This window comes from Balaenoptera acutorostrata, chromosome 2 (genome assembly GCF_949987535.1).
Source record: "Balaenoptera acutorostrata chromosome 2, mBalAcu1.1, whole genome shotgun sequence".
NCBI classification, from domain to species: Eukaryota; Metazoa; Chordata; class Mammalia; order Artiodactyla; family Balaenopteridae; genus Balaenoptera; species Balaenoptera acutorostrata.
Window position 1 is genome coordinate 75,260,023 of NC_080065.1, and position 72,089 is coordinate 75,332,111.

A 72,089-nucleotide genomic window follows, 5' to 3' on the forward strand; every position below is an offset into this window, starting at 1 on the left:
GAATTAGAGTTTACATACAGATTACTTAATTCTAGAGATGAAGTTTCTAACTATAATATCGCAATATAGAGGAATGTACAGAAATAGCTCATTTAGAGCTATTATGGTGTCAAAGCAAGATGACTAGTGACTTACTGGATATGAGGGTTAAGGACGAAATCAAGAATAATATTCAAAATCTGAGCATAGGCAAATGAACTGATACTGAAAAAAAGAGGAAATTAAGAAGTGGGCAGTATTAATAGGACACCCAGGAAGTGAGATTAAAAAAAAAAAAACACAAAGGAAAAGCTACACAATTTGAAGAGAAATCAAGGTATCAACTTAGGTGGATCTGATTGGTACCCTGCCTAACTTCTGAGAATAAGACCAAGGTTTGCTCCTTAGTTTTCTCTATTTTGAGCATCAAATAGTTAGAAGGAGAGAATAGGACTTCCGTAATTTTTTTTTCCTACTATGACGTTAAGAACATTTCTTCATAAAGATATGTTCTTCTATTTTATATTTTATGAAGAAGAATTGTATATTTTTATTAGTAAGCTCACTGCTTCTGTAACATTCATTATACTTTACAATAGCAATTATACCCTCTAGTCCCCTGCTTACTTTAATTAATGCCTAGTTTGTTAAAGAAAGAAGTACCTTCAGCTTTACTCTAGGGTAAGGAACAAACTAGTTACAAACTACTGATGATGGATCAGCCTGGGGACTAATCATTAGGTATATCTCAGCAGTGTGTAAGACTAATTTCCCTTAAATTATTTCAATGAAAATCATGTTTGTTCCTCTGTCTCTCTTCTATTTCAAGCCCTAAATTTCCCTCAGATGCAGTCAAGAAATCATTGGGTCAAGGGTAGGGATGTTAGTTATAGATACAAGAAGAGGGTTCAGCTTTAGACTACTGGGGTGCTAATCAGAGCTAACATCTTCAGTGTGCCAGGCAATGTTCTAAATGCATTGCATATAGTAATGCCTTTAATCCTTCCAATACTGTTATTGTTTGCATTATACACCTGTGGAAAATCTGAAGCACCGAAGTATTGTCAAACTACTAAGTGTTAGAGCTGAATTTCAAATCAGTCACTACAATTGCAAAACCTGTGTTCTTCTACTGTCTCTTAGATTTAGTTCTGTTAAATAGCAGCACCTCATCTTAAAAATATACGAGGCTATTTACACGAAACAAATGAAAAAACAGGTTTAGCTAAGTACCCATAAAACTTAGGCTTAAGGAATAGGAAACTACTGCTGAAGGAAGGGTAATATTTTGTTGTGAATTGTTCATTTTTTCCATTCAACACAATTTATTGAACACCTATTAGTTTTAATCATTCAAATGATCAGCATTGATAGAATCTATCAGACAACTGGTTAAAACTACCACATTTTGTCATTTTGCACATCAAAATTAGTTTAATTACCATGAAATATTTGAACTAAATAAAATTTTAAATGAATATACCTGTTCTCAGCCTTGTGAAATGGAAAGTTTGAGTGGCAATTAAAAGCAACAAATCTTCATGGAATTACCAACATACAATCTTGATCTACAGCTTTGAGAAATGAGTTTTGATAACCCAACTGTTTCCCTCTAGGCCTTTATGATGTTTCAAGCTTGGTCAAAAGGGAGAAACAGGAGGGATCACACATCAGGAGTCATTCAACATCTCCAGAAATCTATTACGTATTCAAGTGTGTTTGTCTCCCAAGTGGTAAGGTTCTGTCTGTTGAAACCCCAAGATGGCCCCCTTCCACCAATGGAAGCATTTAGAATAGCAGTTGTACGAGGTAAGAGATGGGCTCTTTTTCTTTCTCATCCTGCAGAAAGCATTGTCCTTATATTTTTGGTTACAGGGAACTACATTTCTTCTTTCTCCTATAATCTTCTCAGACTTACATCTGTCTCATCTTTTCTTAACTTTGAACACCTAAACATCAAAGAATTTCTTCTATGGTAAAAAGAAAGCAAAGGTGATACAAACAAATGCACATTTTCAATGAGTCTCAAAGAATCCTATCCTGATTAATGTTGGACTGCAATCCCAAAGCCATTAGCCTTTATCCCCATCACCCACTCCCAAAGTAATAACCATACCAAAAATGTGTTTTGGTGAATTGAAAAACAAACAACTCCAAAAAAGGGCTGTAGAAACTATTTGACATATGGGTGGTGTTTTGCCTTCTTAACTGGAAGAACAAAATGCTTTGTGTGGAGTAGTGGCTGTTGAAGTTCTGCTCCTCCTAGGACATAAAGAGACAGAGGAAGACTTCCTTCAAAAATTATAAAACAATTCTTGTAGTGTTCAATGTCTACATGTTTATTTGGTTCATTGTTTTGTCTGAATCTACCACTTACTCTCTGTTTCAATAGCATGCAGTCTGAATGAACATTATTTCAATTTCAGCTATAAGCAACCTTTTGGACTAGATGAAATTTCAGATTGCATAATATGTGTTTGTATTTTTATCATTTTCACTTCTAACTGGGATAGACATGCTACATTGCTATGTGTTATTAAGTAGACACCAGATTTTATCCTAGACTTGATGTGCTTCAGTTATGGATGAAAGCTGGAGAAGACTTTGGCAATTGTTAAATATGAGTAAAACTGTATTAGTAAACATATTACACTTTCACAAAGACAGCTACTGGTTACTTTTTAGAAGTTCCATTAATAGCATGGATTGGTACATGCATGCTCTGGAATTTTCTAGATATATCATTCTACTAATGATACTTCCAAATTATATTTTTATTTTCAAAAAGGAAGAAAAAGTTCAATTTCATGCAACCTGTAATTCATTGTATCAAATAGTCATTTTCAACCCTTTTTTTAGATCTTCCAGAGACCCTTTAATCACCACAAGTACTGTTATAAAATGTAGAAGAGAATTTCAAAAGAAAATAAAATCAATTTAAGTCAATTTAATTTTACAAATATTTGTACAAGAAATTAAGCAGTAAAACAGTTGGTTATGGCAATTCTAAGAGACTGGGTAAATGTTTCAAAGTCTAATTTACCCAGATGTTAAATAAATGTTCTCTTACATCTTCCTACTATTTGTTTTATGTTCATTATTTATTAACATGTTGATATTAATGAATATATATGTAAATGAAGTCCATATTACCAACAGCTGAAAAAAAGTCGTTATGCTAACAAAAGGAATTAATCCTAAGTCACTGAACAAGGCTGAATTGTGTCCCTCCAAAATTCATATGTTGAAGGTCTAACCCCCAGTACCTCAGAATGTGACTATATTTGGAGATAAGGTCTTTCAAGAGGTAATGAAGTTAAAATGTGGTCCATAGGATGGGACCTAACCCAATCTGTCTGGTGTCTTTATAAGAAGAGGAGATTAGCACACAGACACACAGACAGAGGTAAAGACCATGTGAGGACACGTGAAGAAGGCAGCAAGCCAAGGAGAGAGGCCTCAGGTAAAAACACTTTTGCTGACGCCTTGATCTTGGACTTCTAGCCCCCAGAACTGTGAGAAAATACATATATGTTGCTTAAACCACCCCATGTGTGATATTTTGTTACGGCAGGCCTAGCACACTAATACAGCCACCAATTAGCATCAAATCCTTTTAACTGGGAACCAAATTCAAAATAACTGTATTTTAGATTTAGAGTGAATGGGTTGCTTTATTTCACTGTAACCAATTAACCAGTTAGTCAGTTAATAGTCTGACTAACGGCTTGATGATAAAGATACTTTATGTGGTCTCTCACCAAACTCCAACCGAAAATGTCAATGCTCTGGAATGATTCTGAACATGCATCCTTGTCACAAAACACCATTTAATCCAAAACAAATAACTGAGATTTTAAACTAGCCTTTCATAAATGCTGATGATTCATTCTTATATACAGACACTCATCTCATGAGTTAAAGCAATAATTGCTAGTACCCTGTAATATCATTGTGAGGATACAGCAAAGATAAACAATATTTAATGGAAATAGTCACTCTTTTTTCCTTTTGTTAATAAGCACGTTCTTTGTTCCAAATCTTGTTTTCTCAGATTATTCATGTGAAAAGAAGAGAAGTTATTGGGGAAAAAGAACTGTTTTGCTGCAGTTTGCAAGGCAGATGGAAATGCAGGGAGTATCAATACCAGCAAATCTCACATTTGTTACATCAACTAACTTGCAAAGTCGCAGTTAGGTGGTTTACAGCGGTCTAAATCATCCTATTTGCGTCATCAACATATCACGACCTCTTTTACACTGCAATTGTTCTTGCTTAAGCATCCTACACAAGTGAAAGTGTTGAAAGACAACAATGATAAATGCAATCTTATCATCAATATTAGCCCTTCCTATGACTATTAATGATTTTTTTTTGGAAACTTGTCAAAATAGTTGTGTATTAGATTTTGACACCTCTTCATTTTTAAGGGAGGCTTACTGTGTATATTTCTTGCATTATTATTATTTTCCCCCAACATAATTAATTTTGTGGACATTTGCTATCAGAGCTTGTTACTTAAGACAGAGTTGCTGAGGTTGTTATGACTCATAGTTCAATCCAGCAGGAGGTGGCTCAACCTTACATGTGAGATAATAAATAGGGCTGTTATTATAAACAACTTAAGCACACAAATAAACGATTAGAATTTCTAACTTTTAAAAGGCAGAAAACTCCCTTCACTTCTCCAGAGGAAGAATTATGGGGCTACTGCTACATGAGTTGTTATGTTTAATTTCGGCTTGTGCAGCAGGCTCTGCCCCATGAAATTTCTCTTTAGCCTATCAGAGATAAACCCTTAGTTACAACCTCCTGTCATTTGAAAACTTTCTTCTTTTATTTTCATCTTCTTATGTTAAAAGAGTAGCCTGAAATCATTCTCATTCTGCTTGCAGTGAAGAAAGAAATAACAGCTTACATGACTGATGAAGCTAAAATTATTTCAATGATAAGCTATATATAAAGATGGACTAGAAGATTCACCTTTTAGTGAATGATGCCAAGTTGATATTAAAGGTACCACAGCAATTAATCCAAACTGATCGTCTCATTGCAGAAAGTCACTTTTCCTTTTAAACAGATAGTTCAGGAAAAATTTGCCTTTGCATATCAACACAATACTACCTTTCCAGAAAGGGCTATGAAAATAACTATAGACACTGTATTTGTTTCAAATGTGGAATATAAACTATATCATGTCATTTATTATATAGTGATTTAAAGATACCAGAAATACCTTCCTGGAAAATATTCTACTCACTGACAAGGATAAGCAGCAAACACCCATATTCAAGGAAAGAAAAAATATTGATAATTAGAACCTGTTCGAAGGAAGCAAAACTTACTGGTCTCTTCAAAGCTTATGTAATTTATCAGCTTGATTATCCCCCAACATACCAGGGAGTAACATTTCCCGGACCCAAAGAAGAATGCTTGCTTTGAACCCCACTCCTAGTTTGCTTATTTATCTGGGCTCCATCCTGTTTAAATATTAAGATGGATTTCAGGGGTTTAGTAGCAGCTCTAATGAAAAGCAAAAGATAATCAAGGTGACACCTTGGAGAAAACTGGGATAAAGTGCTCCCTGGCCTTCCTTGGCCATGTTTGGTACTTTTGTCTTCTGCATTCCAGAGACTGCATTAGCTCTGCAGTGTGTGCGTGTGTGTCTGTAAACACGTCCATATACACTAGCATACACTAAAGAAAGAAGGATAAGTCAGGGAAGATAACTTTATTCCTGCTGTGTAAAGCATCCAGACTTATGGGTTTGTAAAACTGAAGTAATGTTACCTAGGTCCTTGAAATTGGAATTTTCTACCCATAAGTACCCTTTCACATTGCATCAAATGTTGGTGTATCAGAGTAAGCCTGTAGGTTTGGCTTTTGATGTAAGGAAAATGCAAGAGTTGAATATTCTGGCAAGAGTAAGGCAAACCCTCCTCTTAACTTTCTCTTCAAAGATATTCTTTAGAGCCTCCTTTTATGGCTGAAGGTTTCTTCAGTATTTTACAATTAATCATTTGGCAGTGTTAGTTTGGATGTAGAAGGAGTATTTGTTAGCCAAGAGTTACGCTAAAGCACAGACTTTAGAGACTTGCAGATTTCAGGAAAAGAGATCCTTTCTCTTAGGTTTTTCTGCCTTTCCATTCTCCAAGTTGTTTCTTTTCCCCCCTGCTTTGGATGGCTTCGATTAGGTGCATGGAACCAAAATCATACAAAGGGTAGGTAAATGAAAGCATTTTGACGTTTAATCTGAGGAGTTCTCTGGTCTGAGAAAGAGTCTAAAGTATTTCCATAAGAGAATAGAGATTCAAGGCCAAGTTCCTTGGTTAAAGAAGATTTAGACCAAGACTACGAAAGGAGGTTTATTTCCCTACGCAGATAATCAAGTACAGCTATTCTGTCCCCTTAGTTAGCCATATTAGTGTTAGTGATAGATTGCCCATCAGTCAGTGTGACAGAGGTAATCAGGACTGAGGGTGGTGTTGGTAGGAATAAACGAGTTAGCAAGGCCATTGCTGATTAGATAGCTTGAGCTAAGTGTTGGGTGACTCCAAGCTCGCTTAGGCTCAGTCTGGAGTCAGGGATACAGGATATGCACCTTCGGCTCCTGTGCATAATCTCTGACCAATATAGCTTCTTCTTTGCCTCTTTTAGATAATGTAGTATTTCTGGCCCCTTTCATCATGTGTCTAGTTGCAAAGGCTCAGGAACACTGGAGGCAGGGAGGTCCATATGTACTTTTATTATTGAGTTGTGTCACATGACTAGCCAAGGGCATGCGTTCCCTTAGTGAGCAACATTATTCCTTCTGTAGCTGATGAGAGAAGAGCCTATCCCACATATACTTTAGAGGATGACTGCACTTGCATTCATTCAGAAATACAGCAAAAAGATGAACAGTCAGTGGATTCTCTTGTTCTTATTACCATGAAACCAGAAGAAAAAGTTGTGGCTTTTATCCAGGAAATGTTTTCAGTGCCATTGGCTTGGTCAAAGGGAATATTAGCTTGGTCAGAGGGAATATTTATTAGTGTTACCACTGAGACAGGGAGTGTCCACTTCTGACCCCCTTGCCTACTCCCTCTCACTCCCTTAGACTTTCCACCATTTTTATGTTCAAGGGGTTTGTGCTCTGGGTGCCTGTAGGTCTGCTTCCAACGTAGTAATAAAAATCTCCTCTTTTTTTCCATTTCATTCAAATATTGAGGAATACTGCACTGAACTAAAGGGCTTACTATTTCTGTCCTAATAGCTCCCCTAGTAAAACTTGACCATGTTCCCTGTAGGGATGGAGTGAGGCCATTAACCAAATATTGGTACGTGAAATAGCATTTCAGGTTGAACCCACAGGATCCAAGACTAAATCCAGCCTTCAAGCTTCTACAGATTATTCAGGAACTCTGTGATCTTCTCGTTATATAAATCTACTTACTACCAGCAGAGTAGAGCCATCACCCAGAAAAATTCCAGACAAATTTATTTCCCACTGACGATTAGAATAAAATACTATGTGCATATTTCTATCATTGCCTTTGCAATGTTGGATTGTAACTGTCCTCTATCTGTTATTCCCCTTTGACCTCCTTGAAAACAGAAATGAGCTTTGCTTTTTATACTTTTGTATCTGTAGGTACACAGTAGATATTCATTAGTTGAAAAATTGGAGATGTAAAGTAAACATTGGTCCCAGTGCATTGTTCTGCCTGTAATGTGAAATATCTCCTAATGGCTTAAATCATTTAATAAATCTTTTATTGATGCTTAATTTCTACCTTGTTCTTTTTTTTCTTTTAACAGCTTTATTGGAGTATAATTGCTCTACAACGGTGTGTTAGTTTCTGCTGCATAACAAAGTGAATCACCTATACATATACATATATCCCCATATCTCCTTCCTCTTGCGTCTCCCTCCCACCCTCCCTATCCCACCCCTCTAGGTGGTCACAAAGCACCGAGCTGATCTCCCTGTGCTATGCGGTTGCTTCCCACTAGCTAGCTATTTTACATTTGGTAGTGTATATATGTCCATGCCACTCTCTCACTTCGTCCCAGCTTACCCTTCCCCCTCCCCGTGTCCTCAAGTCCATTCTCTACGTCTGCGTCTTTATTCCCATCCTGCCCCTAGGTTCTTCAGAACCTTTTTTTTTTTTTTGATTCCATATATATGTGTTAGCACACGTCTACCTTGTTCTTAAAAGTTTATTTACAAATGATACATTTTAATCATTGAGTTGGGCCATACACCTTACTAGCCTTCATTTTCTCCTCCTAAATAATTAATAGAAATAATAATAACAAAAATAATAATTAGCTATTATATTTACTCAGCATTTGTTATATCTCAAGGAAGTTTTCTAAGTGTTTTATACATATAAATTTAAGTCATAGAACAATCCTAGTGAGTAGATTCATATATTTCCATTTTACATATAGGCACACCTCAGAGATATTGTGGGTTTTGTTCCAGACCACTGCAATAAAGCAAATATTATAATAAAGCAAGTCACAGAATTCTTTTTGTTTCTCAGTGCATATAAGCGTTATGTTTACACTATACTGTAGTCTATTAAATGTGCAATAGCATTATGTCTAAAAAACAATGTATATACCTTAATTAAAAAATATCTTCCTGCTAAAAATACTGAGTATTTACTGAGCAATACTGAGTATTAACTGAGTAATACTAATCTTCTGAGTCTTCGGCGAGTCGTAACATCTGCTGATGGAGACTCTAGCCTCAATATTGCTGACTGATCAGGCTGGTGGTGCTGAAGGCTGGGGTGGCTGTGGCCATTTCTTAAAATAAGACGACAGTGAAGTTTGGCTTATCGATTGACTCTTCCTCTCACAACCAATTTCTCTGTAGCATGAAGTGCTGTTTGATGTTCCACCCACAGTAAAACTTCTTTCAAAACTATAGTCAAATCTCTCAAACCATTCCCCTGCCTTATTAACTAAGTCCATGCAATATTCTAAATTCTTTACTGTCATTTAAACAATCTTCACAGCACCTTTACCAGGAGTAGATCTCATCTCAAGAAACCACTTTCTTTGCTCATTCGTAAGAAGCAACCCCTCAATTGTTAAAAGTTTTATCATGAGATTGCAGTAATTCCGTCACATCTTCAGACTACACTTCTAGTTCTAGATCTCTTTCTATTTCTACCACATCTACAGTGACTTCCTCCACTGAAGTCTCGAATCTCTCAAAGTAATCCATGAGGGTTGGAATCAACTGCTTCCAAATTCCTGATAATATCGATATTTTGACCTCTTCCCATGAGTGTTCTTAAAGGCATCTAGAATGGTGAATCTTTTTCAGAAGGTTTTCAAGTGACTTTGCTCAGATCCATCAGAATAATCACTATCTATGGCAGCCATAGCCTTTTGAAATAATAAGACTTGGAAGTCAAAATGACTCCTTGATCCATGGGCTAAAGAATGGATGTTGTGTTAGCAGACATGAAAACAACAGTAGTCGCGTACAATTTTGTCAGAGCTCTTAGTGCATTGTCAATAAGCAGTAGTATTTTGAAAGGAATCTTTTTTTTTTTTTTTTCTAAGCAGTAGGTCTCAAGAATGGGGCTAAAATATTCAGTAAACCATGTTGTCAACAGATGTGCTGTCATCCAGACTTTGTTGTTACATTTATAAAGCATAGGCAGAGTAGATTTAGCATAATTCTTGAGGGCCACAGGATTTTCTGAATGGTAAATGAACACTGGCTTCAACTTAAAGTCATCAGCTGCATTAGCCCCTAACAAGAGAGTCAGCCTGTCCTTTGAAGTTCTGAAGCCAGGCATTGATGTCTCCTCTCTAGCTATGAAAGTCCTAGATGGCATCTTCTTCCAATAGAAGCCTGTTTTGTCTACATTGAAAATCTATTGTTTAGTATAACTATCGTCATTAATTATCTTAGCTAGATTTTTCTGGATAACTTGGTACAGCTTCTACATCAGCACTTGCTACTTTGCCTTGCAATTTTATGTTATGTAGATGGCTTCTTTCCTTCAACCTCATGAACCAACCTCTATTAGCTTCAAACTTTTTTTCTGCAAGTTCCTCACCTCTCTCAGCCTTCACAGAATGGAAGACAGTTAGGGCCTTGCTATGGATTAGGCTTTGGCTTAAGGGAATGTTGAGGCTGGTTTGATCTTCCATCCAGACCACTAAAACTTTCTCCATATCAGCATTAAGGCTATTTTGCTTCTTTATCATTCTTGTGTTCTTATGTGCGATTCTTCCTTTCAATTGAACACTTTGAAGCCATTGTAGGGTTACGCATTGACCTAATTTTAATACTGTTGTGTCTCAGGGAATAGGGAGGCCTGAGGAGAGGGAGAGAGATGGGGAACGACTGGCTGGTGGAGCAATCACCACACCTACAACATTTATCAATTAAGTTTGCTGTCTTAAGTGGGCACTGTTCGAGGCACCCCCAAATAATTACAATATGACATCAAAGATCACTGATCACAGACTACCGCAGCAAATATAATAATACTGAAAAAAGCTTGAAATATTATGAGAAGTATCAAAATGTGACACAGAGAGACAAAGTGAAAAAATGCTATTGGAAAAATGGTCCTAAAAGATTCACCTGACACAGGGTTGCTGCAGACCCTCAATTTGTAAAAACCACAATTATCTGCAAAGCATAATAAAGCAAAGTGCAAAAAAACAAAGTATACCTATAATGAAAGTTAGGTCTGAGGAATTCCCCACATTCACAATTTTGGTATTTTTTGATCAATACAATGGCCTTAAAGTTCCCCTCAGCTTAATGAAGCCTTATTTTCTTGACTATAGGCCTCTGACCTCTCTTTTCTTAGAAAACTTGCAATTATAAATTCCTTTTCTCCCAGGTCTGAGATGTAAATCTTCTCCTAGCCTCTTGACAGTTTTATAACCCAGGATTGTCTTTCTCAAGGATCTGGGCGCCAACCTTTTGAAATGTAATCATCAAGAAAGATTGCACTCAATCTCACAGTCTCTGTGAGAGGGTAGGAGCCTACTTTCATAAACAATAATTAGCAAACACAAATGGCCTAATCACATTTACCAACCTCCCCCTAACCACCCCCAGTACTTTTTTCACCAACTCACTTCAGTATTGAAAAACTCTCCCACCTTTCATTTGGGTCCAATCTCTCTCCCCTATTGCAATAGTCTTAAATAAAGCATTCCTCTTCTATTTCACTCTGTACAGGGCAATTTGTCTTTGACACTGTTTGAACTTATCCTCAGCTTCCCACAGTATCCTACACGACGTCTCCTCTTTGATTCTCATAACCAAGTATTTGCCTTACTGACAGGTATATCATCCTAGAAGTTATACAGGTGTTTCTCACCATTTTCCTTTGTATCCATTCCAAGAGGGCAATTCTAGCATTTCTTCATTTATTCCTATGACCCCAACACTCTTTCTCACATTTTCTCTTCAAAATCATTTCAATCAACTTCACAGAATGTAATTTAGAAAAGGTACAGTTTCCTCAGTCTTTGTTTCCCCTCTTTTGTTCCTCCTAGAATATTCCTCTAACCATGACTAGTTACAATTTCTTCACCCTCCATAAATATATTTTCTGTATCCTCAGCCACATGAACCTAGCTTTTGTTCTGAAATTGTCAAAGTGAAATAAACAAAAGGAACAAAAAAGAGTCTATTTAAAACTAAAAGTTTCCTAAAGCTTTAGATTGCATAAAAATCCAAGATATAGACTGCATTTATTTTACTATTTCAGAGTAATTTTTGAGGATAAAATCTTCAGAAATATCCATGGATAAAACAGATTGAGGGAGTTAATCTGATGTTCAACAAGTGGGAAAGGGAAGGGAAAGGCCCATGAGATGCCCATGGTGAGGACAGAGGCCTTTTCCACAATGAAGGAGGTAGACATGCTGCTTACCCTTTTCTCCCATGATGGATGTGTCCTGCACATATCTTGTATTCCTAAGAGAATTTTTGGTATTCATGACTTTGTTAATAATAATAATAGATGTAAGAAACCAATGAATCCCCTGCCTCTCCCACAAGAGAACAAAGCAGTCCTAATTATCTACCACTAGGAAGTCGGTGCCAGTGTAGATTTATGTTCCCTTCCAAACTAGAATACAGCATCACAATTGATTTTCTTTTTCCAATTCTAATTTTCCAGACCTATTAAAATGACTCTAAACCAAACTGCTTTGAAAGAAATAATATTGGCTTTCTCCCATTATCCCTTTCTTTTCTCCCTTGTCTCCTTTCTACTAAATCAAATTAATCTGCTTTAAAAATAGAAAAGATAAGTGATTATATAATCTTCTAAGGGAGGCAGGAAGCTGTGGGACATAAGGCACAAATGAAATGCTCACACATCGGGCATATTTAGACAATATGCATGTCAGTCCAAGTCTTTTGTGGCCTGGTACTGTGGGGATGCAGCCAATGGAGGTGGGGAGGCTCTCCCCCTCCTGGGGTCCCCAGTGATGTGAAGTACTTTCTGAGGGAAAGAAAATGCTTCTACAAGCCCAGAGAAAATGTTAAGATGCCACTCTGAGCTCTTGTCGCTCAGAATTAGAGCCTTGAGGCAGTGAAGAGCCCCCTGTGACTTAATCTTGACACAGGAGAGGAAGGGGGACTTTTTTATCAGCCCAGCTGGCACTGTCATTGTGCCTTTAAAAACCTATGTGAGTCTTGCTTTTAATTTATATGGAAAAAATCCCTACAACTCAATGAGAAAGCAATTTAACCATCTCAGGTAAATAGTGAAACTTCACTGTAACAGAAGCAGGGGCTCCTCGGCCCCTAACTTCATTCCCTAAAAGCCAAGCTTTGGTCCCGCCCATCCCTGAAAAGACCAGACTTTGTCTAAAGAAAAGTCAATTGAGTGGAAGGATGATATTCTGGGTGAATAGAGTTATTTTAAGAAGCCACCGGCATTTGCATTTCTAAACTATTAGGAGATAAAATGAAGGGAAAAATTTTAAATGCATATACATATATACATGTTTTAAAATCTAATTTGAGGTCATAGCTGTAATTGCAAAAGCTTTGGATTGTGTGTCATGCTGGAATAATGTTGTGTTAGTGAATGTAGAGCATTCAGCATTACTTTATGCCTCATTGCATCCTAAGTGCGATGCTATTTCAATACAACACCTACCACTTTTAGGTCTTTATGCTTAAGTATGTCTTGCTGGATGAAATCAAGCTACAAATTGGATAAAATTGGGTCCTCCCAGTTGATTCTACTGCTACAAGTTCCAAAACCCAATTGTTTTCCAAATCCAATTCCATGAATTCAGAATCCAAATTATCATGATTTCTTGCACTGCAAAAGAAATACAAAAGCTCAACTTGCTTCAGAGATGAAAAGCATTTTTTTTTTTGTCCATAAAAATAAAGTTAACCTCTTTTCACATAGGCCTTAAAAACGTCTTAGAAATGGAGCAAGAAATATTGGAGAAAACATAACCTGCAGGACTTTGAGACACAGTGAATCCACTGCTTAGGCAAAAAAGTCCTTTATTTATACAATTCTATCCAAAATATTTCAGAGAAAAACTGCTCTGTCTTTACTGTCCTTTCATGCTTGTTTGGTAGCTCAAGTCATTCTACTGCCACCAAAATTTGTGGTTGCAACAAATTTACCTATTTTAAAAGACAATATTCAGATCACAATGTCCTTCCATCTGGCAGTTAAAGATGCATCTGAAAAGATAACCATGTATAGAGTCCACCCTCAGAGGATTTATGTTTTACTAAATTGTACAGAGTGTGGTGAGATGGGAAACGGATTTTCAGTGCGGCAGGGAAAACTAAAATTGAACCTAACTGGAATTGAATCTGGTATCAAACAGCAATTACTACTGATTTTGAAGATCCTTATATTAATTTTCCCAAATCCTTTTCATTGTAGGAACAAAAGCCTCTTCACAACAGTAGTATTTTGTTTGGAAATATTTGGGGTGGACAAATCTAATAAAACAAGCTGCTAAAAACAGTCAGCAGTTCTTATTCCACACACTTATTTCAATTATGCTAAATGAAGGCTGTATTTATAAGAGAAAAAATAGCTAACTAAAGAAAAATATTGGATTATCCATGGGTGGGTGCTGTAATAATTTATACAAATTTATGCTTGATCCCAGTTATCCAAATAATTAAAATACCAATAGCTACCTTGAGGGAAAAATATTCTAAAAACTGGCATTATAAGTGGATGCATTTGTATTTGTTTTCAATGAAAGAGAAAGCATACTGATAATATAGCAGGGTAAAAGCATTTTGGTAAACAAGAAGTACACTTTGGAGAGATTATCTGATCCCAGATCAGGCACTAGGATTCTCTGACATAGGTCTCAGCCCTCTTAGGAGAACCTAATAATTCAGACTATGTGACCTTGGGAGAATTTAGACTGAATTAGATTGGGTTAGAGGAAGAAGCACTGTCATCAACACTAGGTAAAAACAATTCATAAATAATAACACCACCACCACCCACTGTGAATCACTGAAGAAGTACAACGGTAAGGAAAGCCACAGGCACAATTATTTCCGTGGCCTGGAAGTGAGCACTGACGAAATGCAGCTCTCCCCTATCCACACCCTCAGAGCAATCCCAGTTGATGCTTGATATGATGGGGTAATTTAGGATTCCTCCTTCTATGTGGTTCTGATTTCTGTTCATAGACTGTACCTAGATATTCAGCTTCTCCCCTTCTCTTTCTTCCCTGTAATGACTGCCTCCTCCTCTTGGTTGCTAACCTGATGATCTTTGGTCAGTAATCCACTGGCTAGTTCCAGGACTACCTTCCCTGTATTATACTTGCCTACCTCAATCACTGCTGTCAAGCCCTTAACCTAGAGACCTCCACAACTAAACAGGGTAATCTGTCTTGATGACTTTACTTACTGACTTAATTTATGTACTAGTCAATTCAACTAACATGGTCTGTTGGCTTCCCCTGCCCAAACCTCAACACCCCTCCAAAAAAAATAACTTGGGGAAATTACAGGTGTAAGAGAGAATCATAATTTCAGGGGCATGGGAAGACAGAGAGAGAGAGACAGAGAGAGAGAGAGAGAGAGAGAGAAATGTATATATTTCTATGGACAATTTGTACTAACAGTCCATCCTATTTGTTCATGGATTTCATATTTGCAAATTTCCCTACTTGCTAAAATTTATTGGTAATCCTCCAAATCAGTACTTGCGGCATGCTCACAGTCATTTGTGGTCATGTGTCAAGTGGTGAAAAACGTGATTTTCCTGATCGGCTGAGGCCAGTATGGCAATGCTCTGCCTTCTTGTTCCAGCTCCCATGCTCTAAACAGCTGTCCCTTTGGCGGTGTATTTAGTGCCAAAGTTTTTGTACTTTTGTGCTTTTTGTTGGTGATTTCACTGTTTAAAATGGCCCCCAAGTATAGTGCTGAAGTGCTGTCTCATGTTCCTAACTGCAGGAAGGCTGTGATCTGCCTACAGTAAAAAGCTTTATTCAGGCATGAGGCACAATGCTATTTATAATTAAATGATAATAAAAAGAGTACATGTCAAAATGTGTGAAACACAACCAAAAGAAAAAAAAAACCCATTGATTAAAAAGTATAGCTTTGAATATATATACCTAGAAATTATATTAAAACTAGTATTTAATTATTATTTGAAAGAACTTTAAAACAAGGACATAAATATGGTCTGAATAAGTGGAGAGGAATTTTATTTTCTTGAATAGTAAATTTAATTGTATAAAAATATCAATTCTCTCATTAATGTATAAATTTAATGTAACCCCATTCCTATTTTCAGCTAGATGTTTTGATAAACATACTTAAAATTTACATAGAAAATAAATATTACAAATATGTCTCAGAAAAATATAAAAAAGTAAAATAAGGGGAGACTTTTCCAACCAAATATGAAGAAAAACTACAAGGTCACTGTAATAAAAGTCATGCATTAGCACAAGAACAGACAAATGGACCAATGGATCAAAAGAGAGTACTCAGAGATAAATAAATGCATATCTGGGGAGTAAATCAATGATTTAACCCAACATGGAAAGGATGGTTTGTTCTTAACTTGGGTGGGGGATAGTGGCTCATTTTGTGAAGCAAAATAAAATTGGATCACAACACATACAAAGTTGGACCTTAATGGATTAAAAATCTATCAAGTTAATAGGAAAAATGTAGGAAAATATTGTGAATGATATGGATAAAGAAATTTTAAACAAAATTTTAAAAACAAATTATAAGCCAAATAATTATAAATGGACAAAAGTAAGAAATGTGTGATATATTGAGGGAAGATATTTGCAATGTTTAAAAACAATCATTATTCAAAATATTTTAAGAATTCCTTCAAGCTAACAAGAAAAAAAAATAGGAATGTCAATGGAAAAATAAATACAAAGGAAATGAAAAAGCAGTTGGCAGAAGAGGAAATTAAAAAAAAAAAACACCAACAGACATAGGAAGATGCTCAACTTCATTAGTAACTAGAAATTGAAAATTAAAATAGAAATATGTATCAGCAAGGTATCTCTTTAAACTGGCAAAAATTAGAAACCTGGAAAATACCAAATGTTGGTGAGACTATGGGGTTACAGAGACCCTCATGTAGATGAAGGTAGAATATTGTAGTCATTCTGAGGAGCAATCTGGCATTATTTATTCCAACTTAGTATATTTACACCCTCTGGTCCAGCAATCCCCAAATTCTTACACAGGGTTGGGGAAGTTCATCACAGTATTACTTGCTGTATCAGGGTCTTAGAGACAGGGTCTAGTTATTAATTTGGATAAATGCACAACCCAAAGTTCTAGGCAGTAGTTAGAAGCAACAAACTAAATATCCGCCTACCCACATAGATCTCTTAAAAAACAGTACTAAGTAAGAAAAAAAGGAGGAGGGGAATACATACACAATACCACACACACATTAAAAATGCATGCAGGGGCTTCCCTGGTGGCGCAGTGGTTAAGAATCTGCCTGCCAATTCAGGGGACACGGGTTCGAACCCTGGTCTGGGAAGATCCCACATGCCGCGGAGCAACTAAGCCCGTGAGCCACAACTACTGAGCCTGCGCGTCTGGAGCCTGTGCTCTGCAACGGGAGAGGCCGCGACAGTGAGAGGCCCGCGCACCGCGATGAAGAGTGGCCTCCGCTTGCCACAACTGGAGAAAGCCCTCACACAGAAACGAAGACCCAACACAGCCGAAAATAAATAAATAAATTAAAAAAAAATGCATGCAGACAGAAGGACAATACACACTTGTAATGATGAGAACTGGCGGATTTAATTCATTTAATCCTATGCAACTGACTTACACATAAGTAATTTAAAAAGTTTTATTAGAAACAATGATATCATATAGACCTCCATCCTCCAAAAATATGGCATTTTAGTGAGCCAGATAGTTCTTTATAAAAAGAATGTCTGGTCAGAGAAAATCGTTCATTATGTTTCTCACAGATCAGACTCTAACAGAAGTATTTTCCCCAGATTTGAGGCTCTCACTTTAAGCAGAACATTGATGAATGGGAAACGTATCTTGTGTAAAGAGCTTGGTGGGAGAGAGGACTGCAAATCACCTAATATGAAGAACAGGGGGGTAAAATGGAACCATTTTACCCAGAAGCATAGAAAGTATATGTATCTCTCTTCAATTAATTTATGAGCTCTCATGTGGAAGAGACACAAGACACTAAATATTGCTTGAGAGTTGAGAGTGGTTAAAAACAAGAGGTGGATCCTATAGTCAAGTAGATTTAGGATAAAAACAAAAGGGAAATTTCTCACAGTGAGAAAGTCCCAAATGGGGATAGTTATAGGATGGGTTCTTTGCCTGGCATTTTTCATGCAGAAGGTAGACATTGTTTGTCAGGAGTAAAGAGATTCCTGTCTTCGAAGGGAGGGCCAAGGGATTGGACTGTAATGCCTCTTCTACTTCCTAAAATTTGGTAAATCTAAAGACTTTAAAAGGCCTAATGCAAAGAAAAATTAAATTTTAAGCAATTTGCTTTCATTTCTTTTCCTCAAATTTGGATCAAGCAACGACTCTAGTGGCTAAATAAGCCATTGTATTGAAAAAACAAACTAAGAATAATTTGAGGATGTTCTTTCTCTCTGGACTATTTGTAATGCCAGTGCGTCACCCTTATTCATAAGTTCCCATTGAAGTTAGTAAAGAGACACTTTGGCAGTTCAGGTATTTACTCATACATCAATCTATTCTCATACCTATGATTAGAAGCTTTCCACAGCCATGATCATGTACCACAGGCATCTCTTTTTCTCCACTGGGCTGGGAAGAACATCCCTAGGGTGTGAAATATTCATAGCTGGAAACTTCCCATATCGTCATATGATTCAGATTTCCATAGTAAAATTGACCATCAGTCTTAGAGCATGAGTTCCCTCAGAAACTATATCAATGCTAGCATCACTAGCATTTGAAATATTCCAATGGTGTATTAGCACATAATGCCTAAAAGCCAAGTTTAATTCATTCTTTTTCCTTCTTTCTAAGTCTTACTCCTATTTTCCTTTCCCTTTCCTCAATCAAATTCAAACTCCACCTTAAGGTATCTAAGCACTCTTCGAAGCAATTATAACAGGGCTGGAAGGGCAAACATTTTAAACTTGATTTTCTAAATAAAATGAGTCATGGCGAACTTTATATCTCAATTTTGTGCACTCTTTAGAAGATATGCTAATTGATTCTTACTTTATGTTAATGTGATTATACAGTGAAAATATAACTCTAGACTATAGGGATACTTTTCTTTCTTCATTTACTGGTCACTCAAAAACATTCAATCATGCTTAGTTCTTTTTCACTCCAGGTATAACATTCTTACTCACATCACATCACTTTCCATTTTACTAAACTTAATGAAAGGATCAGAAACCTATCTGTTAAGGATTATGAAAAGAACAAAATAATAATATCACTAGAATGAGATTTATGACATTAAATGCCGAAGCTGTGTATACACTGGTGAACTCAGAGCTGTCCCAGGAGGTAAGCAGAAAGCCTTGCTGCTGATCAGGGGTCAGCAGACAATAGGCCTCAGGCAAAATCTGACATACCACCTGTCTTAATAAACAGGTATCACTGGAACACAGTCATACCCATTAATTTACACATTGTCTATGGTTGTCTGCATGCTACAGAGTTGTTGAGTAGTTGTGCCTGAGCCCATATGGTCTGTAAAACCTAAAATATTTAACATCTGAGCCCTGCAGAAAAAACTCTGTTGACCTCTGCTTAAATATTCTGAAGTCCTAGGGACCCTTAGTTAATCCTCACACAATAACCTTTAATAAACATGGGTAAATAAAAGATGCCACAAAACTGGGTGGAGAGAAGAGATACTACAGCAGGAGAGGGAACTCAGCTAGAAGAAAAGTATTAGTGAGGATTTTATTAATTCATTCATTAGACATATCAAGAACCTAGTAGGTGTTAGTCACCCTGCCAGGCCCTGGGCACACAAATGAGAAGAAAGAAGATGTAATTCTTACCCTCCCAGAACCTAGTATAGAATTCATGTATTAAATCAACTCCAAAATACATATAAAACTTCAGACTGTAGTGAGTACTATTACTTACTGCAGGGTGCTATGAGAAATAAAAGCTTACAAGTTGAAGATGGACACCTGCTTTATTTTTTCTGAATTAATTTCTCCCTTCTGGTAACAGTAATCATCTTTCTCAGGAGAACTATGTCTCCCCCATCTAAACTTGGACTTCTGGAAAGGCTTGCACGACGACCCTTCCTCTGCCCACAGCCTTGGAAACATGACACCATCTGGGTTAACTGGCATTGTCCACGTTCCCAGTTACAGCGATTGGTGCAGGAATAGTTCCATGACTCAAGCCTAACCAATCACAAGCCTTCCTTAGTATTTATTTTTAGGGAAGAAGGGAAGTTCTCTTGCTTCTTTCCTCTTTGGTCTTGATGCAGTAGAAATGTCAGCTCAAAGCTCTAGGGGTCTTATTTTCCTTCATGTGAATTTGGAGAGACATGGACAGACAGAAACAGAGATATGTATCTAGAGAGAGACAGAGACAAAAAGAGACGGGGGTAAGCTCATGGTGTTTGAGATCCTGGATTCAAATGTCCCTGGAACCAAAGACAAACAAGAACTGATCAGAAAAGTGGGTTTTCCATGTAAGATCTCACCGTAAGCTTCCCCAGATGCTCAAAAAACTGGAATAGTCGTTGTTTTTGAGATTGAGCTTACTCTGATATCAGAAAAAGGACAAAGAGCTGCTTAGGGTGTTTGCCACGTGTAGTTGGGAACAAGGAGTGTGTGTGTGTGTGTGTGTGTGTGTGTGTGTGTGTGTAGAAGGACAGGTGTGTAGGAGAAGGAGAAAAGAACATGGTTTAAGCCAGAAATCTAGAAATCATACTTTTAACTATTTCTTCCTTCATTTCCAACATTCAATTTATTATAAATCCCATGAATTTAAAATAGTGGTTCTTAAAGTGAAGTCCCCTGGCCAGGAACATAAATATCACCTGGAAACTTGTTAGAACTGTAAATTCTCAGGCTTCACTCTAGACCTCCTAAATCAGAAACTGACTTTAGGGTCCAGCAATCTGTAAATCATGCTGAAGTTTGAGAACTCCTGATTTAAACTTTTAAACAACTCTGGAATTTAACTTTTCTCAATCTCCACTGCCATCCACCTAGTTAAAATGCCACCATTCCTAGCCAGGACTCTGCAGTAGACTCCTAATCATCTCTCCAAATATAAACACTCCCTCTAACACATTTTATTTTCCACAGAGAAAACTGTCTCAGCCACTTCCATTTTAATTAATTATATGAGCATCTGGGCACATGTGAAGACCCATTCAGAAATGCTGTCCCCTATCTCGAAGACAGCCTGAATCTCTCCAGTGTTTGGAACCGCCTCCAAACACTGGCACAAGTTTCTCAGGACGATTCCCTGGCTTGTGCCCAAAGGAATTCAGAGTCCTGCTTCAGCTGCTATTAGTTAGTTTAGCAGGGAGCACACACAAATTCAATCATTCCTTGAACAAATATCTATTTAGCACCCACTACATGGCACAGATGGTGTTCAGTCTGGGGAGTCCAGAGGTAATGCGGATCTGCAGCTTGCCTACACAAGTTTCTAGTCTAATCGGAGGAGATGGTAAATTGGGCTAAGAGCTAAGTGCATAAGTGATACGTGGATAAGTGTTCTGAGGGGAACAATCCAGTTGCAGTATGAAGAATAATGGGGGTGCATCTCCATACAGAACAATGAGGGAAGGCCTCAGAAACAAGGAACCAGCCATGTTAACAGCAAAGAAGCAAAAATAGAGAGGAAAACAGGTGCAAATGCCTTGAGGTAAAATCTTATGCTAATTTGAGAAGACCAGTAAGTCTGGTCAGAAGTGAAGGAAATAAGATGAGGCTGGAGAGTGCAGAAGGGTCAGATTGTGGGTCCTAAGTGAGTGAGAGCAGTTTGGATTTTATTCTAAAGGCGACTGCTAAATTACACAAGCTGCTCTTCAAGAGAACAGACATGAAGAAGGCAAGACGGTTGTGGATGGCCCTGTTGAAATCTAAGCTCTGAACGAAGAAAATTGTTTTATTGGGTCAATATATCAGTTCATGTATATTAAGAATCAAGGAGGCTTTTGTGGGCTAACCTGGAGAAGTCACCATAATTTCTAGCTTCTATAATAAAACACATTCCAAAATCTAAAGGAAAAAAAAAATTTTAGAAACACAATCTATAAAGTTGGGGCTCATCTCAACAGTTCTAAGCATATTTAAAATTAAGGTACTTGATACCAATACTTTCACCTCTGAAGTTAAAAGTCAAACATTTCTTTAAGTGTTTTCTAAACCTATGATCCTTTATCATCCAAAGAATCAATTACTGATGGTTTTCAATCCCACTTTTGGCTCAGACATCCCAACCACATATTGTTTTAATTTATATTTTATTTTAAGCTTTATTTAGCTCTTCCCTTGCTCTCTTTCATTTATTTAAATATGCATATGTTCAGCAGTCAGGTGGTTATATTTGTCAAGCCTCTCCTAGTCTTCTAAAATAAATAAATAAATAAATGTGATGAAAAATAAATTGTATAAATTAATTAAATCCAATATTTTCCTCCTACAAAATGCCTTTTTCCAGATTTTCTGCCTACTTTTTGGCTACATTCTTTGCTGCCTGGAAGGGGAACAGAGAGGTGTAAATGATATGCACACCTCATAACTGGTGTAATTAACAGATCCATAGGTTATTGTGCAGCACAAGGTCTCCTGTTTCACTGTAAGGACTGAAGGAACCAGATTAGATACTTAATGACGTGTCCACATATGGGCAGAGCTCTGGCTTCAATTCACTACAACTCACTGGCAAAGTGATCATGGAGTGCCATCTTCTACAAAGAACCACGCTTAATAGCCATTTTCTAACTTGCTTACAGCTATTTTAGCGTAGCATTAGTTCTAATTCAAGGAAATGTTTTCCAGTGCAAGAGGAAAAAAAGATATTTTTCACAACTCTGCAAAAAGAAACTTTGCTTTTAAACTTTGTTCTGCTCTCGATGTCAAAGCAGATTGCCCAACTAATTAGGACCTTAAGTTCTCAGTTCAGAGCCCAAAGCTTTCCTGAAGCCTTTGCCCCTTGTTTACAACCAGCCCAAACTATGAAGATATTTCAATTATCAGCTAGGGTAATTCCCAGCTTAATTTCTTTTCTCCTATCCAAACGGTGTCTCCTTAATATCACAGGTAATCAGTAATCCATAGAGGATAAGATTTGGGGTTGTGTGAGTCATATGCAAGGGTTTGAATCCTGGCTCCTGTGTAAATTTAGGCAAGTTACTTAGCCTTTCTGGGCTGCATTGCCAGATAAAATACGGTATGTCTAGTTAAATGTGAATTTCAAATAATCAATGAATATGTTTTAGTGTCAGTATATCCCATGCCATACTTGGCCACCCTCAATCTTGCAACCCTACTCCAGGCTTTAGTTTTCTTAAGTGTACAATGAGTATAATAATGGGGGAGTTGTGGAGATTAAATAAATTAATCCAGTTGAAGCATTTATTATGGTGCCTAGAACATGGTGAGTTCTCACTAATTCTTAGCTGTTGTGTTGCTGTTGTTAATTTTCTCCAAGAAATAAAGGAATGCAACACAAGAATGTCTGGATAGAGTTTCCTACATGCTGGACAAAAGGGGAAGTAGATAGGTGAGACACACCCATGCTACCAACATAGATTTCATTAGATGCAGCCATGTGTCAGGGGCTACATGTTATGATTTAGTCCTATAATCCCATGTGCTCTAGCTGTTTTCAGACCCATTTTACAAAGAAAGAAATTGAGACTCTGAGAAGTTAAGTAACTCCCTATTTAACATGGGTAGTAGCTGGTAAAGCTGGAAGTTTTGTGAGACTGCAACACACAGGTTCTTTTCTCCAGTCTGACCATTGTCCCAAAACAAAAAAAAATTTTGGTGATACCCAATAAAGACTCAAAAATTGAATTTAAAGAAAAAATAATACAGATTCCTTTTCGGTGAATATCAATATGATAAAGATAACTAAAAATAATTTTGTAACACTTTTAAAAGGCACAAAGCACGATCACCCTAATTTGTGACTTATCTCACAATGACCTCATAAAGGTGGCATTTCTAGTTATTCTCTTTTCACAAATAAAGCAGTGAAATTCAGGAACTAGACATGTCCCCCACAGCATGCAGTTGTAAGTATAAAGGCCAGGACTCAGATCCAGGTAGGTTTTAAATCTTGGGTTTGCCTGGGCTGCCATAACCAATTACTACAGACTAAGAGGCTTAAACAGCAGAAATTTATTTTCTCACAGTTCTGGAGGCTGGAAGTCCGAGATCAAGGTAATAGCTAGTTTCGTTTCCTCTGAGGCCTCTTTCCTTGGCTTGCAGATGGCTGCTAGTTAGCTGTGTCTTCACATGGCATTCTCTCTGGTCATATTTAATTAGGGACCCAACCTTAAGATCTCGTTTAACCTTTATCACTTTTTTGAAGACCCTATCTCTAAATACAGTCAAATTTTGGGTTAGGGCTTCAACATATGAATTTGGGGAGAACATAATTCAGTCTGTTAACACCAGGCTCTCTCATCCCTGGCCCTATCAGTATTGTTAGTCATGCCGCTCTTCCAGGATTACTTTAAACGACAACTCTGTTGTTAATGCTGATGGTGAAAGAAATATGTAAAACGTTATAATGGAACATTTATAAAGATGAATAACAACTCTTTAAGCGCAAGAATTCTTAAGTTGCAATACATCATACACACATACTTGGTATTTGGTCTACTGTGATATTTTAACAGGACCTTGGACTAAGAGAATAACAATGAAACCGAGAGGACAGTTTGATCATAGCTGATGTAATGACTAACCTCACATGTAAAGACGTATCAGGAATTTAAAATCCATTCAATACGTGTATGAAGAAGAGACAATGAGGAGGCATGTACTATTTAACTGTAATTCCTCCAAATTTGAAACTTTCTTAAGTGTAGGAAGTGTGGGCAGAGCTCTGTGGGTCAAACCAACCTCCACATATACCTACAAATGCCAGGTTAGACTAATTGTTGCTTACAGTGAATGAGTCAATGGATGATTCATAGGACCACTGCTTACCCCTGGAATCAGGTGGATTCTGTACCACATTCTGATGTGTCTGCATTTAGCAACAGTGCAGACCAAGTAAGGAAAGCTATTATGGTAGCAGCTGGAGGAGAAATCTGTAGGAAAGATGTAAAAAAATTCTTTCAACGCTTAATGAATGTAGGTAGAGAGCATCTAATATGGATACCACGATAAATGATTTGAGCTTCAATATTGGTTTTTAAAAACACAGTCTGCACAGTGGTATTTTTACAGTCAGTGTCAAGCACAGTCGTTTTTAGTTACCCTACCTAGTTAGCTTGCATAACAGTTCAAGATAAATCAAAGTGAACCATCCTGAAGAAAAAAAAATAACACAGATTTGCTAATACTATAATCACTGCTTTGGCCAAAGGCTACTTTGCACTGTGTCTACATAACATTTATTCAACAAATATTTATTAAGTGTTGATTATTTGCCAAATATTGTCCTAGGTACTGGGAAGGTATCAATGAATAAAACACAGTCCCGGCATACAATATGCCTATAGCATCTCCTGGGGAGAAAAGCAATGGCAATACGGGATGCTAAATGCTAAATGACATCAGAACTGTGTGCTCTGGGCTCTGGAGAAGGTGACAGCAACTACACTTGTCTTGGCTGAGGGAAACCAGGGTAAGCTTCCCAGAAGAGGTGATATCTAAACTCAAATCAAGGGCCAAGGAAAAGTTAAACAAGGAGATGGCAAGAGGAGCCTTCTGAGACAAGGGATAAGTATGTTAGTGTAGGGAAGGTCAGAGTAAGAACAGCGTGGGAGGCCATTTATCATGACTAGAAAAAGAGTGGGAAGCAGTGAGTGTTATAAGATGAAGCTGGGAAAGTTCTCAAGAGGACATGCACACAATGAAGAGGAGTTTGGATTTCACTCCAGTTCACGCTGGGGGTACCATGCAAAAATGGGTATGGTGGGAAGACCAGATAGGGGCTGATACAGCAACGAAGACAAAAGATTATGGTAACCTGAATGAAAATATAAAGTGGACCAATTTGACAAGTTTTAAAGAGATAAAATTGACAGAATTAGTGATTGACTGGATGTGGAAAGTGAAGGAGGGAAAGAACTAAATGTGTTCCCAATTTTCCAGATTAGGCACCTTGTAAAACATGGTACCATTAACAACTAAGACTAGGGAGCAGGGTTGGACAAAAAATAGTCAGTGGTACATGTGGAATATTCTCTCATTTTATTTATTTAAACAGTCTTTACTGAACCCCTCCTTTATGCTTGGCATTGTGGTAAACACTGGATATAGTGTGAGCAATACAGATAAATCCCTTAAGTTCACATTCTATTGATTTCCATGACTAGGTGGAAAAATCTAGGAGGCAAGTGGCTTACTCAGAGGTTTGGTGGTTATCACTACCTGGGTGATATAAGACTCCATCAGAGAGGATAGGTCATCCACAGAAAATGCTGAGCAAAAGAAGAAAAGAGGCTAAAAATTTCTGAGGGCCACCACATATGACAGACAGATGATAAGAAGCCTTCAGTGAAAAAGAAGTGGCCAGGGATGTAGGAGGAAGATGAGGAGAGAATATTGGCTGCATGACAGACTAGTCATTACCCAGCTGCTTGGATCTGTGTAGAGAGTCAATCCGGGTTACTATGGTGCAAAAGCATGGTGTTTCTCTCTGAATTATCTGGTGCCTATCCACTTTGAAGTAAGCTTCGAAAAGAAGTCTACATTTAACATTGGGTGGCAGGAACAGAGATATATAAAAAAAAACCAGTCCCTTGAAGAAGTCCTTCTTTTCATAGTCTAGAAAGATGAATGCTTTTTTTCCCCAGAAGAAAACTGAACTCCAGTCCCTCACGTGATTATGTAAGTAATTGCGAGAAGAAGGCCACAAAACTGATAATTTCTCTAATATTATAGTTTAGGTTTTTTTCTTTTGTTTCTGCCACAAATATTTTTGAATAGAAATTCTTCTAGCCTATTCTAATAATGAAGATAATGACAATGACCACCTTTTATTAAGTGCTATGTGCTAGACAGTAAGTGTCCTGCATGCACCTACTTAATTCAATCACCACGACAATCTTTTGAGGTTATAGCTTAGGAAACTGAAGTTTGGGGAAGTTGAGGATCTTGCCCAAGGTCACATGACAATTATATTGGTGGAGGTGGGATCTGAACCAAGATATGCCTGATTCCAAGTGGATTTGTTCTGTGACAACACCTCCATGAAGATGAAAAAGGCTTGGGGTTTGCCTTTCCACAGGGAAGATATATATTATGTTCAGAGTCAATTTTAATCTTGTTATGAAACCAAAGAATATATTGTTACATTTCATTCATTAAAATTACATAATGCCCTCATCTCGATAAACAGATAACCTCCATAAAAGTGAAAACAACTTCACACAGTATTTTTCTCCTATGAATTTTTTAAAGAGCTAATTTATTCATGAGCAAAAATGAATAAAAGCACCTCCTCACCAGTAAGGTCGTGTTGTTAACATGAATCGCTTTTTCCCTGACAGAGCTAGATAGTATGCACTGGGATTGTTTTCTTTCATGTGTAAGTGCCAATCATGGAGGAAAATGTATCTGTTTAAAAAATGGTTTTGGTCACTGGGCATCAGTTCTTTCTTTGCTTCCCTTAAATCATTTAGATTTCTCCCTCAGAGTCTTAATTATCCTATTCCGCTCTGTGGAGCAAAGAACCCTATAAAACTTCCTCCTAGAAAGCACTAGCTGCTGGCATTTGTTATGGGTTGAATTGTGTCCCCTTAAAATAAAATATGCTGAAGTCCTAACCTCCACTACCTTATTTGGAAATTTGGTTGATGTAGACGTAAATAGTTAAGTTAAAATAAGGTCATATTGGAGTAGGGTAGGCTCCTACTACAAGATGACTGGTGTCCTTATAAGAAGACAACCGTGTGAAGACACAGGGAGAGTACCATATGAGGAGACATGTGGAATTATGCAGCTGCAAGCCAAGGAACGCCGAGATTGTTAGCCAAACACTGGAAACTAAAAGAAAGGCATGGAACAGATTCTTTTCTGGATACTTCAGAGGGAGCATGGTCCTGCTGACATCTTGATTATGATGGACTTTTATCCTCCAGAATTGGGAGTTAATAAATTTCTGTTCTTTTAACCCACCCAGTTTGTGGTACTTTGTTATGACTGCTCTAGGAAACTAAAATATCTTTCTTTTCTCTTTCTTTCTTTTTTTTTTTGTTTGTTTTTTTTTACTCTGTTAACCATCTCAGTCAACTTTGCAACATGGAATACTTTGGGAGCTTTTAAAATTAACAGAGTCATAAAAAATGCTGAGGGGTAGAAGGGGCATTTCAGGTCATGTAGTCCAATCTCCTATCCCTGAAGTATTTTTTTCTGGAAGCATTCTTGACAGATGACTGTGTGGTCTCTGCTTAAATTACTGATAATCCAATAAGCCAGAATATGCATGATAGGAGACACAGGAAATATAAACCATTCCATGTCTTCATAGAATTTATAATTTACCCTGGAGAAAATATTTATAAGTAAAGAGTTATTAGAAAATCCAAATAGATAGAAATAGGATTTTTGGGGTGCATGTGTCAAAAACCCCAAATCTGACACATTGGCTTAAGCAAAAAGGAAATCAATTAACTCACATAATAGATTAGTCCATGGATGGGTCCAATTTTAGAAGCAGCTTGATAAAGAATTCTAAGTGTATCACCAAAGTGAATCTCTCATGTCTCCTTACTCGAGTTTGGCTCTGACCACAGGCTTGATCCCCTCATGGTAGAAAACAGATAAAACAATGTCAGGCATTATCATGCCAAACAAATGAGGAAGGACAAATCTGGGTGCTCTTGTCGGTGTAAGGGGAATATTATTGTTCAAGAGGCAGCCAACCAATATCTACTAGACAAAAATTCTGCCATTTCATATAGGTACATTTATGTAGGAGAACAATATTTATTCCACCTGAGCTACTGGAGAAAGTTACATAAGAGAAGAGCATTTTTTTCTAGGTCTGAAATGTTTGAAAAGGTAGAAAAAAGATATACAACTGTATAAAATGACAGAGTATCATAAATGAATGCAAAGAAGCTAAATGAGGTTACAGTTTTAGAGTGTGGTAAGCACGTATTAGGAAATAAGAATGGAAAGAGAGGTGTGGGTTGGGTGGTAAAGAGGCAGAAATGCTATTGGAAGCAATGCTGCCTTTGCAGTGAGAGCCCTCAAGGGTTGGACCAAGAGCGGCTAAGATTTGCTCTAGAAGAGTGACTTAAGGAGTAGATTAGGAAGGAGAATGATCGAAGATCACAATAATCATCTAAAATAAAATATGAAGACCTGAATTAGGACTAAGAAAGAGCAAATGGAGAACTTAGTATCAATTTGGTAATCAACTGAATTTGGTGGTAGGTGAGGGAGGAGAATGGTGAGAAGTTATCTCTGAAATTTCTTGGGTAATCATTGCGAGAAGACAGTGTCTTTAACCAAGGCAGGAGCTGATTTAAGGAATGAGAAAACAGCAAAGGAGAGATAATGAGTTCAGTTTTGGATATGTTGATTTTATGGAATTAAAATATACTCATGTGAAGATATAAAAAAAATGCAGTTGGAAATACACGTTTGAAATTCCTAAGTCAAGAAATTAAAATGTTGACGCTCTTTCACAGGCCAGCACTTAGTTTGTAGTGAGAGCAATCCAAAAGGCAAACTTTGTATCAATTCTTAATTCTTCCTTTACCACAAACCATAAAAATCCTTCACTGAATTTATTTCACTGAAAATTTTCCCCTGCTCCGTGTGTGTTCTACATTTTTGTCTTTTGTGTCAATCTTTGTTTTTAGACCCCCAAGCTCCTTCGGGTAAGGACTTTGTCATTAATTTAGCACAGCTGAATATATTACATGGAGCCATGTGTATTTATAGAAGTTTGCTAAGTAATGATGATTCAGATTTGGTAATCAGCGCTTGCGATGATCATATGGTTATGCAGATCAACACTTACTATGCAAAAATCATTTCCTATAGGGGCAGATGTGCTGGTCTCCCTCTCAGTAAATTTTTAGATCAGTATATTTCTTGCACTGTGTAAGTCAATTTAGAATTATGCCTTTGATTGTCTTCTTGTTGCCTAAGGGAACCGAGAATGCAGTACCTTTCCATGATGCTAAGCTGCCTGAAAGTAAATAATGCTGATTGCTTTAACAGCAACTAATTCTAATAATTTAAATGATATAAAATGTCTTTTATTGATCTAACAACGTAGTGATTTCACTTCTCCAAGTCAAAAATCAGTGGTTAAAACACTTTAAATGTTTAGAATATAGTCATCCAAATGCAGTTCCTACATTAAGGCATACTGAGATTCCACTGGAAATTAGTAATAAGAGTTTTCATTACATTTTTGGGAAGATGACAAATGCTTCCAGATTTCAGATTAAACGTCTCTTTAAAAAGAAGAGAAGGCATGTTTCATAATCTCTTTGATTTCTTTTAAAATTCTAGAAACATCTGAACTGTTATTTTAAAAGTATTGGTAAAGATTCTCTATTAATTTACTAATACTCTATTAAATAGTGATCTTATCAACCTAAGATAGGTGGGTACTAATCCAAATTAGTAAGAAAGGGAAAAAGGAAGAAGATAGTAAAGGGAAAAAAGAAAGAAAAAAGGGAGGGAGAAAGAAGTTTGGAGAACTGAAGTTTTATTTCTACAATATTGGAATTCACCTGTGACAAAGTGAATTATTTTAGGAGGAAGTCTCATGTTGTAAGGCAGTTTTCATGCTTCAATCCTTCAACATGCTGTGAAGGGAAATGTTGCTATAATTTCCTACCTGGCCTCTCAGAAGTCCTTAACCATTCCTCCTTATTTATCATAACCATTAGCACCAACTGATTGAAATCTTAGTGATATCTACTGATTTGAAGTTGAGAGACAACTCCAACCTTATTTTTAAAATCTAGCAATTAAGTGATGTTATATCACTCATCCCCCAAAACAACCTCAATAACAACATGAATATCTTCAGGTATCCAATTATATTCTGGGGTGAACATAAAAATAAACATCACAACAACACAAAGTTTTAACAGAAATGAGGGCAGTCCCACTGTAATAGCTGCTGCAAGCACCAGACATTATTGGAATCTGTGGTTTTATGATCTTCCCCCTCCCTCCCCACTGTGGAAAATGGTGGGTGGAGAAGAAGGCAATAAACAAATGCTTGCTTGTGTACATGTATGTGTGTATTTAAATTTCTCTTTTTAACCTTTATCTTTGGCATCAACTAGAGTAAAAACTCTAAAACATTTTTTTTTTTAAGCTAGAGTGGTTTTCTTCTTTCTTTTGCTGTTATTGATATTGTTTTGTAAAGATTCAAGGAACAGCTTGCTATTTATGTGTTTTTGGAGAGCTTAGTTGGAAAATGTGGGTCTATCCATTCTTGATGGGGATAAATGACTAAAAAGCAATGTGAAAATACAGAATACCTGTTCCCATGTGCCCAAGTTATAGAGACTCTAAATTAGATATACTCAGAAAATGAGGTTAGCTGGCATCCAGTGCCTTTCTTCTCAACTTCCTCCAGATTGATCAGATGGAAGATTATGAAAAAGGGACACATTCAAGATCAAAAGACAAAACCAGACTACATGTGGGTGGTCCCACAGAGTAGAGAGAAATAGTAGAGCTAGACCACAAAACACCAGAAAAGATAGAATGTGATGCCAAAGCAAAGGAAAAGAAATCTGGCAACTTTCTGATTCCCTTCCCCCAACCCTGAGTGTTCCATTCTGTTTATGAGGCTATTTCTACAGGATGGGTGAAGGAGAAGTAGGACACATTTCTCATGTATGTGCACTTTTCTAAAGGGAACTATGTGGGTAACGTCCTTTGTGCCTGAGCAGATTTAAGTGTGTGAATGTATCAAATGCTTTTTTAATTTCATAAGCATTATAGTAAAAAAGCAGGTTAGTCCCATTCCATTCTTTCTAGTGGTTAGAAGGCTGTCATACAGCTGGATGGGAAAGAAGACCTTACAGTACTTCAGAACTGAAAATTTTGAAACAGTGAGAAAGCAACAATGATTTATTCAAGCTCATATAGATGAACAGCTTTAGGGAACTGTTCAAAAGCCTTATAATGATAGTTGTAAATTTACGCAAATCAGGGTCATTCATAACCTGCATTGTTTAAAAAGATATGATCTATAACCTTTAACAGGCTTACTTTGGAACAAACACTCAAAAGCAATATTATATGAAAATGTACTTATTTTCTCAGATTCTCAGAAATGTGAAAATGCAATAGTCATTTGTACCAGTTATCATTCTGGGAATTAGAGGATCTTGGGTTTTGTGCATTGATTATTTGCTCGTTATTATAGAGAAGAGGTGAGAAGTGGAACTGTTCTAATTTAAAAACATCTTTGTATTTATTTTGGTACCTCCCTCAACTTCCATTCATGGTTTATAATTGTTGGGTTAAATGTCCTTGAATCCCTAAGCACAATAAAGCCAGATTTGGTTGTTTATTAGCAATGTTCTTCCCTCACTCAGTCTTCTTCATTATAGATTTCACTAAATAAACATGTCACTCCTCTTTTTCAACTGTGAAACTAAATAGTTAATAAATAAGCAGATAATCATCTCTGCTTATATAATCTCTGCTTATAATTCTATGCTTCATTTATTAATTATTGATTACTATCCCACACTTATATGGGAATGGTAAGGACTGAGGCAAACTATGAATCAGATTCTCTCTCTAAAGGGGTCAAATAACCTGAACCCCTCAGTGATTGTTGCTATTCCTCAATGTGGGCTCAGGATTGCTAGATGTCTTGATTTTCATAGGAGTCATATCTTTTTATTTTGATTAAGTCTCAGAGTATATAAGCAAAATACATACCTGGGATGAACTCCCATTCTATATGCCTTGTACACAGGTGAATCAGCAAACAACAGCTTGTCAAGTTTATAAACTTGGACTCAATGATCACATCAGAATGCCACGTTAGGGAAAGAGGATTTTCTTTATCTATTGAAGAACTCATCCCCTTTTACCCTTGACCCACTCATTCCTGCTGCATACCTTCTTCCCTTCCTGTCTCTTCCCATACCTTCCCTTCCACCCTTTTCAGTTTTTCAACTTATCATTCAACCTTTCTCCTTTTGCTTTCTTACATTCAGTACATATGAGCCATAGCTCTACTCAAAAGTCTGTGTCTTATTAGATGTCCTTCTCTCACATCTTATTTTTTTAATCAATTATTCCCCCTTTTTTCCTGCATCCTCAATCTTTTCTTAACTAATAACTTCTATTTTTTCAAAAAACATGTTCCTCTACATTGTAAGATACACTGAAAGAATCTTCCTCTCACCTATTCTTTTCCTTTGAACTCTGATTCTCTCATCACCAGATTTTTTGAAAGCACAGTCCATGTTCACTGCTTTTCTCTCCACATTATTCACAAACATACTCTTCAAATGAAACAAATCCAGCCTTTGAAAATACTCTTCCAAAGGTTTGTCTCTCCTCTCTCTAATTTCTCTGAGTTTTATTTTGCATATGACAGATTAGTCTTCCCAATTTTCCTTGAATCAGTTTCCTGCCTTCAATTTCTGTGACAGTCCATTATCCTCCTACATATATTTAAATTTAATTTGAAAAATGTTTTGTATAATTTTTATCACATTTAGTGTTTTCAATCATAAAACTAATACATGTTAATTAAAAGTTGAAAAACGCATGATATCTTTTCAACAAATGGTACTGAGACAACTGAACATCCACATACAAAAAAGTAAAGGTGGGGATGGCAGAGTCAAGATGGTGGTGTGGGAAGACACAGAGTTCGCATCTCCCCAAAACTAGGGCGCCTGCTGGATGCTGGTGGGAAACCCTGATGTCCAAGGAGAAGGGAAGAACCCCCAAGCAAACAGGTAGGACGTGGGGTGACTGAGTGGGGAGGAGAAGTGGAGGCCGGACAGGACTGGCGCCACTGAGGGGTGGCTGAGAGAGGGGAGAGGTTCCCATGCCTGGAGGGACCCTCGGGTGCTCAGATGGGGGGAGTAGGCCCAGCGTTTCCCCTGCCCAATTGGCTGGGGAAGTGTGCCTGGCTCTCAGGCTGGGTCCTACGTCCTCAGAGGTCCCCTCTGGGCTGGGTTGGTCCTGGGGGCTTAGGAGGGAAGCCAGGAGAGAACAGGAGAGGCAGGCGGGAGGGGCCCTCCAGGACCAGAGGAGCAGGAAAGGAGCAGAGGGAGGTTACCCTGCCCACTTGGGCACAGGGAGCCTGCTGAGCTTCCAGGCTGGTCCCCTGCCCTCTAAAGCCCCCTCCAGGCTGCATCGGCCCTGGGGACATAGGAGGGAGGCTGGGGAGATCAGGAGAGGCAGGTGGGAGCAGCGGACCTCCAGAACAGGAGAAGTAGGAGAGGAGTGGAGGGCGGTTGCCCCTCCCACTCGGGCTCTGGGAGCCTGCTGAGCTCCCAGGTGGGGGCCCCATCCTCTGACACTAGAGGCAGGAGGCATGCCTGGGTCCCTTCTGTTCTGTTGAGCCTAAGCCTCACCACCACCCACCCCGGCCTTTTCCAGCCCTGTGTGTCCTAAGCATAGGCCCCGCCCACCACCCAAACCTCACCCCTGCTTACGCCCCCACCCTCCACAGCCAAGGTTTTTTCCACCTTTTTTTTTTTTCTTGTCCTCTTATTACTATTGTGGTTCTGTTTGGTTGTTGTTTCATCTATATTTTTATTTTTATATTTTTTTCTAACATAGCTGTTAGTTTCCTACTCTAACTTTAGTTTTTACTTTGTTATTGTTCTCCTTTTTTTTTTTTTTTTTGAGGTCCCGCATGACTCGCGGGATCTTGGTTCATGAGCCGGGGGTCAGGCCAAAGCTCCTGTGGTGAGAGCTCCAAGTCCTAACAACTGGACTAACAGAGAACCTCAGACCCCAGGGAATATTCATCAGAGTGAGGTCTCACGGAGGTCCTCACCTCAGCACCAAGACCCAGCTCTACCAAACAGCCTACAAACTGCAGTGTTGTAAGCCTCAGGCCAAACAACCAGTAAGACAGGAACACAATCCCACTCATAAAAAAAAAGGAAACAAAAAAAAATGAGATAGCCAAAAATTACATCACAGATGAAGAAGCAAGGTGAAAACCTACAAGACCAAATAAATGAAGAGGAAATAGGCAATCTACCTGAAAAAGAATTCAGAGTAATGACAGTAAAGATGATCCAGAATCTCAGAAATAGAATGGAGGCATGGATTGAGAAAATACAAGAAATGTTTAACAAAGATCTAGAAGAACTAAAGAACAAACAAACAGAGATGAACAACACAATAACTGAAAGGAAAAATACACTAGAAGGAGTCAATAACAGAATAACTGAGGCAGAAGAACAAATAAGTGAGCTGAAAGACAAAATGGTGGAAATAACCACCAAGGAGCAGAATAAAGAAAAAAGAATGAAAAGAATTGAAGACAATCTCAGAGACCTCTGGGACAACACTAAACACACCAACATTCGAATTATAGGGGTCCCAGAAGAAGAAGAGAAAAAGAAAGGGTCTGAGAAAATGTCTGAAGAGATTATAGTGGAAAACTTCTCTACATGGGAAAGGAAATAGTCACCCAAATCCAGGAGGCACAGAGAGTCCCATACAAGATAAACCTTAGGAGAAACACACCAAGACACATATTAATCAAACTAACAAAAATTAAATTCAAAAAGAAAAATATTAAAAGCAGCAAGGGAAAAAGAAAATAACATATAAAGGAATCCCCATAAGGTTACCAGCTGATTTTTCAGTGGAAACTCTGCAGGCCACAAAGGAGAGGCAGGATATACTTAAAGTGATGAAAGAGAAAAACCTACAACCAAGATTACTCTACACTGCAAGGATCTCATTCAGATGCAATGGAGAAATCAAAAGCTTTTCAGACAAGGAAAGGCTAAGAGAATTCAGCACCACCAAACCAGATTTACAACAAATGCTAAAGAAACTTCTCTAGGCAGGAAACAAAAGAGAAGAAAAAGACTCACAAAAAACAAAAACAAAACAATTAAGCAAATGGTAATAGGAACACATATATTGATAATAACCTTGAATGTAAATGAATTAAATGCCCCAACAAAAAGACACAGACTGGTTGAATAGATACAAAAACAAGACCCATATATATGCTGTCTAGGGGAGACCCACTTCAGACCTAGGGACACATACAGACTGAAAGTGAAGGGATGGAAAAAGATATTCCATGCAAATGGAAAGCAAAAGAAAGCTGGAGTAGCGATACTCATCAGATAAAATAGACTTCAAAATAAAGACTGTTACAAGAGATAAGGAAGGACACTACATAATGATCAAGGGATCAATCCAAGAAGAAGATATAACAATTATAAATGTTTATGCACCCAACAGAGGAGCACCTCAATACGTAAAGCAAATGCTAACAACCATGAAAGGGGAAATCAACAGTAACACAATAATAGTAGGGGACTTTAACACCCCACTTATACTAATGGACAGGTCATCCAAACAGAAAATAATTAAGGAAACACAAGCTTTAAATGACACAATAGACCAGAGAGATTTAATTGATATTCATAGAACGTTCCACCCGAAAGTGGCAGAATACACTCTCTTCTCAAGTGCACATGGAACATTCTCCAGGATAGATCACATCTTGGGTCACAAATCATGCCTCAGAAAATTTAAGAAAACTGAAATCATATCAAGCATCTTTTCTGACCACAATGCTATGAGATTGAAAATCAGTTACAGGAAAAAAACTGTAAAAACCACAAATACATGGAGGCTAAACAGGGCACTACTAAATAAGCAAGAGATCGCTGAAGAAATCAAAGAAGAAATAAAAAAATACATAGAAACAAACGACAATGAAAACACGACAACCCAAAACCTATGGGACGCGGCAAAAGCAGTTCTAAGAGGGAAGTTTATAGCAATTCAATCTCACCTCAAGAAACAAGAAAATAAACAACTTAACCCTACACCTAAAGCAACTAGAGAAATAAGAAAAAAGAAAACCCAAAGTCAGTACAAGGAAAGAAATCATAAAGATCAGAGCAGAAATAAATAAAATAGAAATGAAGAAAACAATAGCAAAGACAATAAAACTGAAAGCTGCTTCTTTGAGAAGATAAAGAAAATTGATAAACCCCTAGCCAGACTCATCAAGAAAAAAAGGGGGAGGACCCAAATCAATAAAATTAGAAATGAAAAAGGAAAAATCACAACTGACACTGCAGAAATACAAAGGATTATAAGAGACCAGTACAAACAACTGTATGCCAATAAAATGGACAACCATGAAGAAATGGACAAATTCTTGGAAAGGTACAATTTTCCAAGACTGAACCAGAAAGAATTAGAAAATATAAACAGACCTATCACAAGTAATGAAATTGAAACTATAATTTAAAATCTTCCAACAAACAAAACTCCAGGACCAGATGGCTTCACAAGCGACTTCTATCAAACAATTAGAGAAGAGCTAACACCAATCCTTCTCAAACTCTTCCAAAAAATTGCAGAGGGAGGAACACTCCCAAATTCATTCTACAAAGCCACCATCACCCTGACACCAAAACCGGAAAAAGATATCACAAAAAAAGAAAATTATAGACTAATATCACTAATGAACATAGATGCAAAAATCCTCAACAAAATACTAGCAAACAGAATCCAACAACATATTAACAGGATCATACACCATGATCAAGTGGGATTTATCCCAGGGATGCAAGGATTCTTCAATATATGCAAGTCAATCAATGTGACACACCACATTAACAAATTAAGGAATAAAAACCATATAAGTATCTCAATAGATGCAGAAAAAGCTTTTGACAAAATTCAACACCAATTTATGATAAAAACTCCCCAGAAAATGGGGCATAGAGGGAACCTACCTAAACATAATAAAGGTCATATATGACAAACCCACAGCAAACATCATACTCATTGGTGAAAAACTGAAAGCATCTCCACTAAGATCAGGAACAAGATAAGGATGTCCACTCTCACCACTCTTATTCAACATAGTTTTGGAAGTCCTAGCCATGGCAATCAGAGAATAAAAAGAAATAAAAGGAATACAAATTGGAAAAGAAGAAGTAAAACTGTCACTGTTTGCAGATGACATGATACTATAGATAGAAAATCCTAAAGATGCCACCAGAAAACTACTAGAACTAATCAATGAATTTGGTAAGGTTGCAGGATACAAAATTAATGCACAGAAATCTCTGGTATTCTTATACAGTAACAACAAAAAATCAGAAAGAGAGATTAAGGAAACAATCCCATTTACCACTGCAACAAAAAGAATAAAATACCTAGGAATAAAACTACCTAAGGAGGCGAAAGACTTGTACTCAGAAAACTGAAACACTGATGAAATAAATCAAAGATGACATAAACAGATGGAGAAATATACCATGTTCTTGGATTGGAAGAATCAATATTATGAAAATGACTATACTACCCAAAGCAATCTACAGATTCAATGCAATCCCTATCAATCTACCAATGGCATTCTTCACAGAATTAGAACAAAAATTTTTACAATTCTTATGGAAACACAAAAGAACCCAAATAGCCAAAGCAATCTTGAGAAAGAAAAACAGAGCTGGAGGAATCAGGCTCCCCAACTTCAAACTATACTACAAAGCTACAGTAATCAATACAGTATGGTACTGGCACAAAAACAGAAATATAGACCAATGGAACAGGATAGAAAGCCCAGAGATAAACCCACGCACATATGGTCACCTAATTTATGACAAAGGAGGCAAGAATGTACAATGGAGAAAAGACAGCCTCTTCAATAAGTGGTGCTGGGAAAACTGGACAGCTACAGGTAAAAGAATGAAATTAGAACACTATGTAACACCATACACAAAAATAAACTCCAAATGGATTAAAGATCTAAATGTAAGACCAGACACTATAAAACTCTTAGAGGAAAACATAGGAGAAACACTCTGACGTAAACCACCGCAAGATCTTTTCTGACCCACCTCCTAGAGTGATAGAAATAAAAACAAAAATAAACAAATGGGATCTAATTAAACTTCAAAGCTTTCGCACAACAAAGGAAACCATAAACAAGACGAAAAGACAACCTTCAGAATGGGAGAAAATATTTGCAAATGAAACAACAAAGGATTAATCTCCAAAGTATACAGTTCATCAAGCTCAATATCAAAAAAAATAAACAATTCAATTAAAAAATGGGCAGAAGACCTAAATAGACATTTCTCCAAAGAAGAAATACAGATGGCCAACAAACACATGAAAAGATGCTCAACATCACTAATTACTAGAGAAATGCAAATCAAAACTACAATGAGATATCACCTCACACTGGTCAGAATGGCCATTATCAAAAAATCCAGAAACAATAAATGCTGGAAAGGGAGTGGTGAAAAAGGAACCCTCCTGCACTGTTGGTGGGAATGTAAATTGATACAACCACTATGGAAAACAGTATGGAGGTTCCTTAAAAAACTAAAAATAGAACTATCATACAACTCAGCAATCCCACTACTGGGCATATACCCTGAGAAAAGCATAATTCAGAAAGAGACATGTACCACAATGTTCACTGCAGCACTATTTACAATAGCCAGGACATGTATCCAACCTAAATGTCTATCAACAGATGAATGGATAAAGAAGATGTGGCACATATATACAATGGAATATTACTCAGCCATAAAAAGAAATGAAATTGAGTTATTGGTAGTGAGGTGGATGGACCTAGGGTCTGTTATACAGAGTGAAGTAAGTCAGAAAGAGAAAACAAATACTGTCTGCTAACATATATATATGGAATCTAAAAAAAGATAAAAATGGTAGTGATGAACCTAGTGGCAGGGCAGGAATAAAGACATAGACATAGAGAATGGACTTGAGGACACAGGGCAGGGGGAGGGGGAAATGGGAGCAAAGTGAGAGTAGCATCAACATATATACACTACTGAATGTAAAACAGTTAGCTAGTGGGAAGCAGCAGCATAGCACAGGGAGATGAGCTCGTTGCTTTGCGATGACCTAGAGATGTGGGATAGGGAGGGTGGGAGGGAGGCTCAAGAGGGAGGGGATATGGGGATATATGTATGCATATGGCTGATTCACTTTGTTGTACAACAGAAACTAACACAGTATTGTGAAGCAATTACACTCCAATAAAGATCTATTTAAAAAAAAAAAGAGTAAAGGTGGACAACTATATCATGCCATAGAAAAGAATTAACTCAAAATTTATAGTAGGCTTAAAAGTAAGAGCTAAAACTATAAAACTTTGGAAGAAAGCATAGGTATAAATCTTCATGACCTTGTATTAGCCAATGGTTTCTTGAATGACACCAGAAGTACAAGTGACAAAAAAAAAAGATTTCATCAAAATTAAAAACTTCTGTGCTTCAAAGGATACCACCAAAAAGAGAAAACAAAACAAAACAAAACAAAAACACCCACAGAATCTGAGAAAATATTCTTGAATCATGTATCTATCTGATAAAGGACTTGTATCCAGAATACATAAAGAAGACTTACAACTCAACAATAAAAAGACAAATAACTAAAATTTAAAGTAAGCAATGAATTTGAATAGACATGTCTCCAAAGAAGATAGTCAACTGGCCAATAAGCAAATGCTAGTTATTAGGGAAACTCAAATCAAACCACAATTGAGATACCACTATACACCCATAAGGATAGCTAAAGTAAAAAAAAGACAAGCAAAAACAAGTTTTAGTAAGGATGTGAAGAAATTGGAATCTTCATACATTGCTGGTGAGATCATAAAATGGTGCAGCCACTTTGAAAAACAGTTTGGCAGTTGTTTAAAATGTTAAACATTGAGTTACCATGTAATCAAGCAATTCTAATCCTACTTATATACCCAAGAGAAATAAAAAATATATGTTTACACAAAAACTCATACACAAATGTTCAAAGCAACATTCATTATTCTTAAGCTAAAAAGTGGAAACAACCCAACTGATTAATGGATAAAAATGTGATATATCCATACAATGGAATATTATTATCCATCTATAAAAATGAAGGAAGTACTGATATATGCTATGTCATAGATGAATTTTGAAAATGTTACACTAAGTTAAACCAGTCACAAAAGACCATATATTGTACGATTCCATTTATACAAAATGTCCAGAAGAGGTAAATTCATCATTGTTCCACTTTGAATAGGATTGGGGATTAGTATCAATAGTTCCCAGGTGATAGGAGGAGTAGGGATTAGGAAGTCACTGCTAATCTGATTTGTTTTGGAGTGCTGACAATGTTCTAAAATTAGATATCGGTGATGGTGTACCACCCTGTGCATATACTAAAAATCACTGAACTGTATACTTTAGAAGGGAGAATTTGTTGGTATATGAATGTATCTCAGTAAAGCTATTAGAAAAAAATATACGAGAATGCAAAGAAGAAAATAAAAATCACTTGTGAACTCAGCAACCAAAGATGATCACTCTGAATTTAGAAAGAGCACAGATTTTAGCGTCACCCAGACCTGCATTCAAATCCTGTCTTTTTCATTTACTGAAGTATTTGTGGCTAAATGATTTAACTTCTCTGACTTACTTTTTTTTTTCCATCTGAAAATGGATGTACTAACAAAGATACAATAAACTGATGTTACAAATAAACTCTGAAATTTAATATATCAAATATAGCAGGGTTTTTTTTTTTTCTTTCCCCCCCTGGGCTCCTATAATAGTTCAGGAAGTTTGGGTTCACGTTGGTGGCAGCTCTCTTCTCAGTGCTTTGGGGACCCATGTTCCTTCAAGACTTTGACTTTGCTGTCTCCTAGGGCAAGGGTTGATAAAGTTTTTCTGTAAAGGGCCACACAGTAAATATTTTAGGCTTTGCATGCCATAGGTCTCTGTTACAATTAAACTCCGCTATTACAGCACAAAGCAGCTACAAACAATATGTAAATGAATGGGCGTGGCTGCATTCCAATAAGACTCTGTACAACAGGCAGCATGGCAGATCTGGTCTATGGACCACAGTTTGCCAACCCAAGCGCTAGAGTCTTGTAGTCCATCACATCCAGCTGGCAAAACAGGAAAGAAGGTGAGAAGAATGTATACAGTCGGCCCTCCTTATCTGTAGGTTCTGAATTCATGGATTCAACCAACCCTGGGTTAAAAATATTTGAGAAAAAATTTCCCATATTAAAGACCTAAATGTAAGACTGGAAACCATAAAACTCCTAGAAGAAAACATAGGCATAACACTCTGACATAAATCACAGCAATATTTTTTTTTTTTGGATCTGTCTCCTAAAGCAAAGGAAATAAAAGCAAAAATAAACAAATGGGACCTAATTAAACTTAAAATCTATTACACAGCAAAGGAAACCATCAACAAAACAAAAAGGCAGCCTACGGAATGGGAGAAAATATTTGCAAATAATATGACTGATTAAGGGGTTAATATCCAAAATATATAAGCAGCTCATACAACTCAACATCAAAAAAACAAACAACCTGACGAAAAAATGAGCCAAAGATCTGGACAGATATTTTTCCAAAGAAGACACAGAGACGGCCAACAGGCCCATGAAAAAATACTCAACATCTCTAATCATCAGAGAAATGCAAATCAAACCACAATGAGACGTCACCTCACACCTGTCAGAATGGCTACTATCAAAAAGAACACAAATAACAAGTGTTGGCAAGGATGTGGAGAACGTTATTTATAACCTTAATTACACCATTCAGTTACTCATAAGTATTAACACCATGGACTTGTTTTATTTCTTTGAGTGTCCCATGGATATCAGCATTGCCTTGATCCCAAGAGACATTCAACAATCATCTACTTTATGAATTTTTGAAGGCAAAGCATTTGATAAGAAACTACTAGTCTTCAAAAAAAAAAAAAACCTCTAAATAATAAAAGAAAGTTTGAGGAAATTAGATCGAAGAGGGAAATAAGAAAATAAGCATGTAGGGCAAGGTTGAGTTCATTAGTATTCTTTATGAGTCATACCAGCAATGTTTAGCTTATATAAGAAATATGTACAATATCTCAATGTTGGCTGTTGAAGGTGAAAAATCTGTTTTGTGTTTTCAAGTAAGCAAAAAGTTCCTTTAAATAACAACAAGGCACTGAGGAAGCTCAGCATCTTCTTGTTTTTAACCCAAGAACAATCTGCTTTCATACATACCCACACACAATACCAATTCTTCATCATGCTTTTCTCTAAAAAAATTGCACAGAAGGCTAAGTAGTGTTAGGTTTATTCCTTTTAACTTCGAATGTATGATAATCTGAAAGAGAATTATTAAAATTCAGAGTTGAAAGAAAACATGGTGATCATTCAATATCCTTTTATAGATAAGAAAATATTAATTTTTGGAATAATTATATGATTGAGATTATGCTGCTAATTAGTACCCAAACGGAGAACAGAAATCAGGTCTCCTGTCAAGTGTTCCTTCTCCTTCCCCATGCATTCCTGCAGTCAGTCTGGAGATAACAAAGAGGAAATCCATGGATGATCTCTGGGAATGAGAGCTCTGTATGGAAGCCCTCCCATACCTACACAGTAGTTGTGGAGCGCCCATCTTGCAGAGTTGTCCTGCACATGAAACATTAATATTACTTCAAATGTTGCTTGCAAAGTGAATAAGAAATCTGTGAATATATTAAGGTTGGCATTAAATTCTCATAGATAGCCAATTCAGGGGAAAAAAAATTGGAAAAAGGATTAAAATCTTTCTTTTCATCATACCCTATATATGTTTCTTAAATTTCACTGTGCATATAAATCACCCGGGGAATTTTGTTAATGGAGACTGCGATTCAGTAGATCCAGGGCAGGGTCTAGGTGTTGGCATTTCTAACAAGCTCCTAGGTGATTTTGTCCTATGGTCCATGGATACACGTTGAATAGCAAGCATGTAATCTCAAGATTATAATCTCTCTGGTGTTTGGGGAGTACTCAGCCAGATCCACAGGTACCACAACCTCCTCTCAAGGACCATAGTGCTTTTTATCTCCAGCACTGCTTTTGCCCATAGCTCTATTCTACTTCAATATATACAGTTTCTTCCATACAACTAGAAAAATCTTTTTGAGGGGAAGGATCATGTCATATTTCCTTGACTCCCCAGTGCCTAACAAATGTTGCTCCCTTAGACTTGTTTATGATTGATTATAATGTTAAGGGAAAAAAAAATATTTGGAAGAAAACCTGTACTCAAAGAAGGAAGTACTTTTTAAACACTGGTTCTTGGCCATAATTTGAATCATTTTGTAAGCTAGCCATGTTATAGCTGCTACGACATTAGAATCATGTCATATCATAAAATATGTGAGTTGGCTCATCACATGCATTAATTTATGGCATAATAGTGCTTTACTTATTTTGAAAGAGAAATACTTAGTAATTCCATTTACAATTTCATTCCTATCTAAAACTGGAAAGAGTAGATCATGATTGACTACATGCAAAAAGTGTTTTGCATATGATAATAATTGTTAGGGGAAAAAAAACAACTAAAAGTCAATCCACTTCAAATAATTAACAATATTTTAGAAACTTATACTGAAAGGTGAAAACATATTTTTAAAATAATTTAATCTATCAATTATTAATAAATCAATATTCATGGATAATATACACTAATTTTAGAATAAACAAGGAGTTTCTTTTTGGAAGGAGGCAGATTTTTCCGGTGAAACTATTTAAGGCAGTTAGAACACCTTCATATTTCTCTGATATGGCCTGCTATAGAGATAAACTTGAAAAAAATACTTTAGTGATTCATCAAGTTTCCCCAAGCCTCTCTTCAGTTTCTGATATCCAAATATTCTCTTTTGGAACGCATAAAATATCCTGTCCTTGGACATTTTCTTTTTTGCAATTGGCAAATGGTCTAATTCTTCCATGTGCCGATCTGTAAATGTCTTTGATTATGATTCTAATAATTCTTCCTATAACCTTCAATTATAGTGTTTTTGCTTGAAATACTTGATGTTCCCAACTCAAAAATATATTAACTGCAAGGAAATTTATTAGCATACATAACTGGAGCTAGAGTGTGCTCCAGCTACCATATGACAGGTGTTCAAAGACACTATCAAGAACACATGTTTTTTTGGTCTCTCAAACTGCCTTCCATATCCTAGGTCTTAACCAAAGGCTGGCTCCCTTATAGTTGCAGGGTGGTTTCCAAAGGTATTTGAGGATTATTTATTGAATTCCATAAAAAGAGAGAATAAGAACATGTGAAAGGGAAAGCTCTATTCCTCTCAAAGCCTAGGACAGAAATCATTCTCTTCTATTGAAGATATAACTTAAATCAAAGGCTCATTCTGGTTCAACAATAGTTAAAAGGGAGATGCCAGACACTTGGATAGTCTGATTAGAATCCCCTCTGGAGATAAGGATTTGTGTAGGTGTCTAAAAAAATAATCAGAGCTCAGTTTCAAAGGAGGAAGGCAATGTAAGATTATTCCAAGGCACAGTGATTTCATAAAATCTAGTATCTTTTATAAGATTCAGGTTCATATAACAATACCTTTGTCCTGCCTTTGGCTTGCACTGTTTTCTAAAAGTCAGTTAAATGTAGTCAATAAAGAAATGATGCATAGGAAATAGATGTCAAAATTAGGGACTAATTTTGCAGGTGATCATTCCACTAACACATATTTCTGTGTTATAAGAGCTCTGCTATCTTACCAATCTCCCAACAGGAAATCTACTTATTTATTGAGAACCTCCTACATTTCACATATACGGCATGTTTGTCATGTATTCATTCCAAAGGAAAATATACAAGCAATATTTACTGTGTATCAACAAAGAATGTAGAAATTGACAATCCAAGGTACCAATCTACATTTGAGTTATAAAGATGATGACAAAAAGAACCCCAATTTTTTCATACATAGGAATGGAATGAATCAGCGGCACTCTCTAGGACAGGAGAACATCTGAGCATCAACAAAGGATACAAGGTCACTGGAAAAAGCTGTGTCCTTGGTATTTTTCTCTGGCACAGGAAATGACATGTATAATGATACTTAGTGACAAAATTTACTCAGTTTATAGGGGAAGTATATTATACCTGTCTCTTATTTGGGTGACCTTCCTAATTTTTTCTGAGTCCTAATTTGATATGCAGCATTTGTGAACGCTTGTAAAAATGAGTCATGTTCTAACAGATTTCTTTCGTATCTTGTGGTTGGAGAATTATGTTGAATTGATGGACAAAGATAGTGGGAAAAAATTGGCTTTTTTTCCATATACATCAAGGTCTGAATCTGTGAAAGGAGATGACCCTCAGAAATGATATACTGTTTTTCAAGGGTGACTATCAGAAAGGTGAATGTCAGTGGTGACAGTTACATGGCAGGAACATCAACCAGCAGCATCAATGCCTTTGTCCTTGATCATAAACTAACATGCACTGGGTAAAGACTAAGGAATGCTAGATCCTGACAACTAACTTTACATATAACTGAAGACAGTATAAATGAAGGTCAAAATGTTATATCAAAAGAAAAGAATCTCCACAGCCTGGTGCCTAAGGCAACAAGTATTGAGGCTCAGAAAAAAAGATTTCTGGAAATACTCCACTAGCATGCCTAGCAACATGTTCTGCCTTTGTTTTGACGGTTTCTTTGTTTACTTTATCCTTTAGCTTTTTATGAACAGAACCACACAGGGTGTGTGGCCTTCAGGAAGAGACTGATGCGGGATGGGGGTGAGATGCAACAACTAGTTAGTGAAAAGATTGATCTGGTCCCTTGGTATCAGGAGTCAGGCTGAACTGCGAGAAACAACTAAAGTTGACTCTGTCTTAGATTTTTGTGATGCTATGGGGAAGGATAAATATGCTCCTCTCTCATCTTCCACGGTTACCTTTTCCCTCTTGAGCATTATCAAGGGAAGCTGAGCACAAGGTAGAAAAGCCAGTAGGGTGGCTGTCCTTATTTTATTCTTATCTGAGTGTCCTTTCTCAGTAGCCTCAGTTGGAATCATGCCCGGCATACTTAATTTTAAGGAAAAAAAAATAGCCAGATAAAGAGAATGAAACTAGGGTACAAAAGTTTGGAGGGAACTAAAGTACAGGTTAAGAGGGAAACGGAATATAGTTTACTCTGTCTGTGTTGGGGATACTTCCATGTAACAGATAAAGTAGAAAATGATTTTTGGAGCACCTCTCTAGTAATATGCTTTGGGAAACTTTCTCCTAATTCTTTGGCACTAGTTAGTTTTCCTGATAACTACTTACACATTTCTGCTTATCTCAGACACTGTCTTCCTGACAAAAAAGTTCACTCTATAATGTGTGAAGTTTAATATATAATAATAAGAGCACTTGAATTTGTTATAAGCGTGCTGATTTCCAGAGACTATGTAAAGTGTTTTACATTATTAACTCATTCAATCCTTACAACAACACCTTGGAATAAGTAGCTCCATTTTACAGAGCAGAAAACCATGGCACAGAGAGATTGAGAAACATGATTAAATCACAAAGCATTAAGTGGCACAGTTGAGAGTCCAACCCAGATAGACTGGCTTCAAAGGTCATCCTAGTAGCCACCACGATACAGAACCCAAGGCCCTTTCTGTATAATATTTGCCAGTGAAAAATTTCCTAATTTTAAATATTTTTGTCATATGTGTTCCTTCTAAAAAATAGGTTATTTTATTCTATTCTTCATTTTGATTTTTGCATGATTCTAAAAAATAAGGCAACCCATCGCTCAGTTTCTTCAAGGTTCCAGGAGATTGAAGGCTAGAAAGCTACAATTATTGCACAATTATCAATTTCAATTTGGGAAGTTTTTGTACTTGCCACAAATATCAGTTAGATTATTAATTTTTTTACAATTTAGTACATTAAAAAATGCAAAACAAAAATCTAAGTTGAAGGAGAAGAAGAGATACCTGGTGGCCTAATTCCAGGTATATGTTCTTAGATAAATCCTGAGGGGTTCCAGTTCCACCATTTGTAAATAGTGGAATACCTAATATTTAAAGAAGCTTCCAGAACTAAAATTTGATGCGTTTGTACAGCACTGTAACTTTTTTTTTTTTTTTTAGTAAAAATACCTTCCTTATTCAGGACATTTAAAATTAGACTGGACAATATATAACACAGAATTTTTCTGTTGAGAAAAAAACCCTATTAAGTTGTTTCAAAACATTTCCCTACTTCTGAGGTTACTATATAATATTCTTTTATATCTTTGGAAAGTGAACCATTTCTCTAAGAAATCCTGATTTCTTGATACTCTGTTAAATATTTTTAAAAGCAAATTATTATTTGAAGGAAAATAAATAACAACTTTTTTTCAGCAGGCCAAAGAAGCCACAATCATGCTAGGGTTTATGATGACATAAACTTTTCCTAGACACTAAAGCAAGACATTGCTCCTAGCACTCTACCATCTGCTGCAGATATTTTAAAATTCTAAAGCACTGACAATGATGCAATTTGCTACATTTTGAGCTGCATTTTACAACTCTCTCTTTGCTGAATTACTATTGATGACATTAAAACCCTTTACAAATCAAGAAAACACATTTGCTTGCTATTGCCACCAAAGAGCTGTCAGCTACTCTCTTCCTCTGGGAGTTTACCTGCCACCTCCTTCATGGTCAGCAATGTTTAAACCCTTTTAGAGAATGAGAAGCAGAACACATTATTTTCTACATTACTCATTGTTCATAAGAAAAAGTACAAAAGGAGAGGACATGAACTTGAAGAAGGAATAAACTGTGAAGCAAAGTGGACAGTTTATTATATTTTTTTTCATCTTCTCATAGACAAAGGGGAACACTCTCTAGCTTTCTAGAAACAAAGGACCAGGAACTACTAAAATAAGGTACACTGGAGCACCATGCACAGATGTAAAACTTAGAGAATTACTCAGAGAAAATAAGTTGCCTGAAAGAAGAAAAAAATGGCAAGAGTTAAAATGTAGATGTTTGATAAAGATTAGCTTCCTTTTTCTCTTGAGAGTTGAACAAGTAGGATAACTTCACAGATAGGTAGGTTTTACCAACTCCAATTTCAAATTATTTTCAGTCAGTGACAGTGTGATGCTGGACTCTCTGCAAAAATGCTCACTTATAGGGATAGGAAGAATAAATCGCTGACAACTATGAAAGTTTCAGCTCAATACCTGATGACTGTGGTCACCAGTTTTAAACTTTAGAAATTATTAGCGGCTGTTACTTTCTAAAAGTAACTAAGATATTCCAACACTTGCCCTGGTAAAACGACACCTGTTAAAAAAATAACAGGATAAAATATGTCTTCATTCATTTTAAAGGATATATAAGGTATTTATTTTCATCTAACTGAAAACAATCATTTTTGGCATTCTTGGTTAGCTTCCTAGCCTTTTCTTTCCCTTAACACTAGACTCTTTTAAAAATATCTTCTTCTTACACACAAATTCCTCATGTTTCTATTACGTTTCATTACTGAAATAATTTTAACTATTGTTATACCCGTTATAAAACCTACATCTATGATAGTCCTGGATTAGTATCAATAGATATATAATTATTTGTTGCACAGAAATATATTTGAATTTTGATGTTAATAATAATTTACAGATACTTGTCTCATTCCCTTTTAATTTTTTTGTGAACAAAACATTACTTCACAGCAAAGGTAAGATACATAGAAAAATAACTTCTTTTTTTAAGTTTCAGGATAAGGAAAAAAAAACAGCTTATACCACCTAACACCCTTACTTCAATGTTCTACTGCACAAAGTGAGGGAAAGGTAAGTCACTTCACAGACAACCCTGAGGGCTGAGTCACCACACTTGGAAGTGGCAAACTGTCATCTTATTTTTATTACTGAACACTTAGTGAAAGTGAAAGAGAGGCAAGGTTATAAGCAGGTGGCCAGGCTGGATGTGAATGATTCACTTGGAGAAAAAGCACAGACGTAGTTTGTCACAAGAGCATGAATTTGAAAGAGACTCTATCATATGATCCCACACAAGTCCTCACCCAAACAATTATCCTTTCCCCAGAGACCTTCTTGCTCATATAACAACAGTAGAAATGATAACAGCAATAATATCCACTGTGTATCCATTAAATGCTAGTTTCTAAGATGAACACTTTACATATATTATTTCTAGACACTAAACCAGTCCTACAAAGTGGACAGTATTACTTTTGCTCATAAATGAGAAAAGCAAAGCTCAGAGAGGCCAAGGCTTGTCTGTGGTTCTAATACTAAGAAGGGAATTATCTATGCTTGACCTCAAAACTGTCTAATATCAAAGCCCACACTCTACTCAACATTCTTTGCTGCTACATATGTGGTTGCACACAAAGTTGTTTCTGGGGAGAGTGGACTAAAAAAGAAGGACCCACAAATTGAAACTTCAGTCTTTAAAACTCAGTTATTTATTCACTTACCCAGAAAAGAAAAAAAATGGGAAACAAGCACAATAGATAATATGAAATATAAATTTAGTACACAAATAGACTCACTAAATTACAAATTTCTATGTCATATTACATCTGACAGCACTTATTGTTAATGTATCACCTAAGACATTGGATAGTCTTAATGAATAAAATGAATCCTCTCTCTCCCTTTGACTTCCTCACTTTGTAAATGCTGAGTCAGGCAGGAAGTGGACTTATTCCAGTTTTTTGATCAGTGTCTTGGTTAGAACCAAAAGACAGACACAGAAACAGGCATACACGCGTGTGCATGTGCACACACACACACACACACACACACACACACACACACAGAATCCTGAGGGTAAGATCAAAGCTTGGTTAGAAGGAGTGAAACGGGGTAGGTCTTTCCAACCTCCCTAGAATCTATAATTCTAATTTATTATCCCTGACTTGTCCCTGACCAAACAGGAGAAGCCAGTCTCTCACCCTTGGGATTCTTTCTCTTTAGTCCTGATGCGCAGAAGGAAATGCTTCTAGCTTCTCATAACTTGTCATATGCAATGCATTAGTAATAATACCCATGCAATCACTGCTAGTTTAAAATGTGGTCCTGGGTATTTTCATCCATATACAATTATAATTTTAAATGCTTCTAAAAGTTTTATTGAGCTATGATTTCCAGCTTATAATCAATGAAGGCAAACTTTGGACTTCAAGAAATATTTCAATTACTTGGAAAATTCATGAACTCCCTAGAAACATTATCATAGAGTGACAATCTGAGGGAGAATCCTACAACTTAATAGAATAAACGGTCTCTAATTATAAACAGAAAGACACCCCCCCCCTTAAGTAGTGCATGTTGAAATGAAGTCCCCTTTCTCTACAAATGAATGCTTGATAACTAGGAAAGGGGCATTTTAAGTTAGACAATCCTTTACCTTTCATTCTGTTTTATTTTAACCTTATTTTTCTTTGTAATTACACTATAAACAGTTCATCAAGGAAATTTGTTAATATGCTGCAGATGGTGAAGAGACTGTACAGTGTTTTATTCTTCAGCATTTTGGTCACTTGCCTCATTGAAATAGGTCCCAGGTTACAATTAAGAAAAGGTACTTGTTTTCTATTGTTCTCAAAGTAAAAAGTATCATTTCTCAGTTAGAACAAAGCACCAAGAACCCAGAATATGGGTTCTTTTTACGACTTCCCTTAAAACTGTATTTGACTGCATCAAAGTTATTAACTTTTTAAGTGTTTAAGAATATTAAAAAGGAAGACACTGCTACCTTCCTAGAAAATTGTATAAAGCTTAATGGATTAATATTTACAAAACAATTTGAACATCTTGAAGTTTCATAGAGCTTCTAAATCTTAAGATAATATATTATTTCAATATCTACTTCTTAATCTTTTTGTTTTATTTAAAATTAATGTGTTTTCTCCAAAATATAAGTAAAAACCACCAGAGTAAGCTAAGTAACAGATTTCAGCATTGTCAGTAAGGCAGTTTTCCTATGCCTTGCCAATATCTTTGTAAGTATCCTTGTTAATCATTTTACTTTATTATTTATTCCATATATATTTCCATGAAGAGTTCTTAACTTGATGAAAATCTGATTTCTTGATCCACAATCAAATCTTACTATGGCCAGCTGCTATGTCTTCATAACTGTGAAAATATTACATCTCTTTGCAAGTTGGCTCTAATACAAGGAAGGTTACTAAACTAACCCAATTAAATTGAGCATATCTGCAAGTTTAGATGATTATTGCTGTTGTCTGTGAGGGCTGGGATCCAAAGTGATGGATTGCTGGCTACCCTAGTGATTTCTAGAGGGGAAAAATATCCCATCCTGGATTAGCTTGAATTGGCTTACATAAAGGTTTTATGATGCAAATTGGAGATATTGGACTTAGTAACAGCCTACACTATCTGTTATATTCTCCTGTCTCATAGTCAAAGGAAGCTTTCTTGAGTATGACGCTCCATCCTCATTAATAAGCTCTGTGTTGTACATCTTTGTCTGATATGAAGCTGCCATACCTTGTCACCAATTATAGACTCTGAAAAGACCCATCTCATTATAGTACTTAAATTGCTTGTTCCTGAAGGTGATGCTTGGTGTGCCTCTTCTGCCTCTTGCCAACAGGAAAATCACCCTTGAAGTGAATAGATGTCAGTCAAAAGCCACAAAAGGAAAGCAAAAAGAATTAATAAAAAACCTGGCTAGAATATTTATCAGTTTACTGCACAAAAAAGAATACAGATCAGACAAATAAAATGCAAGGCTAAAAGAGACACTTTTGAACATTTTAATCTTACGAAACATATCTGTCCATAAATTTGGGACTAAGTAAATATTCTGAATGTGAATCACACAGGTGACCCAAAGTAAACTATTTACCATTCTGTTATTCTTGCACTAAAGGATGGCTGCAGGATTTGAAAACACTTTTTCTCTGTTTCTCATTGCATCTCTAGATGGTAGTAAATTCAGCATAATGCAAGAGAATTCTTGTCCTTGGATAGCATCTCTCTGTATTGTAAATGTGGTCTACAGGGGGTTTTCAGTAAATTGTGATTGATCAGTAAATGGGGATATCAATTGATGAATTGCTAGGTCGAATGGGCAAGAAAGGGCATAGCAGAATACTCTTCTGCCAAAGAAAAGCTAACATATTAGGCTTAAGCATATGCAAAACACATTTGAAATGCATTCAAAGAACATTCATCCCCAGGTGCAGTAAAGTTCTATTTATTCTATTCCATTTCAAAAGAAAAATTTTTTTCACAAATTCCCCTTACTAAGAATAAACCCCATTATAAGCAAGTGTAAGGGAAAAATGTTTATATTTTTTTTGCCTCTTTGCTTTTGGAATGTATGATTTTATTCATGAGTTAAGCCAGTGGAGACTATTTTAATGGTGGGGACTCTCCAAAGGCACTTTAGTCCAAATAACTGCCCCACACCTCCCTAGCTACAGAACTGAGTCACCCAAGGGCAAGATGAAAAAGGCTCACAGAAATCCTCAGAAACTAGCATGCAGTTCCCAGCTCAGCCCCTGGAACACAAATATACCCTAGTCCTTTACAATATGTTTCAAAAGTGTTTGTAGATTTTGTGTTATCATTCAACATGCTATACCTCATTTGGAAAGAAAATGTTCAATATTAATACCACCAGACTTCCCCTTGACAAGAGGATCAATATATTATGCCCATTCTTTTAAGAAGTCCGCTTAGTCTAGTTAACTATATCCTCAAACACAGTGAGAACACACTGTTTTCATATAGTATCCATTTGTATATATGTATGTGTATATACATACACATACACATATGTATATACACACACATGAGCTTTAAGAAGAAAAAACAGAAAGAGAAAAAAGATGATCAGATCAAATAGAGAGCATATATGTTGAAAAATACTTGGTACAGGACACTTATACAAGACATAACACATATCTCTAGTTTCAGATTTGATATTACTGCCACCATTTCTTCATGGCAATTTGCAGAATCTAATAATACATGATCTGAATCTGAGAGATGGAGAAAACTCTCCATTGTTCACTGCTGGATGAAAGAGCAATGGAATTCTGACATCTTCACTGAATTCCAAAGAGCCTTCCATTAATTGATATTTAGGAGCATTTTGGCCTCCATTAAGCATATTTGAGAACTGAGAATATTATTATTATCACTGTCTTTTTCCTATTACTCCAAAGCTTATTGTAAAGAAAACTGTAAAGAACCAAACATTTCTAAGGTCTTATTTCCAACCCAGCTCCTCAAAGAGAAATTATGATACCCAGCTCCTCAAAGAGAAGTTATGCTACATAAAACACATTTTGGCATTTAAGTATATAAATATTCTTTTCCACTGTATTATTTAGACATTTTAAAAGGAAACTAAATAAGTATAAATCCAAAATACATTTTGGATTGAAGGTGAAGTCACATTTTCCCAGGTATCAAATAAACATAAAGGTGTAAGTGCTGAACATGTTAGCGGCAAAAAGCTAAACACATTTTATTTTTACTTAGCACAAGATATATAAGCTCTTTCCTTGAAAAAGGTCAGTTTCTCTATAAGATTCTGATGATGGGGTCATTTTTTAAGTAGGGATACAGGGAAAGGTTTTCTTCTTGAACACATCTTTTTATCTATGATGCTGGCAACAATATATTGCCAAGTAAAAAACATTTCAAACAGAGCTGGAGGCATAAGTCTTCCAGACTTCAGACAATACTACAAAGCTACAGTATTCAAAACTGTGGTATTGGCACAAAAGCAGACATATAGATCAATGGAACAGAATAGACAGCCCAGAAATAAACCCACATACCTACATTCAATTAATCTATGACAAAGGAGATAAGACTATACAATAGAGAAAAAGTCTCTTCAACAAGTGGTGTTGGGAAATCTGGACTGCTACATGTAAATCAGTGAAACTGGAACACTCCCTTACACCATATACAAAGATGAACTCAAAATGATGTAAATATCTAAATATTAGACATGACACCATAAAACTCCTAGATGAGAACATAGGCAAAACATTCTGGGACATAAAGCATAGCAATATCTTCTTAGATCTATCTCCCATGGCAAAAGAAATAAAATTAAAACTAAACAAATGGGACCTAATCAAACTTAAAAGTTTTCGCACAGCAAAGGAAACCATCAACAAAACGAAAAGATAACCTATGGAATGGAAGAAAATAATTGCAAAAGATGTGACTGACAAGGAATTAATATCCAAAAAATATGGACAGCTCATACACTCAATACCAAAAAACCAAACAACTCAATCATAAAATGGGCAGAAGACCTCAATAGACATTTCTCCAAAGAAGATATACAGATGGCCAAGAAGCACATGGAAAGATGCTTAACATAGCTAATTATTAGAGAAGTGCAAATCAAAACTAGAATAAGATATCACCTCACACTGGTCAGATGATTATCATCAAAAAGTCTGCAAATAATACATGCTGGAGAGGGTGTGGAGAAAAGAGAACCCTTGTACACTCTTGGTAGTAATGTAAATTGGTGCAGCCACTATGGAAAACAGTATGGAGGTTCCTTAAAAAACTAAAAATAGAGCTACCATATGATCCAACAATCCCACTCCTGGGTATATATCCAGAAAAGTCATAAACTCTATCAAAAAGATACATGCACCCCAATATTCATAGCAGCACTATTTACAATAGGAAGTGCATGGAAATAACCCGTGTCCATCAATAGATGAACAGATAAAGGAGATGCGATAATATATATACATATATAAATGGAATATTACTGAGCCATAAAAAAGAACGAAATATTGCCATTTGCAGCAACATGGATGGACCTAGAGACTATTACACTTAGTGAAATAAGTCAGAGAAAAACAAATACTAGTTGACAACCCTTACAGGTGAATCTAAAAAATAATACAAATGAATCTATATACAAAACAGAAAAAGACTTTGAAACATAGAACACAAACTTACAGTTACCAAAGGGGAAAGGGGAGGAAGAGGGATAACTTAGGAGTATGGGATTAACAGATACAAACTACCATACATAAAATAGATGAGCAAAAAGGATTTATTGTATAGCACATGTATTGTATATCTTTTAATAACCTATAATGGAAAATAATCTGAATTTTATATATATAGCTTTGCTGTACACTTGAAACTAACACAATATTGTAAGTTAACTATACTTCAAAAAAAAAAAAGAACATTTCAGTCACTACTATTTTATTCTCTATGTAAATCGGTTTTGAGACCATAACTATTGGTGGCCTCTTGTCTGAAAAAAAGTCTAACTCAAAAATGAGAACAAGAAAAGGCATTAGACACAATCCTGATTTTTATTTAGAAAGAAAATAGAGGGAATAATATGAGGAACTGTTTATGACTCAGGTGTTGAAGCACTTACAGGGACCAAAACTTATACTTGAATTTGTAAAAGGGACAAAGCAGTGGTAATCTTTTTCTCATCATCATATGTGGCCCTTAATAATAAACTTGAGTTTTACAGCTCAATGTGGAGATTCTCATTTCCTTTGCTTCTCTTAAAACCACTTCCCTACATCTTCCCCCTTAAGTTCCCAGTTTGCCCCTACTCCTCCCTATTACAGTAACTGTTTCACTAGTCCTTCATGCTCCACTATGTGTCACCTTCTGTCCTTATCGCTTTTCAGAAATGTGTACTTTCACTGTGGTGAGTTTGTCTTCACTATAAAAAGATTCTGCTATTGATCTTTGCAAATCTTCATAATGGGATGGGCCAGTATTAGATGTCTAATACAACAAAATACCCCAAATCTTATGTCATTCAGGTTGCATTTTCTGCTTAGGTCTTCAAACTTGAATTACTTTACTTTCAAAACATAGAAATAAATTTTTGAAATAGTTTGGTAAAGTTCAGTAATTTTACAGAAGATATGTCATTTTAATGCTAATAATCTATAAGCCTGCCATGTTTGTGCAGTTTGGCATTAAACTATCTTAGGGGACACCATTTAGATGGACAACAATATGAAAGTCACCCCCTAAGTTTCTGCAGGGGACAAGTGACACTGCCATGCAGTGCAGTCCTGGATGACAAGATGAATAAGAAGTAAGAAGGCTTGAACTTCCAAGCCCTGAAATGTAAGGCCTTAAACGTCTTTAATAACATAGTTTTTTTTTTTTTTTTTTTTTTTTTAATAACATAGTTTTTAGGATCTAAGAAAGTAGCTCCTGATGTTTCAGAGTGCTAATGTTTATGTTTTAATATTAAAGAGAAGTACAGACATGAGCACATGGATGTTTCCCTGAAATAGTGAATGATTCCTGAAAAGCTCTGATTGCTCTAATCTGGATGTCTCGATCTGTTTCAAATACTGAGTCATATTATATAAATGAAAACGGAGATATCTTTACTCTTCCTACACAGGTGAAAACCAGCCCCAACTGAAAATGGTCACAGATATTTTCATTCTCAGGAGTTTCATGAACATAATCTTCCTCTTACTGCATGTGTAAAGCACCATCTGATCGATGGTATACGGCCTCAAAGAACAGTTTGGGTGTTTGATTCTTTGATTACATAACAAATAATGAGAGATTCAAATATTACATGTAAAGTAAAAAATATAACACTGTATTTGAGAAACAATTTTTCTTTTGTTCTTTAATATTACCATACAGAATTCAAACTAATTTCCCATCACTTTAATTTCTGTCATTATATACTTCTAATGGCCAAAGCACAAATGAAATGAAGTAGCAGCTTTTAAGTCCCTATTCAGAACCATTTTTAATTGAGATGGTGACTCCTTGCTGAGAATTCAAAACCATCTTCTTGTTTTAAAGGAAAAAAAATTAACTTTCCTTCAAAGGGCTATCCCCCCTGAATGCTTTCATAATTCTCTGTAGATTTCTTTTTAATTGTTGCTCACTCATATTTACTTATAAAGCAATTACTAAATGGAAATTGTTTATTTTTATTTCCTTCAAAAAATATATAAAGTTATTTAATTTAAAAATGTAATTTAATACTTAATAATGATCAAAATCTTTTTGAATTTTATAAAGTAGCCCAGAGCTTAAAATTATCCTTTTCCTTTACTAGGTAAATCAATGTACTTTCAAAATTATTTTACTATTCACATAGTATTCATATAAACATTTCTGGAGCAAAATAAGAATCATTTAGCTGATATATAAAACATTGTGCATAATGTTCTCAACATGAGGGAAGTTATAAGAAGGTAAGTACTTGAGGGTGAATACTTCACTCATTTTTGCTTTTAAGAAAGAGATCATCCTTGGTTTATGTCAAGAATAGTCTTAATAAAACTCCTGGTTCTTAGGTTTAGTTCTTATACTAGTTCTGCCTTTACTTTTATCTCAATAGCTTCTCAGTTTTGAATCAACACAACTAAAAAGAGCACTCTACTGGGCATATACCCTGAGAAAACCATAATTCAAAAAGAGTCATGGGGCTCCCCTGGTGGTGCAGTGGTTGAGAATCTGCCTGCTAATGCAGGGGACACGGGTTCGAGCCCTGGTCTGGGAAGATCCCACATGCCGTGGAGCAACTGGGCCCGTGAGCCACAATTACTGAGCCTGCGCGTCTGGAGCCTGTGCTTCTCAGCGGGAGAGGCCGCAGTAGTGAGAGGCCCGCGCACCGCGATGAAGAGTGGCCCCCGCTTGCCGCAACTGGAGAAAGCCCTCGCGCAGAGACGAGGACCCAACACAGACAAAAATAAATAAATTAATTAATTAATTAAAAAAAAAAAAAGAGTCATGTACCACAATGTTCATTGCAGCACTATTTACAATAGTCAGGACATGGAAGCAACCTAAGTGTCCATCAACAGATGAATGGATAAAGAAGATGTGGCACATATATACAATGGAATATTACTCAGCCATAAAAAGAAACGAAATTGAGTTATTTGTAGTGAGGTGGATGGACCTAGAGTCTGTCATACAGAGTGAAGTAAGTCAGAAAGAGAAAAACAAATACTGTATGCTAACACATATATATGGAATCTAAGGAAAAAAAAAAAAAGGTCATGAAGAACCTAGGGGCAAGACGGGAATAAAGACACAGATCTACTAGAGAATGGACTTGAGGATATGGGGAGGGGGAAGGGTAAGCTGTGACAAAGTGAGAGAGTCGCATGGACATATATACACTACCAAACATAAAATAGATAAGCTAGTGGGAAACAGCCGCATAACACAGGGAGATCAGCTCGGTGCTTTGTGACCACCTAGAGGGGTGGGATAGGGAGGGTGGGAGGGAGGGAGACGCAAGAGGGAAGAGATATGGGAACATATGTATATGTATAACTGATTCACTATGTTATAAAGCAGAAACTAACACACCACTGTAAAGCAATTATACTCCAATAAAGATGTTAAAAAAAAAAAAAGAGCACTCATAATTTTTTAAGCTGTGGAGGCAACCCATTTCAGCAATCTCAATTGTATCCAGATTCAGATTCCAGCCTCACAGGAAATAAATAAGAAAGCTTTTGGAAGAATGAAGAAAATAGTTGTCATAAAGCTCATGAGCTTTGCATGGGAAGCATATCCAACCCTCAAACAATAGTCAAATGACTTGGTAATTCACATAGAATTAAGTGTATTCACTCAGCAAATTTGTCCACCTGGTTTCCTTGGAAAACTTGATTTCTTACCAAATGATGGTGAACACCTGATTAGAAACATAAGTGTTAGTAGATGACCTATTGTGAAATGACACTTAAAACAACAACAACAACAGCAATGCACAATTGGGCATCAGAATCATCACAGTTTACCTGTAGTCATTTACTTTAAAAGCAAACCTAACCTCAGGAGCACTGGGACCATCAATGTATTAGAGTTAGTACAAAAAATAATGGGTGTAATTATGAGCCCAGCTAGTTAAGAAATTTTTGAGTATTACTCTTATAGTCTATTTAATAAGGCAAAGTATGGACATAAAATTTTTAAAAAGTATCTGTGAAATAAGTAAATAATTTCAAGTATTGGCTTTTAAATGGATATTTTAGGGCTTCCCTGGTGGCGCAGTGGTTAAGAGTCTGCCTGCCAACACAGGGGACATGGGTTCATGCCCTGGTCCAGGAAGATGCCACATGCCGCGGAGCAACTAAGCCTGCGAGCCACAATTACTGAAGCCCGCGCACCTAGAGCCCATACTAGGCAACAAGAGAAGCCACTGCAAAGAGGAGCCGCACACTGCAATGAAGAGTAGCCCCCGCTCGCTGCACCTAGAGAAAGCCGGTGCGTAGCAGCAAAGACCCAACACAGCCAAAAATAAATAAATAAATTTTTTTTTTTTAAATATGGATGTTTTAGGTATTAGAAACGTTCTTATTTGTTGAAAGTATCTATTCCCCAAAATACTAAATATAAAGCAATCTAATTTTATAGACAGCTTAATGTAAAGAAAAGAATTATATGAAGTGATATAAATGTGAAGTGACATAAATGTGACTATAAATATGAAGTCATTAACTGGGAAGCTATTCTTTTTTGATATTAAGAGCAGCACATAGTACTTTGACTATTTCAGATGATAAAAATGAGAATAAAAGAATATGTATAAAAGAATATATGTAAAAGAACATATATACAATATGTACATATGGCAGAGTTAAATAAACAAAAGATAGTCTTGGTAACTTAACTCGGTAACTTAAGCAAGAGTGGCTCTACCATAAAGACATGCTGTCTTCTATTACAGTAAGTAGTTCTTGCTTCTATGAGAAAAGAGTGCCTGCCCAAGCCTTTTTTAGGTCTCCTAATGACACAAGTTCCTCTTCACAAAGTAATGTAGTATGCTTTTTGCGTTTTTGCTCCAAACTCACTTTTTCACATTTTCACTCAATTGTCATTTTCCACACCTTAATTCTACTAATCCTATATTGTTAAAAAAAAAAAAATTATTCTAGTTACAGCAGGGTTTAATAAAATCAACTCATTGTTTTAATGTTTTTAAAAAGAAAAATCCAAATTTGTTCTAAAAAATAGAAAGATGGTCTAATAAGCCACCATAAATGGACTGTATATTGATATCCACCCATTTCTCCCCAAGCCCAAATTATTTTGAAGCACATCCCAGACACCTGGCTTCAGAGGCCAAGATGTAGTAAGAAATGGAATTACTGAATATTTCTGAAAAGAAAAGACACAAAATTGAATTTTTTAAAATGACTGATATGTCAAGAGTAATGAAAATTGAAATAAAAAAAATAAAAAGCCAAAGAGTAGCAAGAGTATAAATCATTGGGAGTAAACAAGTATCCAGAGCCTGAAACATGGGTAAGCATATAAGAGTTCTGGTTATGTGCTAAGTGATGAGTGAATAAATTCACCCATGGAAAAGAGACATTTACTGTACTGATGACCAATCTGACAAAGCTTTGTAAAGACGCAAAGAAGTTCAGAAGGTAAAAAATAATAAAATCTGAAAGTGTCTTTTTAGAGCTCTCTTTCTATTCCTCTATTTCTCTAGGTCAAAAGTATAGCCTTCTCAGAGTCAGAGCATTCTCTGTGAATAGAATGTCTGCTGCCCTTCGAAGCATGAATAGTGACTTTCTGACACAGAACAGCTGATGGAGGTGGATGTGCCCCCTTTTAAATCAGTGTCTAGCAGGTCAAGGTCTTTGACACCTTGTAGTATTCAGCATCATTCCTCAGTGTCCTCAACCACCTTTTTCCCCCAAGGTTCACTTTACAGAGGAATTTGGGGGGATGGGCAGTTGACTCAACTGTCTACTTGTGACTTGTATTTATGAATTATCCTCAGTTTTCATTTCCAAATATTTTTCTCCTTCCTACTTTTGTAACTTCAGAAACATACTATGTGATCATTAAGCTTAATTACTATGACTCTGCCTCAACCTACAGAATGAAAATGAATACTTTTTATGTCCATAGAAGTAAGGCGTTACTGTATAAATTATGATTACTAAAGATATGTTCCTAGGGTACTGTTTGTATTGAGTAATAGTGTCTGGACATTATAAATTCCTCTATTTTTTGGAGGAGATTTTACCTGACAATACTTAAAAGCAAACGTTCTAATGGTTGTTAAGAATGAGAGAGCAGTCAATGTGTTCAGAAAATCAACTGGAAGGCAGTATACAGGAAGAAAAAAAATATAATGATTAAACCATGTTTTATTCATGCAGTAGAATACTAGTCAATATTTTCAATGAATTAACCAGAGAAGGAACTAGACTAGATATCTCATCAGGATGTAGAGATATTGGACCCCTCATACACTGCTGGTGGGAGTGAAAAATGGTGCAGCCACTTTGGAAAACAAGAATTCCTCTAAATAATAAACATAGAGTTATAATATGATACCACAGTTCCATTCCCAATAATATACACTAGAGAAATAAAAAACATATCTCTAAAAAACATGTATATATATGTTCATAACAGCATTGCTCATAATGGGCAAAAAGTGGAAATGACCCAAATATCCATCAAGCGATAAATGGATAAATAAAATGTGGTATATCTCTACAGTACAATATTACTTGTCAACAAAAAAGAACAAAGTACTGATACACACTACAACATGGGTGAACATTTTAAAACATTACACTAAATGCATGTAGCCAATCACAAAAGACCACATGTGTATGATTTCATTTATATAAAATATCCAGAATAGGCAAATCTATGGAGGCAGAAAATAGATTCTTGGTTGCCTAGGCTGGTGATGTTGGGGAGGAATGGAGATTGTCCACTAATGGACACAGGTTTCTTTCCCGGGGCCAAACATGTTTCAAAATTAGGCTGTAATGATGGATGCATATCTTGTGAAGAGACTAAAAAACACTAAATTGCATACCTTCAATAGGTAGATTATACGATGATGAATCATACATCGATAAAATTGTTATAAATGCATCAGGATAATATAAAACAAGTTTGTATTAGTACCCTGAGTAAAGAAAAAGTAGAAAGGGATGCAGCTGCTACTTTTTTTTTAATGCATGATGCTAAGATTTCTTAAATGTGAAGTGTAGATACACTGTATCTGTTAATTACATTTTTCTTTCTTTTTAAAGTTTTACGCCAAAGTTCACACCAAAATTAAATATTAAAAACACACATTTAAAAACCAACAAATAGGGGCTTCCCTGCTGGCGCAGTGGTTGAGAGTCTGCCTGCCAATGCAGGGGACACGGGTTCGAGCCCTGGTCTGGGAAGATCCCACATGCCGCGGAGCAACTAGGCCCGTGAGCCACAATTACTGAGCCTGCGCGTCTGGAGCCTGTGCTCCGCAACAAGAGAGGCCGCTACAGTGAGAGACCTGCGCACCGCGATGAAGAGTGGCCCCCGCTTGCCGCAACTAGAGAAAGCCCTTGCACATAAACGAAGACCCAACACAGCCATAAATAAATAAAAATAAATTAAAAAAAAAAAAAAACAACAACCAACAAATACGGGTAGGTGCTTTCACATTAGTAATATTTATTCTTCATAATTCTCTAAGGTATGGCTTATTATGTCCATTTTACATACAATAAAATTGAGACTTAGGAGTTGAGTTCAGCAAAGTCACAAAGTTAAGAAATAGTATTGTCAAGATCTGAACCCAGATCCATCTGTCATACAGCTCCTTACACCACACCATACTGCTTTTAATTACTAAATAAAGCAATTTTAGAAAGAAATAAAGATTAAAGGAAAATTTTATAACATTTCCACTAACACTTAACCTTAAGAATATTTAATGTCATTCCCAAATCACTTATACTCAAGTCTATTCACACAGCTTATCTCCAACCTTCAGAATGGTTCAGCATCAAAACATCTCTGGCTGTTTAGCCTGGCAGTATCTTAATTATCTCTTTAGCTTTCTTAGGGTGGTTGTTAAATCTCCCACTTCTCCTATTAAAGTCTGATGCCTTGTCAACATATGCTTCCATCTTAATGCTAAAATGCTCCAGCACACATCTTACCTTTTTCTCCTGTGTCCCTGGTTTTCTAATGCCAACATACTTTCATAGCATGGTGCAGTCAACTGACCTCACCTCCAACTGGTTTACCAGTCTCTAACCCTATAGTTGCCAACTTCATCTCACATTAGAATTACGTACAGAATTTTACAAATGTTAGCTCCCCAGATATACAGTTTCAGTCTTAGCCATTCTTAAATTTTTAATAGAATTTTAAAGTTTCTTTTCATCTACAGTTTTCTCCTTCAACTCATTATTTCCTTAGATTTCTCTGTTAAAGGCCCAGGCCATTTGACCTGTTGAGTTTTACACAGTTTGGATCTTGCTGATTACACGCTCATGGGATAGTTAAGCATGTGCCTCTACTCTCTGTGTTTCCTGTAAATTGGATGCCGGATATAGAGGCTTCGTGGGACTCAAGTTTGGTCTCTATGACAAGCTTCTAAGGAGTCCTGTATACTTACACCAGGAGGCATGTAATGTTTGTCTCCCTTCCTGTGACATTAGCATCCACTGATACTCAATGCATAGATATATGAATTCATGGAGGCTTGAAAAATGGTGATATTCTAACCTATCATTTTTTGATTTATTAATTGGAATACATCTTATAAAGAAATACTTCTCCTTATCCACTATTTGAAAGGACACGTTTGATTCTTCTTCTCTATTTACCTGTTTTCAAGATAATGCTTTCTTGTCATCTTTTGAAGTAACCAATTAGTAGTTTTAAAATATTATTATTGAATTCATGTATTCAAATACATCTTATGTACTTCAGTCTATTGCAATTAATATTCTAATAGAGTTAAATTGTCTTATCATTGGTAAGTGGAAGGTTCTTCAGGTTAGCTCCTGTGTTTCTTTGATATGACTAGTAGTCTTTGATAGTTTTCATTCTTTCTAGTATGAAAGAATGTTTTCATTCTTTCTAGTATGAAAACTCATCTTGCAAAATTCCTACCAGAGACATGGAATCATCCATTTCTTCAAGACACTTTGATTTCTTAGTAAAAAATCATATTACCAGATCACAATCTGGGCATGAGAGATGCCACTGAATGTGTTATTATTCTTAGGGCTTTTTAGTAGTAGCAAGAGATATAATACATAAACAGATTAAATAATACCATATTTAAAATATAATACTTCCATAAGTTCATATTGATATTTTTAATTCAAATACAGAATAATGAAGATTTAATTTAACTTCCTCTGTATTGCCATTATATTTACTTCCTTACACAAAGTATGCTTTATCTAACCATATAAACCCAAAAGCTCCAGTGGAATAATACTAATGCTATCACTCCAATATGATCATTAGAAATAATTGTTTTTCCATTTGGTATCTACATTCTCCCACATTTTTAATAAATATATTATATTTTAATTAATGGAGTATATAGTCATTAAATACCAAATATAGTCCTTTTAACCTTTATTTAATCTTTATTCTACAACTATGTAATTTTTTCTCACAACCAGTTCTATGTCTGTGTTTTCATAGTAGTTTTATAGGAGTATTTTAATCCAGAGAAAAAATACTTGTAAAAATAATAAGTATTTAATTTAGAGATTAAATCTGTGACCTTCACACTTGATATTTCCTGGATTTTTAATGAAGATTTTGTTTAATAAACCCAGGTTGTATCTCAATACATGAAAGAATAGATGCAATTATAAAGATTATTACACCACCATTGAAACTCTATGATTTCATAATGTATCTACTGAAAATGCTGTGTTGTTGCCTTTGTACTTTTAGAAATCTTTCTTTAGAAAAGCCCCTGATATTTCAACATTCATTCCCCTAGGTCAGTCAGCAAGGGGAGTGGTTTGCAAATCGCTCTCAACTAGGTTGTTAGCTCGGGGCGGGGGGTCTATCCCTTCTCATTCCGTGAGTGAACTAAATACCACATATCTTATTTGGGAGAAATACATTTTAATGGTCTCTTCCTATCTCTTTCAGAGTCTCTGGATCTGAGATTCTTTGCAGAGTGCCTGGGTTTGGATACACCCTACTCTGATCCTGCCAGAGCCTTCTCAGGGACAGACTGTGCTCTCTTAGTGTATATGGGCCCCATTGTTGGCTCAAAGTCGCAGCCCGTTTGAATTTTAATAAAGATTCATAGGCAGTTGTTATGAAACAAACACCATAATGACACCCAGACAGGTTGCAGAATCATCTTTAGCCGGATGATGTCTGTGGCCTGTGCCTAAGGCCCACCAAATGATAATAACAGTAAAATATGCAGTAAGTAAAGAGAATATTTTTCATAAAAGTTGCATAAATCATAAAATGTTTCCTGCCATCCTTCTGCCTCCTGCCCACCTTCCTCCCCCTGCCCACCTTCCTCTCTTCACCATCAGGAGTTACAGGGCTCGGTATTGACTGCCTCACAGAATTCAATTAACAATCCAAAGAAAAATGAATCCTTAATTTTGTTGGAGTATCATTAGAGAAAAACGAGGGATGGCATTACACATGTACTATAAAAATGGCTAAGCTTTGCACAGTTTTAAAAACTACACCCAGATTTGTTTGTCTTTTTAAAACAGGGTCATAAATGAATTCTTCCATATTTGACATCTTTTTTCATATGTATAAATTAATATGCAGTAGCGGCACAGGATCAAAATTAATGCACTTCAGAAACGAGCTATCTGTCAAGCTGAAACCACTTAGAGGGAAAGGACAACTCTTGGTAATCTAAGAAACATTACTACCATAAGAAAGATAAAGAAGTCCTTTATGAAGAGTGTTATGTTAGGCTATTGATGAATTTAGATTGCCAACACTGCTTCCACATCTTAGGAGTCAGAGAGCCCAAATTTTGGTTTCATCTAGGAGTTAAAGAAGCTGATTTTTTTCTTAAGCTCGCTGTTTGCTCTTCCATGTACTGTTGAGAACTGCAAGCTTGGCTAAATATGGAAACCATTTAAAGGACTCTTATTAAAAATCCAACTTCCTAAAATTGAACCTTAAGTGAACTCCAGCATCAGAGGAAACCAGTAAAGTGAGAGGAATATTTAGTGCAAGACAGATTAAAGAGGAGGTTATAGTACAAAGACTTGAGATATGAAACATTTTAAATCTGTATATTTAATTTGCTACATTTCCCCATATTTTGTAAAAAGACACTCAGAGGGGACAGGTGGTTTGACAGAGTCAGGTATATCTGGATCAAAGTCCTGGCTCAGCCTGTTGTGGATACCTCACCTTGGGTGATTTTTACCTTTCTATCCCCCAGTTACCCTAGCTATGAAAAACAGAAGCAAGCAAGGAGCAAAACAGTGGGGTTTTTTTCTTGTCTAGAAACTAAGAGAGAAAAACAAGGAAGGGAACTATAATAAGACTATTTCAGCTCAGTCTTTGTTTTGTTTCTTTAAAAAGATTACACTGATGTCTAGTTTTCTTTATTTCATATATTCAAGCTTGTTTTCTTCTAGCTCAATTTTTAATTCCTAAGTATTCCTATTTCTTATCCATGCTTATTTTTTTTGTATTTGTCTTTGATTCATCGTTATTTATATCCATTTGTAAGTACTTCATTTCCTATCTATTCCCAGTTACTCTCACTTGTGCTTGATGATGAAAAACAACAATACTAGATTTCCTTTCTCTTTACATCAGCTAAAGTCTCATACTATCTTCTAATTCTCAGAAAGTGTAAAAGAGTGATATCCTGAGAAACATACACATTTTAAGCATTGTCAGACCCATGAAAGTAATGGAGAAAGTAAATATGTGTGCTGCATCCGTTTTCTAACTCCAGCTGCTGACCCAGGCTCCAACAACATTTAAGGTTAAAAAATTTTATTGTGGTCCAGATTACATTCACTCCTATACCTTAGAAGTTTAGAGTCTTCTGAAAATTGCTCCACTGTGTCTTATAGCATCTTCTTTAACCTTAAACTATTATATGTTAAAGCTTTCAAGTTGGGAAAATTGCCTCAATATTATAGGAACGATAGGAAAATATTTATGATCTCTAAACTTCTGAATTCATTTTGACAAAGCTGATTAATATTCACTCTATAAAAAGTCCACACGAATGCCTGGGTCCCAACACACATTACTTATGCTAAGAGATTCCTTCTAATTCCAGAATAAGACATTCATGAGGTCAGTGGTATCCTCTAGTTTTTGATACTCAAGTCCAAAGGCAGAACAACTCCCTATGCTTAGCTTTACAAAAATATATAAACTCTAAAAAGAAACAAAAACAAGTAAATTAAATAAAAAATAGTAAACAAATTTAAAATAATTAATAGCAAGGACAAAATTCCCTGACTAGTAACCAGTTTCAATTAAGTCAGTAAAGATATTGGCGGTTCTATTGCCAACCATTGCCCACCAGGTTCATACTTTGCTCCACTTTCTTGAAGTTGAACCTGTTTAATATTTTTAATAGCACTTATCATACTATATTTTCGGCTTTGATGCACTTTTAAGTTTTCCTCAGTAGATTTTGGAACTTTTGAGAAAAGAAATTTTTTTTTATTCTGTATCACTGAGCAGCTTAGTCTCGTGACTAGGAAGTAATAGGAGTAGCAGGGTAAGTATAATAATAACTACCACATTGGGGGCTCTGATAATACAACAGAAATTATGCCAATTATTTTATATATTATATCAGTTGCTCCTTATTGCAACCACCTCAGACAAGTATTAGTATCTCCATTTTTTATACGAAAAATTAAGTCTCATGGAGGTTAATAGGTCTGCCCATGTTCACACAGCTTGTAAGATAATTTTAAGCCCAAATTTAATCACCAAATAACAAGTAGTGATTTTTTTATTAAACAAATAAATAAATCTATAAATATATAAACATAGGGGTATGTGCATATAGTCTCATATTCACATAATTTTATTCTCATTTCTCCTTTATATACAATTTTCAGACATGTATAAAGAGATTTTAGTTGGGAATAAGGAGAAATTGGACTCTGCCTTCTCTTTTTTATTTTTAATTATGTGCTCAGTGAGAACCAAAACTTACCATGGAGTATAGGTAGTTATGACCAGTGATAAAAGAGAAAACAAAATTACTTTGTCCCATATTCTACCTATAAAGGCTGACTGTAAGAGAAGAATCAATTATGACACACTGATTTTTGGACATGATTTGGGAGGGGGGGATGCTTTTCAAATTCAAACTCAAAGGCAAACCATTAGAACAACAGGTGTTGCTGCTTCCCCTGGAGAGAGGCATTGACTGGCACAGGAAATGCATCATCAGCCAAATCCGTTCCTGTTACATTAACATCTAAGGCACAAGACAGTCTCCTTGAGGCAGCAATTCCTTTTAGAAGACAAAATAAGTTGTCTTAGCATAAAACACTACAATCCCCCTTGTGAACAAGAGTGACAGTATTGCCCAAGACATGTGAAAAATATTCCCTCCCATCCTGGACACCTTCATTCAAGGAAATGCTTTTCAGATCATTGTTCCCCATCTCTTTTCTGTTCCATAAATAAAAGCACATCTGGCAGTTTTAGGAAGATAATACTCACATGCTTTTTGGATACGTTCTTCCTTGTTAGATATTTTAAAAAACAACAACAACAACAAAGAATCTAGATTAGAAAGAAATAGAGAGTAGAAAGTAATATCAAAGAATGCCATGGGAGTCATTCACTGAATTACAAATTATAGAACCCAAAGGGTCAAAACTAACTCCTCTGTTTCTTCCTTCTAAGGACCAGCAGTCTCAGAAGTTCTTATAGTTGGGTGCTATATACATTCCATAGTAGGACATGAAAAGAATCCAAGAGGGTTGCAGGCATAAACAATTTTGCAACAGCTAAATGAGGAGTTATTTGGGGTTGCTCACCCCAAATTTCTGTTAAGAGGACTTCAGCTCTAAAAATCAGTGGAGTAAATATATTTAACCAATGCAGCAAATTCTACATGCAAAGAATGGAAAGAGTGGCTTTAAGGACTTCGTGCTCTGACTTAATCTCTCTGTGTGCAGCCCACCGTTGACTCGCTTTGTTTTGTTTTTTAAAGAAAAGGTCCTTTTAAAGCCTCTTCCATTTAAGCAAGAGAAATGATGTATTCTTCTACTTCCTTGCTTAAAGTAACTATCTAATAAAGCTGAACAGTACAATGTCCTATGGTATAAATTCAATAAAAAGCAAAGCAAAGGAAATGAAAATTTACACCTCATATGGGAATCAAAAGAAAAACAAGAATGTCATATACAAGAGAAACAATGAATTGAAATCAATGTCTTAAATTTTAAAAACAGTACTTTTTTAAGTACCCAGGAACATAGTAGGTTTGTAATACCTGTCACTGCTTTCTGAGATCTTTCTACAGGTGCATAATTCAATCATTCCACCTGAAGTGTCAGGCACATAAAGGTATTATTAGTTAACAGTGAATAGTAGTTTAGCTTGAAATAGGAGGCTTGAATTTTGTTTTTAACTATTAAAAACAGACAAAATTGGGCTTCCCTGGTGGCGCAGTGGTTGAGAATCTGCCTGCTAATGCAGGGGACACGGGTTCGAGCCCTGGCCTGGGAAGATCCCACATGCCGCAGAGCGGCTGGGCCCGTGAGCCACAACTGCTGAGCCTGCGCGTCTGGAGCCTGTGCTCCGCAACGAGAGAGGCCCGCGCATCGCGATGAAGAGTGGCCCCCGCTTGCCACAACTGGAGAAAGCCCTCGCACAGAAACGAAGACCCAACACAGCCAAAATCAATCAATCAATCAATCAATCAAACATACGCATCTGATTCAAGATCCTCATAAAAAAAAAAAAAAAAAAAAAAAAAAAAAAAACAGACAAAATTAAGTGAATAATTTTATAGTTTTAAACAACCACATTTCTTGCTATTTTAACTTTAGCCAAGGTGATCTTCTAAAATGTATGACAACATTTATTTTGAGACCTATTAAGTTTTAACTTTTGGAGAAAGATAAGTGCAATACACCACAGAGACGTCTAACCTTTAAAATTCCTATTGAGAGCCAATTTTAGGAACATATAGAGATTGAAATCAATTTTGTAAATGTATATTCAGTGAACACTACATGTCGAGCATTATTAGGTGTGTATAGAAAGATAAGGATAAGACCCAGTTCCTATTTTAAAGGATTTTATGGACTAATGGGTGAGACACATCTTATAAATACATTACACACAATAGGTTAAATGCTAAGGTAGGTATATGTACAGAGTGCGAAGAGAATACATAAGTAGTAATTAATTCTAACCAAGGGGTTAAAGTTTCTAAAGGAGGTGCTAGCTAAGCTGAATTCTAAAGGAAAGATAGATGTTTGTTCTGTAAACAAGGAATAGAAGTAATTCCTAGCAGATAAAGAGTATATGAAAAGAGACTAAAGTATGGAACAGAATGGTATAATTAGAAGATTAAATAAAACAAATATGTTTAGAGTATGACTAAGAGCTTGAGCTCTGAAAAAGACTGCTTGGATTTGGATTCTGATTCCAATATTTATAAGGTGCATGGCCTCAAGAGGTTACCTAAACTCTTCATGGCTCAGTTTTCTCATGTGTATAATAGGGTTAATAATAGTAACTCATAGGATTGCTGTGGGGATTAAATTAGGTAATCTATGTAAAGCACTTAGAACATTACCTGATCTATGGTAAGAATTCCACAGACAATAGCTGTTGTTATGGCAAAGACACTCTATTTACTATTGTGGAGGCTACCATAACTTGTAAAACACACTCGTTTAGTAATAAATAAAAACAACAACAGTATATCAATTATTTTTTAAGACATTAAATAAACATTACTAAGGTACTGACATTACTAAGGTACTGGGGTGTTCCACATCCATTTAGGAAGTACAAGTGATCATAATTTCCATCATAGCAAGTAGAACAAATTTTAAAAAATATAAAACATATATATACATACACATATATCTAAAATGTGTGTGTATTTAAGACTTCAGAGAGTTTTGTAGAAAATAAGTCTAAAATAACTAGTTTCTTTTCTAGAGAGTAAAGAAGCCTTTTTTGAGCAAATACCAGGGTCACTTCTCTATCTGTGAGCATTAGCCCTGTCTGGGAATAAATGGGCAAGAAATGGGCCAGCCATGGGCAGAACTCTGCTGGTACAGCAAGAAATACAGCAGTTTTTAATAGTTGCATGGGCTGGCATGATGGATTGGAATCTACTGCATGCCCAAACTCAGAGCTGATTCTTCTGGCCAGGCAGTGCTGCCCCAAGAGAATTTTGCTGGTAGTATGGCAGCATAGGATGCTTTGGGCTGGGCTGTAAATCAGAGGGATATCTCCATATACTGTAGTGCTTCAATCCTAAATTTCCCCTAGAGGGTACCTGTAATTACTCAGGATAGATCTTACTCAAGACATTTGAAATCAAAGGTAAACTGAAACTCCAGCTGCAATACAAACATATCCCATCTAAATTCCCATTTGGATCAAAATAATCAGCTCCACACCCTACCTACCTGACAGAG